Raw genomic sequence first — 70,353 nt, 5'->3', positions numbered from 1 at the left:
TTTCCATAATAAATGTTATAAACAAGTACAAACAAACAAAGCCTCAGACAAAAAAAACAAAGTCGTCCAAACAAAAAGGTTGCACTAATATCATTCAAGGACTGTTGGAATCATGCTTTGGAAGAATGAAAAATGTGAAGCCAAAAATTAATAAACAAAATTGGTGTGGCAAATATTGGGCCTAATTACTAAACTGAATAATAAGGAAAAACTATGCCCCTCACTTTTCCCCTTTTGGGGTTACTTTAATCTCTCATCCCATCTTGTATCCCAGGTCAGCTCAGCAAATCTTCCCTCACCCCAAAATAATAAAAAAAAGGAAAAACAGACTGAAAAACTGTCTTCCCAAGAGGAAGGTAGTCGCCCTTGCCGTTCAGTCCAAGGACAGAAGTCCGCCCAGCCACATTCCATGTCCGGGCAGTCTTGTCTAACGTGCCCTGGCTTCCCACACCGCCAGCACGCTAGACGGGCAGGCCTCTCCGGTGCTCCTTGGGGCTCCCCCTTTTTCTCCTTGCCTCTCCCGGGAAGGAGTCCATGGGCTTCCGCCCCAGTTCCCTGTCTTTCCATTGCCGGTCCTCCCCCTGGGGTCCCTCAGCCTCTATATACTCCTCGGTTACCCAAACCGCCTCTTCGACGGTGCCTGGCTGGTGTCTCCTCACCCAGGTGCGCACCGTCTCCGGGAGGCTTTGCAAGAACTGCTCCAATATCAGGGAGTCCATTATCTCCTCCATTGTATGCATGTCAGGCCTCAACCAGCGTGTGGCCCAGTCCCTTAACCTCTGGGTGAAGGCCCGTGGTCGCACAGCAGACATCCACCGGGCCGACCGGAGCTTCTGTCTGTACCTTTCTGCTGATAAGCCTACTCGGTCCAAAATGGCTGCTCTCACAGCCTCATAGTTCTGGGCAGCTTCCTCCCCCAAAGCCATATAGGCCGCTTGCGCCTCGCCAGTCAAATAAGTGTAACCCCCAAGGAGATTACCTAGAGTCCTGGAGCTCTGTCTGCTGGCAGCTCAGAGGAGGAGCCAAGGCAAACTCAGAGTCTGCCCAGCAACCAACAGGGAGTGGAGATGCCCCTCCCAGGGAATTGAGGTGAGGGGAGAAGCCATTTTGAGGAGAGGCTGGTGAGTCCCAGGCCTGCAAGCAGGGTTCCCCCTGAGAACTGGCCTCTAGGGACCTGACACCAGATCCCCCAGCTGGGTTTTCCTTCCCCACGGATGATTCCCAATTGTTACATTTGCTGAGAAATTTCCCCAGCCAGGCTGGGTTCACCTCCAGCTCCCCTGGTGAGACCAGTCCCCACATGGTCAGCACTGCTAGTCCAAGGCTGATTCCTGCCTGAGGAGGATCCCTGCCAGCGGACAGCAGCCCCTGGAATCGTCCAGCGTCATCCTCAACCCTGAAGATCATTTGTGGAGTTCGTGAGTGCCTTGTCTTTAGTTAGTTAGTCAGGGAATTTGTTTTGGGGACCCTCTACTCCCTGAACTGTGTCCTCAAGCCAGGGAGTGAGGGTTTGAGGATTTTATAATCTACCGCTTATTACACCTGTGGAGGGATTCACCACCTCCTCCCACTTGTGGGTCTTTTGGGCTGTACTGAACCCAGTCAGCCACACTGCTACACCTCTGCAGAGAATTGTATAGGTCATCAAGGGCCCCAGCAAGGTACGCGTACCAACAGGACACTAGTTTTACATTTGTTACATCCAGACACGGGTATTTTAAATGTGGGCACCGGTGACCCTAAAAATAGTGTTTCCCCTATTATGTTGTATTTGTTGCCTGTTTAATATAATTGTTGTGTTGAATATATTTTTATGTGTTGTGTTATCTCTTGGAAGTCTCCAACTATCTGTCAAATAAGTGGGGATTCCTCCGTAGTTAGGATTTTCCGCCGAAGCTGCCCTGGTGACCCTGCCAGGAAGGAGCGAGGGGGGTGGAGGCACCGCCAACTAATTTCATAACCAAAAAAAAGAAAAAAGATTCACCCTGCTGAGTGGGTGGCGGGATCCAAAAGAACCCAGACCCGTCCATCAGAACATGTAAGCGGATTGCCATTAAAGGAGGTAATCAGGTGGAGAGGGGCGCTACATAAGGGGTTAGTTGGAGGGCCCAGGTTGTCCTGTCCCATCCGGCCCCTGCGGCTACCCTCTTGAAAGGTCCCAGGAAGGCATCTAGGTCATCTGCCGGGCTCATTTTCCAGAGTCCCCAGCCTGGCGGCCAGGCGCCCTCCCCTGCCCCAGGACTCACCAGCCACTGCAGGAGCTGCCCGTGGACATTGCTTTGCTCCCGGATGAAGTCCTGCAGGCTTTTCTGTTGCTCGGCCTGCCAGGCCAAAGCAGCCTGTCTTTCTGCTTGGTGTGCCTGCTGGGAAGTCTGCAGGGCTTGCTAGATCTGCTTCTGTTGCTCTACGAGCCATTTCAGGGTCTCTTCCATTGCCGGGCCACCAACCATGCTCGTTGGCTTCAGTGGATCCCGGACAAGCCCCCACATGTAGACGAGCTCTTGGTTGCTCACAGTACAAATTTGCTGGAGACCGCTCTGTCACACACCAGTGCCCTTTTATTTCCCAGTATTTTCCCACCACCACGTATATACAGTTCAGTATCAGTCAGGTAGCCCCTTAAGGAACAGCTTGCTCTGACAGCAGCTGGGCGTGACAAGCCCTCACTCCTCCCTTTCCTGTTCCCCCCTCCTACTTCCTTCCTGCTAGCTTCATAGGCCTTCCTTGCAGCAGGCTCGCAGGTATTGCTCTCAGGCTCCTTTAATGAGCCACACCCTGCCAGCTCCAGCCAGTTCCCCTTGATGGGAGCTCTGCTAGCAGGTTCTGAGCTAACAGGGGCTGGTTCAGTGCCTCTTAAGCCAGCACCCTGTTACATAGCCCGTTCCTCCTCATCAATAAAGGTTGTGCTAAAAATAAAAAACTGTAATATTTCGCTTCCCAAAAGGTGGCAAACATAGATTTTAATTCTTTGGTTTGTATATTCCCTCAGTTTTGGTTTCTATATAAATGCTTGTTTTAATTTTTTGTTCTTTCTTAAGGTTCATTTTAAAGTAGAAGGTTAGTCAATTAATACTTCTGAGCGCTTGCCAGAAACACAGGAGCAGGTGCAGGAAACCCACTGCACTTCCTGCTTGTGGGATCGCAGGACAAGTAAACCCAAACCTGAAGGAGGAACCTGGCTGGAAAAATGGCCATTTTTGTGGATTTATGCCCCATCATCACCCAAAGGGTCAATGACATGGCTCTTTGTGCGGCTGAATGACGTTATAAGCAGAGACCTGATAATTGTTTCGTTTGCCTTTTCAGTTTGTGTCACAATTATATTGGCGAAGCGGAAACCCAAAACATTACGAACCTCTTGAAGCATCGAGAGGACTTAAAGGTTGTGATGAAGATTACAGACGATGAAAGGCTGGTCAGCTATGTGGCCGACAGACTGCAGCGTTTATCTGGTGAATTGCAAAGATATGACACCAAGCTTGTCCTTTATATTCTCCAGAATTTACAGAATGAACTCGAGGATGAAGAAAATTTAAGTGACCAAATGAAAGAAAACATAATAACACTAAAAAAGAACATTGCCCAACTGCTAGCAGTCAGTCAGACATAGAAATAGGAGGAAATAGCGTGACAGGACGATGAACCAGTATGGCCTACGTTCAGGAGACAGGCTGGAACAGATGTCAAGTACAGTAACTCCTCACTTAACGTCATCCCGGTTAACGTTGTTTCGTTGTTATGTCGCTGATCAATTAGAGAAGAGCTCGTTTAAAGTTGCCCAATGCTCCATTATGACGTTGTTTGGCAGCCGCCTGCTTTGTCCACTGCTTGCAGAATCATAGTGTAAGCAGAGTCAGGATGAGCCCCACCCTGACATCTGGTGGTAAATTATGGGGAGTGCGGAAAGAAGTTTTGGTTATTTGCATGGGCACGCCCACCCCACTTAGCATACCGCAAAGCAGCATGGGATGATTATTTTCACAGCTGTGGGACCCCCAATTTCGTTGTTATTGGGGCAGGAGCAATGAAATGTTGTCACCCTGATTGGGTAAATGGGGAACTACAAAATTGTCTTGTGATGGGGGGTTTCATTGTCAGCAGGATAGCGCTTGCTAGACGGGGGACATGGGTTCCAAAACCCATTGGGGAGAGAGACTGAGGACAGGTATCTGTACTTGGTGGTGCAGGCTCCTTGTGTGAGCCAGAAGCACCAGTTCTACCTATGCTTCTCTCCACTGTGGAATGTCAGTTAATTTTTGATTCCCTTAAAAATCTAGATGCAGGTTACTGAGCTGAATTCACTGGTACTGGGGCTCCCCTACTATGAGCTGAAATCACTGAAGAGCTGGACTTGCTGAGCTGAGAGCACTGTGCTAATGAGTGGAGCTGAAATCACTGAAGAGCTGGACTTGCTGAGCTGGACTTGCTGAGCTGAGAGCACTGTGCTGATGAGTGGGGGAGCCTGAAGCAATACTGGCAGAGCGGAGTGGAGCAGTTTGTGCAGCCACTGGGTGAGTGGAGCTGAGCAGCTCGTGAGGATGGCTGGAGTGGCTCCCAGGACAGCTGGTGGACCAGAGCAGCTGGCAGAGTGGAGCAGCCCACAGAGTAAGTGGAGCTGAGCTGTTTGCGGGGACGACTAGTGGAAGCAGAACCCCACGAAGAGGCAGGGCAGTTGGCCCCGAACCACGTAAGGTGCCCCTTTCTACCTAGGCTGGGGAGGGGGACCTCTGCAAAGAGACTCTTGAACTCTGGGCTGCCTGACCCGGGACAAAGACTTTTGAATTGTGGGACTTTTGGGACTGTGGGTGATTTAGGGGGGTTGCTGGACTCAAGGGCCCAGAGAGAAGGACACGGCCCAAGTTGCTGGGGTGGGTCTTTGCTCACGGTTTGATCTATGAACTCTAGCTGAGGTATTTTCCAAATTTCATGCTTGTTGTTGTTTATCTGATGTAATTAAACCTTTTCTGCTACACCAAGAGTCTGTGCTTGCGAGAGGGGAAGTATTGCCTCCTTGAGGCGCCCAGGGGTGTGTGTAAGATTTTCCCAGGTCACTGGGTGGGGGCTCGAGCTGGTTTTGCATTACGTTGTGGGGAAGGGACCCCTAGGTATTGAACCTGGCCCTTGCTGCTATCGTTTCAGCCTGGCAGAGGGGTTACAATGGAATCATAGAATCTCAGGGTTGGAAGGGACCTCAGGAGGTCATCTAGTCCTACCCCCTGCAAAGAGCAGCCCGTTGGAGCTAGCTGGTGGGGGCTTGGAAGCAGGGTGGATTGGCAGCCCCCCATCAGCTCCCCGCTCCCCTAAGTTCACTGTGCGGCAGCCGCCCAGCAGGTTATTAACTCCTCCTGCTTGCTGGGGGGGGGGGAAGAAGAGGAGTGCTGATGTCAGGGTGTCCCCCTCGCCCCCATTCAGGGCTGGTGCAACCATTTAGGGAAACTAGGCAGCTGCCTAGTGGTTGGAGGCGCCTAAAAGCCCGCTCAGGCCAGGAGGTGGAGTGGAGGCGAGCTCGGGGGGGGGGGCAGGGGAATCGCTCCCTGCCCCCATCATTCACTCCCACTCTGCCTGCTCCGCCGAGCACACAGCCCCCCTCTAAGTCTCCTCCAATGGGCGCCGCAAGCCTGGGCGGGGAGGAGAATTAGAGCAGCGCCGGCGGGCTCAGTGGAGGAGGCGGAGTCAAGGTGAGCTGGGGCGGACTCCCCGGGCAGGGTTAGCTGCCGCGGGGGGGTCTCCCCGGGCGGGGTTAGCTGCTCAAATATTACCTTACAATACAGGATACAGATGTCATAAGTGAGATTAATGCTGACAGCAGCTCACAAGCATTTAATAAAGCGTAAACCCTCAACACATCCTTATAGTTCTAATACCTGTTTTAACAACACTAACGCACGGGTGAGTCAGATTGGTCCCAGCCATGTATGTGTCAGAGTTCAGCTGAGACATGGGGACCTTGGCATGAGCAGGCACTTGGGTCTGCCAGCATCACACCCCTGTGACAGTGTTGGAGGGCGTCGTAAACAGTATTAAAAATAGTGAAATCGCTGGCAGCTGGGAAGCGTGTCTGTATATAAGGTCAAACTCTGAGAATTTTCTACAGCCTTAGAAAAAGTACAATTTGTAAAAACATAGGTCCAGTGTCCACCTCAGTAGGTTGGCACCTAAATAATGCTGATCCCATCCAAGTATCTCTCTGTGATGGGGTGGATTAGGCCCTGAGGCCCCCTGCTGGAGTCCTTGTGGCCCTGCCACAGCCCACCCCAGAAAAGGGCAGTAGAGAGGTCCTCCGAGCTGCCTAGAGCGACTGCGTGGGAAGCAGCCAATCAGGGCCCAGAAGGCTAGTATAAAAAGAGCTGCAGGGCTAGAATGAGACCAGTTCCTTGCTAGAGCTGGAGGAGAGTGAAGGATGCTGGGACGCCACCAGGACAAGGCTCTGAGTTAAGGGAGAAGAATGTGTGGGAGCCACAGGGAAGTGGCCCAGGGAATTGTAGCAGCAATGCAGTGTATTTAAAGGGACATTGCAGATGGCTGCTATCTATAGGGTCCCTGGGTTGGGACCCAGAGTAGAGGGTGGGCCCAGGTCCCCCCCACCAGCCACTGGGAAAGTGGCCTGGACTTCGAGGCACCCCAGAGCTGGCGCCAGAAAGGCCCTGAGAGGGTGAAGACGTTGCCTCCAGGGAAAGAGCCTTGAGACACCACCCTATTGCGCAGCAGAGACAAACAGAGAGACGGTGCAGAGGGCACTAAGAGAGGCCCCAGGTGAACTTGTACCCCAAAGGGGTTTGCTTTGCTTTTATCTCACAGACAGACTGTGTATGACTTGGCCGGAGGCCTGAGTCAGTGAAGATCCAGCACAAACAGGTAGAGAGAGAGGGCAGGCCCACTTACGATGCCGGGTGGGTGCTCAAGTGTGGGCCTGGAGACACCGAGCCCACAAGCCCAGCTCCCACAGACCCAGACATAATGTGCAGTATGGACAGACCCCTAAAGACCCTCCTCTGCTGCACTGTCTTCAGCGAATCCCGTTACCTGGTGTTACAATTTCCTATTTGTTGTTTTAGTTTCTATAATCTCTGTCCCCCTGTCCGCCCTGAGCTTGTGATCACGTTAGGGCAGGGACCATCCCTTTGAATAACTGGGAAGTACCGAATGCACTGGGGCTGCTCCCGTAAACAAACCAGAAATGATGCCCCTGCCTGGGGCAGTCTCTGTGCACACGGGTGGAGGAGGGGAGTTTCATCCCCAGTCATTAACACCGGGGCTCTAGCATGGATGAATCCTACAGAGGTTCGAAAACCAGCTAATTGTTTATGAACAATGATTTGCACTAATTGACCAGCTCTAATCACATTCCAACCACAGTAAAACTTCCATATAGAGCTGCTCACTGTCTAGAGACGAGTGTCTTGGTTCTGTAACTTCTGTCTTGGTTCTGTAGCTCTCCAGGAACTAGAGGCCTCAGGGAACTCGGTGTGTTGTGTCACGGCCTTAGCTGGTGCTGTTGTCTGGGAGCCGTATTGTTTGTAGCCTTATTGTATGGTTCAGACGCCAGGTGCTACATGAAATCGTTCTCCAATGTAATATGTAAAAATAAAAGGTTTAACTTAGTTTTGTTTTTTTGAATGAACTAAATAGCGTTTACTACTTCAAACAGGAAAACAAATTCTTACCACTAACTTTATCTCATTACTTGATGTGACGTCATCCACAACCTGCTTGATTTATCGTCTGGGGCGTGCACAGGAGGCGACAGCAGTGGGGCACTGGAAAGGGGGTGCAGCTGCAGAGGGCATGGCCCCATGATGCCCATAGTCTCTCTCACTACTCGGTCTCTTAGGCCCAGATCCCCAAAGGTGTGTAGGTTGCCTTACTCCATCGGTCCAGGCTCTCTGCAGACTCAGGCAGTGTCGCTGTGTCAGTCACCCGGGTCAGGGTGAGTGTTCTGCATTCAGACACTTTTGAAGATCTGGGCCTTGGACCTGAAACCACCCCCACCCCTCTGCCCCAGGGCCAGGCTGTGGTTCTCGGGGGCGGGACCCCTGCTCTGACTGGGGTATCAGGTTCTGTCTTCTTTCTCTGGCCCCCGCCCCCGGTCTCTCCCCAGCAGGAGGGGGGCGCTCCCCTGCCTGCTGCAGGAGAACCGGGCCCTGCGGGCTGAGCTGGCGCTGTGGCAGTCCCAGGCTGAGGGGAATGTGCCGCGCCTGCCACTGTGATTGGCAACACTGAGGGACCTCAGCCACCTCCCACCAGCGCCCCTGGGGGACAGAGCCAGGGGCACCTTCCTTGTGGTGGGGGGGGCATGGAGCTTTGGCTCGATTTGGAGGGTGGGGTCAAGGCTTTTGCCCCCAGCTCTGGAAGGGAAGGGGTGCTGGGCATCCATGGGGAGGAGGGGTGGCAGGTGCCCTCAGGCCGCAGCACGGCAGGGCCGGGGTTGGGAGGGGAGTGTAGAGATGCACTCTGTGGGTACTGGCCTCCTGCAGGTACATAGAGTTTCTAGGTACGTAATAATTAAAATGAATAATTTTCCTCAAGAAAGCAGTGGGTCACAGTGCCTGTTGCAGCAGCACAGGTGGGTCTCAGGGAAAAATGTTTGGGACCCCCCGGGCTAAAGGCCAGGCTGCGTGACGCAAGGCCCTGAGTAGCAAGGTGGGGTCTTGCTGAAGGCTCAGCAGGTGACTCTGCTTTGAGTTTGGGGCGTTCCTTTATTTTTGGATTTTAACACCCCAGCAGGGTGGTGCTCAAGTGTGCCTTAGCGAAGGGCGAAGCACTATGGCCCTGGGCCCTGTGAGCTGACCACGGGAGAGCCGCTGGGACACCGCAGAGGTTGCAACTTTTTATAAGGTTCCAGCAAGACCATTGGCTGGTGCCGCTTGCCTTAGGAGATGGCCTGAAGTGGGCATCGGGCACCTTTCAAATGCAGCTGCAGAATGGGGCGGGGGCCCCTTTGCTGCGCTCTCTCCCATCCCACGCACTCTCCGTACGCTTTTTGAGACCTTGCTGTTCCTTCTTGCCCATAGAGGCATGTAATAGCCCAAGGTTTCGGTGGGTGGGGACTGCCTGTTCTTATGGAAAAACCCTATTAAAAATGACTAGAAAATGGTAGCTTTTCCATAGGCTTTTGGATCACCCTATAGAACCTCGTAGAGAAGTATCTCTTTCTATAGGATGGCTCAAAAACCTACAGGAAGGGTTGCATTCACTCTTAAACGCTATACTTTTTAAGTGACTCCCTATGGTGTCTTGCAGCTTTCGTCTCTATTAAATTCTGCCAGACCCTTCCATAAGGGTGGCAGCAGGTTCCCTGATATCCTTGTGCCCCAAATCCTGTCGGAAGCAAACCAAAGGGTACCATGAAGGGAATTAGGGAGCACTTCTGGCTTGCTACTTCTCTTTCTATGGAGGGGTACTCAGAGGTGCTGGAATTAGGGGTGCTGGGGCTGCCGCACCCCCTGGCTTGACGTGGTTTCCATCTCATACTGGGTTTACCGTTTGGTTCAATGGCTCTCAGCACCCCACAATACAAATTGTTCCAGCGCCCCTGGCGGTACCTGAGGTACCAGCTCATTCGCACCCTAGATGCTCCAGTGGAACTGGTGGCGTCTCCTCACTATACCTAGCCAGTCGTGCCTCGCCTTCCCTGTTCAATTGCCTCTGTCTCTGGGCCTCACTTTGCTGGTGCATGAGCTGGGGGCTGCGTCAGTGAGACAGAAGAGACGCTGCCGGCGGGGACTCTGGGATCTAAGCGGGCAGCAAAGGCCTGAACAGGGATTTACAGCAGCATCAGCTTGAACAAATGATCAAATTGCTCAGATGCCCTGATGGTGGAGTGGGGGGTGTCTGATCTACAACTCGCCACCTCCCCATATCCCTCCTCCTGTCACAAGACCCATGCTGGAGGGGCCCCTTCACAAGCAAACCCACCACAGTGCTCCCGGCATAACGAATTAGATAGTAGGGACGACCTCATCGGGTCACACGAGACTTGCTCCGCTCTGTGCGGAGAGATGGCAAGAGTCAGGATTCCATTGTATGTACCTTGCTGTGCGTGTGCAGAACGTGTTTGAGCTGAAATGCTATAGGGAAAACAGATTGAATCTCCAACGTTATGTGAGTTCCCAAATCCAGCTGGGAAGCGCTGACCCTTCTGGAGTCCTACCGACAAACTACCCTGCTTAGATACTGGAGTCCAGCTTCATGGGCCTCTGGCTCTGTTCCCTATCGGTCCCTCTCTGCTTTCCCTTATCCCTCCTCCCCAGCATCTGTGTGCGTTTCTTAAGCCATTGAAAACTATCCACCCTCTTTTCCTCCCTAGCTTAGCAGGAAGCCGGGGACTCCATTGCCATCTACCCCAGTAAAGACAGGAAAGCAAAGAAAGTAGCGGTGACATTATCTGATTAAAATAGGACCATGTAGATCATTGTTGCAACTACTGTTATAGATTTGCAGCAAATATTGTACAAAGGTTGTTGTGTGAGGTGTCTATGGCAAGGTTATGATTTGCTGGTTGTGATTATGCTGTCTGTATGCATGTGTCATTTTTGTATTTAAAGTTATGAGTATTGGCTCTATACCTGGATTTCAAATGTTTGCTCCCGGGGGTAATGCCCATGAAGTAATCAGCCAGATATGCCAAGTAAGATATCTGCAAAGATGTCATAATTTACCAGATATGATAATCCTGTTTATATGTTTGTATCACCTTTGTATTATGAGTTATAGATATGTCTGTATTTCAAACTTGTGCCCTGCTTCTGGGTGACACCCCAGACAGTTTGGCATCAGCCCTGACAAGCCTGCTTGATGGCCCATTAAGGACCATCAGCTATACCAGGGGTTGGCAACCTTTCAGAAGTGGTGTGCTGAGTCTTCATTTATTCACTCTAATTTAAGGTTTCGCGTGCCAGTAATACATTTGAACGTTTTTAGAAGGTCTCTTTATATAAGTCTATAATATATAACAAAACTATTGTTGTATGGAAAGTAAATAAGGTTTTTTAAATGTTTAAGGAGCTTCATTTAAAATTAAATTAAAATGCAGAGCCCCCCAGACTGCTGGCCAGGACCCCCGGGCAGTGTGAGTGCCACTGAAAATCAGCTCGCGTGCCGCCTTCGGCACGTGTGCCATAGGTTGCCTACCCCTGAGCTATACACAGGGGCGGCTCCAGGTCCCAGCACGCCAAGCGCGTGCTTGGGGCGGCATGCCGCAGGGGGCGCTCTGCCGGTGCCGCGAGGGCGGCAGGCAGGCTGCCTTCGGCGGCTTGCCTGCGGAGGGTCCACTGTCTCCTGCGGCTTCGGGAAGGCAGCCTGCCTGCCGTGCTTGGGGCGGCAAAATGCCTAGAGCCGCCCCTGGCTATACAATTGACCCATTGAGAGAAGGCAGATACACCTTGTGGCTCAGCAAGGCAGGCAGGGACATGCCTATGGAGAGAACTATACGGCTTCCAAGCCATGTGCTGGGCAGCTTGTGTTTGAAACAAAGGAAGCACAGGCTGCATGGCAAGAGGATATAAAAGGCAGCTGCAGCTCCTCCATTTTGTCTTCAATCCTGCTTCTTACCTCTGGAGGGACTTTGCTACAAGCTGAAGCTCTGCCCAAAGGACTGACTGACCCAGCCCAGCGGGGGATGTTCCAGAGACTTGATTTGAACCTGCAGTTTATTCCATCACTGCTACAAGCCTGAGCCAAGAACTTTGCCATTACTGCATGTAATTGACTCCATTTAACCAATTCTAGCTCTCACCTTTCTTTCTTTTTATAAATAAACCTTTAGATTTTAGTTTAAAAGAATTGGCTGTAGTGTGTATTTGGGTAAGATCTGAAACATTCGTTAACCTGGGAGGTGATGTGCCCAATCGTTTGGGATTGGTAGAACCGTTTCCTTTATATGATGAAATAAGATTTACAGAAATTTTCATCATATTTGACGTGGGTACCTGGATGGAGGCCTGAGGCTGGATCACTTTAAGGGAACTGTGTTGTTTGGACTTCTGAGTAACCAGTGAGGAAATAAAGAAGCTGTTTTATGTTGGCTTGGAATATTGGAATATCCACCAGCTTTATGGGGATTGTCTGTCCCGTTCTTTGCAGTTCACCCTGACTGAGTGACCATAGCTGGCCCCACTAAGACCCCGGTCACAGTGGCATAGTTATGCTTGGATGCACATTACCACAGGTTAATTGGGTTTTTGGATCAGAACCACATGCTTGTCAACATTAAATTTTGATATTGGAGAGTTTAAGGGTTAAAAGTCAGTTACAGTGAGTGACCCATAATCAGGATCCTGGCAGAAAAAGCCTTGAAGAATTGTGCTGACAGAGAGGTTTGTCTTTTAAGAAAAAGGCCTCAGAGCAGGAACTGAATAATCTGTTAATTACCAGTGATAAGGAAGCAGACCCAGCTGTTGGTGGCACCAGGCATGACCCAGTGTTGACAGAGGGGTGGAAAATGACAGTGCCAATGAAGGCTCCCTGTATTAGGCCTCTGCTTGTCCGAACCACGTCCATGTTTAGACTTTAATTAACTCCACAGGCTAGATGGAAAGAATGGAATGTGTGGCAACTAGTTATCAGTACCAGGAGGCAATTATACAGCCTGCTTGCACCTGGCTAAAGGGAGTGAAACAGAATGACCGGTCAAGAAAAGTTACTAACGAGATAATATGTTTTTTGCCAAGAATGATCTAACCTGTTTAGAGTAATTGCTGCTTCATAATGTATTTGCTGTATGGGAACTAAAAAGGAGGAAGAAGAGGGGGGCGGAGGGGGAAGCTAGGCATTGGGGGTAATAAACATGCTTAGCTAAGATCATGTATAAAAACAAAAAGCTGCTTTTCTGGGGTGTGCTTGATCTGAGACGTGGTCTCCGAGCACGCGCTTTGAGATCTCAAATAAACTTTTTTTTGCTTCTCCACCCTGGTGTGTCTAATTGGAGCGAGGCACTCCGGGCAACGAATCACTGTTTGCTGCCTCAGGCCTTTTGGGCCGGCAACAGTTTTGGCGTCCCTGGGTGGGCTTGAGGCTAAATTTAGCCTTGCCCGGACCCCTCCTGGAGGTCGACGGATTGCGGCGACGACCGATGCCTAGCGCGCACCGGTGACTTCATCGGGGGCCTCGGCGGAGACGCGGTGTGGTCGACCCCGGAGGGCACTACGGTGCAACGCGCTCAGATAGTGGAGAAGCAGCTACGGGCGACGGTGGGGAACCGGTCTCGTGGATAAGGTAGGAACAGTCCAGTGCTGTTAACCTTTTGTTTGCCTGTTAAGACCTGGGGACGCCCAGTGTCTTCCCATAGGTATGGGGCAGGGACAGAGTACAGGCAGGGTACGGTGTACACCCTTAGAATGCATTCTGATGAATTGGAAAGTGTTTGAAAAAGATCCATTGACTAAAAGTAAACTGAAAAGATTCTGTACAGTAAACTGGCCTCAGTACCAGCTAGAGGGCCAGGAAAGGTGGCCACCGGAGGGATCACTTAATTACAACACGATCCTTCAATTAGCTTTGTTTTGTCAGCGAATGAATAAGTGGAATGAATTTATGTATGCACAGTTGTTTATGTTGTTGAGAGATAGGTCAGATCTGTTGCAAGAGTGTAATCTGACTCCGACAGGCTCGGCAGTCACTGTTAGTTCCCCGAACCCCTCCCCGGTTGTAATGGCAGAGTCGGTGTCCCCTTCGGCTCCTACACCCCCACCGTATAAAGACCAGGTGCCTCAGGTTTCAGAGATTGCTCCTTCAGTGGGATTTTATCCGTTGATTACTGAGACTGTGGTGGCTCGCCCGGGAGCAGAGGGGCGCCGGGCCACTACTATGCTAGTTTACTCACATGTGCCTTTTAACCCAGTGGACCTAGCAGCCTTTAAGGCACAGGCAGGGGAAATTCGGAAATAGACTTTTTAGTAGACTCTGGAGCAGCTCGAACCGCTGTAAATCAACCCCTCCAGCTGCCTGTGGCAGATTCCCTCACTGTGGTCGGCGCTACAGGAAAAGGAATCAAATGTCCAGTGTATGCCCCAGCAGAATGTGCTTTGGGAGACAGAACTCTCTCCCACAAGCTGGTTTACCTCCCCGACTGCCCAACGCCTCTACTGGGACGGGATCTGCTTTGTCGCTTAGGTGCCACCCTGCACTTCACCCAAGATGAAATCACCCTCACCTTGCCCCCAGAGAATGCCTGGATAATGACTCTTGCAGTTGAGCCCTCAGCCATGCAAGCCCCAGAGTGGAGCCAGTGGGAGGACCAGGTTTTTCCTCTAGTATGGGCATCGGGGGTCCCAGGAAAGGCAGTACATCACACCCCCATTAAAGTTCAGCTCCTGCCAGGAAAAAGTCCGGTGCGGATCAAGCAGTATCCGATAAAGAGGGAGGCCAGAGAAGGGCTGCAGAAAACTATAAATCAGTTTCTGAAGTACGGGGTACTGCGAGAATGTCAGTCAGCCTGGAACACCCCCATCCTGCCTGTTCGAAAGCCCAATGGCACCTATCGGCTGGTCCAGGACCTGAGGGCAGTTAATGAATGGGTTAAGACTCTGCACCCCCTTGTTCCAAACCCATATACACTGTTGGCATCTATAGGAGGGCAGTACACCCACTTTTCAGTCCTAGACCTGAAAGATGCTTTCTTCACAATTCCGGTCGACACACAATCTCAGGAGATTTTCTCCTTCGAGTGGGAAGACGACCGAAGAGTTAAGAAGCAACTTTGCTGGACTGTGTTAGCACAGGGATTTAAGAACTCCCCCACGCTGTTCGGCCAGGCTCTGGCCAAAGACCTGGAGGAGTGGAATACTCCGGACGGGATTCTCCTCCTGCAGTATGTGGACGACCTGTTAATAGGGGCGGTGGGATTAACCCCTTGCCTCCACGCCACTGTGAGCCTCCTGAACTTTGTTGGACTCAGAGGATACCGGGTAGCTCAGAGCAAGGCTCAAATTGCCCTCTCAGAAGTACAGTACTTAGGATTTCACATAAGACAGGGGGAGAGACAGCTTTCAAACGAGAGGAAGGAAGCCATCTGTCAAATTCCTATCCCAAGCAATCGTAAACAGCTCAGGGCTTTTCTGGGCATGGCAGGCTTTTGCAGAATATGGATCCCAGAGTTCGGACTGTGGGCTAAGCCCTTGTATGAATGTGTTAAGGGAATGGATCACGACCCCTTTCACTGGTCCTCAGAAGCTGACAAGGCATTTAAAGTGTTAAAGCAAAAGCTAATGGAAGCCCCGGCACTCGGTCTGCCAGACATCTTTAAGCCGTTTCAACTGTATGTGCATGAAAGGAAGGGAGTGGCTCTAGGGGTGCTTACTCAATTATTAGGCACTTGGAAACGTCCTGTGGCATATTTCTCTAAACAACTGGATCAAGTTGCCAAGGGGTGGCCAGCTTGCTTGCGAGCTGTCGCGGCAACTGCCCTAGTGCTTGGTGAAGCAGAGAAACTGACTTTGGGGGGGACTGTGCAGGTGTATACCCCTCATATGGTTCAAGCCCTGCTGGACACTAAGGGTGGTCTTTGGCTCACACAGGCTCGGGTAGCTCGGTACCAGGCTAAACTCCTAGAAAATCCTGAAGTTACCCTGCAGACCCGCCCCTCCCTCAACCCAGCCACTATGTTACCAGAAACAGAGGAGCAGAAACATGACTGTTTAGAAATCATAGATGCCCAGTACTCCAGCCGTCCAGATTTAAAAGATCAACCGCTCTCAAATGCAGACTGTGAGTGGTATACTGATGGGAGCAGTGCTGTCATAGATGGGCAAAGGAGGGCGGGCTATGCTGTTGTGACCCTCTACGATACAGTGGAAGCAGAGAGTTTACCTGCTGGAACATCTGCCCAGCTTGCTGAACTTGTAGCATTAACCCGTGCACTTGAACTGGCAAAAGACAAACGGGTTAATATTTTTACTGACTCAAAATATGCTTTTGGGGTATTGCATGCTCACGCTGGTCTGTGGAAACAAAGGGGAATGCTTACAGCTCAGGGGTCCCCGGTCAAGCATGGGACACAGATTCTCCGGCTTCTGGAAGCGGTGCAGCTCCCCTCAGAGGTAGCAGTGGTGCACTGCAAGGCTCATCAACGAAAAGACCAGGACGTAGCCAAGGGCAACGCCAGGGCCGACAGGGAAGCCAAGCGGGCTGCCACCCTGGAACCATTGGAAGCTGAGGAGGCCCATGTGCATGCCCTCATCCCATCAGTGGGTGAGCTCCCAGCCCCTCAGTACTCTCGTGAAGAAAGGAATCTGGCCGACTCCCTTGGGCTCCAGGAAAAGGAGGGATGGCTCCACTCCACAAAAGGAAAAATCCTCCTACCTAAAAGCCTAATACGGCCAGTACTACAGAAACTACATCAGACCACTCACGCTGGAAGGGAGGCTCTCACCCAGCTTATGAATAAGTATTTTCTAACCTCTGGATTAAGACCCCTGGCTTCCCAGGTACAGGCTGAGTGTTTAGTCTGTCAAAAGAACAACCCTCGACCAGGAGTGTCAGTGCCACCAGCCACTCTGGAACCTACCCCAGGGCCAGGATTGGTGTGGCAAGTAGACTTCACTGAATTCCCCCGAACCCAAGGGTTCAGGTACCTCCTTGTCATGGTGGATCGATTCAGCGGATGGCCTGAAGCCTTCCCATGCCGAAACAACACTGCCAGAACAGTGGCTCTCAAGTTTGTCAAGGAGATCATTCCTCGTTTTGGACTCCCCCAGTGGATGGAATCTGACAATGGAACACACTTCACATCGCAAGTCATTCAGGGGATTTCGGATGTTCTACAAATCACCTGGAAGCTCCACACTCCATGGCGACCACAGGCCAGTGGAGTAGTGGAACGTACTAATCAAACACTCAAGCGGCATCTCTCAAAGGTCTGCCAAGAGGCTTCTCTTCGGTGGCCTGATGCCTTACCCCTTGTTTTGCTCCGAGTTCGTGCTCTCCCAAAGGGCAGGTTAGGGCTTAGTCCCTTCGAGATTATGTTTGGGAGGGCATAGCCTATGAATGGTACACCGGTTCTGTTAGGGGAGTGGGAGGTAGGCTGCGGTTTCTTATCTCAGTACATGTGCTCTCTGTCTGCTGTTCTCTGTTCTCTCCACAGGTATACCAAAGATTTGCAGCCTCTCCCGCTGGATGCCCCTGTCCACTCCCTGCAGCCTGGTGACTCCGTTCTCGTTCGTACCTGGAAGAACGAGCCTCTCCAAGAGAAGTGGAAGGAACCTCACACCGTCCTGCTGATCACCCACACAGCAGCAAAGGTCAAGGGATACAAGAACTGGATCCACTACTCCCGTCTGAAAGCAGTGCCAGCTCCTGAACGGTGGACCGTCCAACCTGCGGAGAAGACTGCCAACGACGATCTGGGACTTAAGCTGTTATTCAGGCGACAGTAAGGCCTGCTGGGAATGCCCTGTGACCCCTTTGGACAGTTACAGCGCACTCCCCGTGAACACTCTGAGCGTTGGCTGTGTTTATTTTCACAGGGCCAGCCTAACCTGTGGGCCTGGTCCCTTTTGTTTTAAACTGCTCCTCCGTAAACTTTGTACCCCCCGTGTCCCGAAGGTCCCTATGTACCCTCTCATTGACAGCCCCAGCTCCATAGAACTCAATTACGTTTTGTCCACAGTATATGAGAACACTCAGCCAAAGGTTTGTTGAGTATTCTCAAAGGAGGGAATTGTTGGTGGCACCAGGCATGACCCAGTGTTGACAGAGGGGTGGAAAATGACAGTGCCAATGAAGGCTCCCTGTATTAGGCCTCTGCTTGTCCGAACCACGTCCATGTTTAGACTTTAATTAACTCCACAGGCTAGATGGAAAGAATGGAATGTGTGGCAACTAGTTATCAGTACCAGGAGGCAATTATACAGCCTGCTTGCACCTGGCTAAAGGGAGTGAAACAGAATGACCGGTCAAGAAAAGTTACTAACGAGATAATATGTTTTTTGCCAAGAATGATCTAACCTGTTTAGAGTAATTGCTGCTTCATAATGTATTTGCTGTATGGGAACTAAAAAGGAGGAAGAAGAGGGGGGCGGAGGGGGAAGCTAGGCATTGGGGGTAATAAACATGCTTAGCTAAGATCATGTATAAAAACAAAAAGCTGCTTTTCTGGGGTGTGCTTGATCTGAGACGTGGTCTCCGAGCACGCGCTTTGAGATCTCAAATAAACTTTTTTTTGCTTCTCCACCCTGGTGTGTCTAATTGGAGCGAGGCACTCCGGGCAACGAATCACTGTTTGCTGCCTCAGGCCTTTTGGGCCGGCAACACAGCGAAAAAGCTTAGAGTGAGAAACCAGCAGCAGTTTGAACATGAACAAAGAATGGCATATATTCGAACTAGAAACTCAGGCAAAAGTGGACAGACTTAAGCTCCAACTCAAGCGAATAAAGGAACAACAGGAACTGTATCATCTTGAAAAGCCAGCTCCTCTCAGCAGCAAAGATGGGGATAGAATCTATCCAGTTTGTAACCATGTTGGTTTGTTGTTTGACTTTAAGCAGTTAACTGTGTGTAACCAAATTTATTTCTAATGCTGCCACCTTTTATGTAAATGCTTTTACTGTGAGTTTGGGTGAAGGCAACCCCATAACTTGTGCAAAGAATGTAAAAGTCAATGGTGAAAACTGTTTAGGGCAAATTACAGCTTCTAACTTCACTCTTGTCGAAGCAGATCTTGTGAAAGAGGAAGATTATTTACCAGATCAGAGTGTGAATGTTGTAATCCTCTAGGAGTTTACTGTAAATGTAAGGGGACTGTTGCCCCCTTACTAACATTCAGTGGGGGTGTTTGGTTGCTAGCTCCCAGCACTAAAAAGGGAGCAGTTGATGGGAAATCAGGAGCCTGAGACTGATAGTCCCCAGGAACAATGTAGAGAGGCCAGTGCTCCAGGTCAGCCTGATTGACAGGGCGGGCAGGCTAATCAAGGAGTCAGGAGCCCAGGGGGGTCCCGTCCTCCGTGTGAGCTGGATTTGTCTGAGTCACATGGAGTGGGGCCGAGCTAAGGAGAGAGCAGGGGCCCAAGCTAAGCTGATGGGAGCGGAGCTGCAGCCCAAAAAGCCAGAGCACAGCCCAGAAAGAGCAGCCCTGCCCTGGGAGCAGAGCTGCAGCAACCAGAGCCAGAGGAGCCAGACAAGCAGCCCAGGAAGCAGTTGAGAGCTGAGTCACAGAAGCAGCCTGCAGAGCAGCCCTGCCCTGGGAGCGGAGCAGTAGCAACTGGAGCCAGAGGAGCCAGAGAGGCAGCCCAGGGGGCTGGAGGCAGAGCAGCAGCAGCCGTGCTGAGGCAGAGCGGAGCTGGAGCTGGAGCTGGAGCAGTCCGGAGCCGGGTGCGGTGAGCAGCTGGGGAGAGCGAGGGGGACCCCGGGCAGTGGGCCCAGCGCAGGGAGATACCTCAGCCAAGAGGCCCTGCACGCCAGACTGGGAGGGGGATCGTAACCCTGACAGGGCGGGGGTGACGCTGGGGAGAAGGGTCCTGCCACCCAGAGCCTGAGAGTGTGTGGCCACCGCCAGAGCAAGTGTCCAACCCGCAGCGTCCCTGCAGCACAGCCAGGACCTGAGAAGGAGGCCTGGGACCTACAAGGAACAGACTGTGAACTGCCCTGATGTTCCAGAGACACTGTTTGTGATGTTCCCTGCCACAGAGCAGGGTGATGTGTTTTCCTGTAACCTTTCCCATTTTCCTTATTCTTTTTTAAAATTAAGTGTTAATTAAATAACTTGTATTTGCTTTAAATTGTATGATGTGATCAGTGGGTCAAAGAGGTGCGGAGTGCAAAGAGAGTGGGGACACCTTAGCCCCTGTCCCTGGTGAGCACAGCAAGGCTGGGGGTCGAGCCCCCCAGGAATCCTGGGCCCAGCCTTGTTGGGGTTACGAGGACTCTGCCAGACAGGAGAGTGGAAGGGGAGTCCTCAAGGGCAGGGAGGCCTCTGGGTAAAGGAAGTGGGAGCGAGGACTCAGATCCTTTCGCTAGCCCACTTCACCGGGGTAGTGCAGAAGCCAGGAAAGTTCCCCACAATAGCGGGACCATTCCCCCGCTTACAAAGGCAAGGTTAGTGGAACATGAGTATCCCTCTACCTTACCTGTTACCAGGGTGGAGAATTGTGACAGTGAAGGAAATGGTCCTGTGACTGTTAGGGGTAATGACTTGCCCATGAAGGGAGGTACCCCAAGCTCCAAGCAGTTGTCTGTGAATAGCCATGTGCGCTGGGACAAAGGAAAGGATATACCAAGCTTTTGTCTGTTAAAGGGGAATGTTTCTCCAGGTTTTTTCTGTTTGTAGATTAGACAGAAGAAGCCTGTCAGCTTATGATGGTTGAAAATTTATCAGTTGATTCTGGATACAACTAAAGCCCAGGAAGGAAATGGTCCTGAATTTGCGTCTGCTAGGGATGATGACATTGTAACTAGGTTGCATCCAGTTAATGTCATAAATAGCTTCCAGAGACCAAGTGATTCTGGTGCTTCTATTTTTCCTGTTGCTTCTGTGTTGCTGGGTAAAGATATGACAACCTTGTCTGATCAGGGTGATATCACAGCCAGGGCACAAAGAAAGCATGAAGGTGATTTGACTAGGATACCCACTGACCGTGTGGAAACTTGTGACAAGGAAGAGAATACTTCTAATCTTGTGACTATGAAGTCTAGCTGTTTACCTGAAAGGGGGTTTTGTGAAAATCCTCCTGATGGGTCAGAAGTGATTCTGGATTTAAGCGAAACCCAGAAAGAGTTTGTTGTTGCTCAGGAAAATGTTCCTTTAGGGAAAGCCCTAGGTGAAAAAGGTAAGGGCAAAATTTCTGTGAAAAATGGGTTGTTGCTTAGAAAGATTCCTGAAGAGGAAAATGTTTTTTTTGCAAGCAGTTTGCTGCAACTGATGGATGCGGAAGTGATTTGATTGAGTTAATTCAGGGTGAATCACTGTATAGAGAAAGCAACAGTTTGTTTGGGAGACTTATTCTAGTTCCTAACTGCCAGAGTCTTTCTAAGGCGTATAAATCCACTGACTTTGCATTAGAAAGACCCAGTGAACTCTCACCTTCCTTTCTTTTTATAAATAAACCTTTTAGATTTTAGTTAATAAGAATTGGCAGTAGCGTGTATTTGGGTAAGATCTGAAACATTCGTTAACCTGGGGTGTAATGTGTTCAAACCTTTGGGATTGTGTGATGTTATTGATTTGAACTGGGACCGTATAGAACGTTGTTGCAACCAAGGCCCTGTAGTGGCACCAAATCTTGTATAAAGGGGGTCAAATAAGGTGTCTAAGACAAGGTTATAGTTTGCTGGTTATGATGATACTATCTGTATGCATGTATCATTTTTGTATTTAAAGATATAAGTATTGGCTCTATACTGTCTGTATTTCAAACTTGTGCTATTCTTCTGGGTGACACCCCAGACAGGTTGGTGTTAGCTCTGCCTAGCCTGATTTGTGGGTAAGATCTGATGTGTATATTGACCCGGGTCTGGGGCTTGGTCCTTTGGGATCGAGAGAACCTTTTTTCTTTTACTGGGGTATTGGTTTTCATAACCATTTGTCCCCATAATGAATGGCACTGGTGACGATCCTGGGAAACTGGAGTGTCTAGGGGAATTGCTTGTGTAACTTGTGGTTAGCCAGTGAGGTGAGACCAAAGTCCTGTTTGTCTGGCTGGTTTGGTTTGCCTTAGAGGTGGAAAAACCCCAGCCTTGGGCTGTACCTGCCCTGTTTTAAGCAATTTGTCCTGAATTGGCACTCTCAGTTGGGTCCCGCCAGAATCAGCATCATTACAGTTCTGACTACGCCACTGGTTCTGGCGGGACCCAACTGAGAGTGGGACCTAACATCCTTTTTCAGACTGGAGGCTGTATTCCAGTACAGTAACTCCTCACTTAACACTGTAGTTATGTTCCTGGAAAATGCTACTTTAAGCGAAACAATGTTAAACAAATCCAATTTCCCCATAAGAATTAATGTAAATGGTGGGGGGTTAGGTTCCAGGGAAATGTTTGTTACCAGATAAGACACTCTCTCGCTATCTATATACACACACACAGTTTAAGTTTTAAACAAACAATGCTGTACACAGCTATGATGATTGTGAAGCTTGATTGAAGTGGTGTGGTGGAGTCAGAGGGTGGAAGAGGGTGGGATATTTCCCAGGGAATGCCTTGCTGCTAAATGATGAACTAGCACTCGGATGAGCCCTCAAGAGTTAACACATTGTTGTTAATGTAGCCTCACACTCTACAAGGCAGCAGGAATGGAGGGAGGGGAGACAGCGTGGCAGAGAGAGACACACACACACCATGTGAGAGAGAGAGAGAGAGAGACACGCATTGCTCCTTTAAGTACGCTGACCCCACTCTAAGTACATTGCCTTTTTAAGTAGATCAGCAAGTGGAGACAGCAGCTCCCTCCGTCCTGAGCCCTGTTGTGTCCCCCCCACCCCCTGCTCTATAGAGATGGGGTACAGGAGTGGGGAGGGGAACATCCTGACATTAGCACCCCTCTTCCCCGCCCCGCAAGCGAGAGTCTTGGGGAGCAGCTCCAAGGCAGAGGGCAGGAGCAGCACATGGCAGTGGGGGGAGGGACAGCTGAACTGCCCGGCAATTAATAGCCTGCTGGGCGGCTGCCGCACAGTGAATTTAGGGGAGCGGGAAGCTGATGGGGGGGCTGCCAGTCCACCCTGCTTCCAAGCCCCCACCAGCTAGCTCCAACGGGCTGCTCTTCCTGCAAGCAATGGACGAAGCAGGCAGCTGCCAAATGACATTATAAGGGAGCATTGCACAACTTTAAACAAGCGTGTTCTCTGATCAGCAATGTAACAACGAAATGTTAACCCCAACATTAAGTGAGGAATTACTGTATTGGTCTCACCAATGTCAGATACTGAAGTGAAACTCCTTTGCTGCTCCCACTCCCTCTGCACTGGTTTATACATCCTGGTTTCACATTAGTTCACAGCATCACACCGTGAGCTCATGTTGCGTGACTTGTGCACTGTGGGGCCCCTAGCTTTTCAGAGTCGCTGCTTTCCAGGATACAGTCCCTCTCTCTGTAGGTCTGGCTGCATTCCTTGTTCCTAGGTGTACGCTCTTGTATTGGGCTGTATTAAATCACATTTTCTTTGAATGGGCCCAGCTTACCAAGTGATCCAGATTGTACATCTGCCCTGTCCTCCACAAACGTCCTCAGCTGTGCCTTATATTTACTTATAGATTGATAATAAAAATATTGCCATCTACTTCCTCCCCTTTTCTATTGGCGTGTGTATGGGGATATTGCTGCCTTCGTTTGCCCTCTTAACCAGGGTGGGCTTTTAACTACAGCTGCCCTCTTTCTGGGTTGCGATGCCTAAGGACCGAGTGAGTCCTGCCCTCAGCAGGTTTCTGGGAATGGCTGTCAGCGTTCAGCATTGCTGCTCCCTGGCTACATTCTTTGTAAAAAAACTCTTGTGGTTGTTTTTTTTTTTTAAAGGGACAATATTTCAAAATGCTCTAAAACCTGCATAGCTAAGGATAGCAAGGGGTGCCAGTTTGGGATCATTTGGCCAACTGGCCCCTGGATTTTGGGAGGGAGTGTCTTGAAATTGGTGTGCCTTGCCGCTAAAGCAGGGGGGCTCAACCTTCTTCTTTCCGAGACCTCCCCCCCACAACATGCTATAAAAACTCCACATCCCACCTGAGCCACAACAAATATTTTTCTGCATATAAAAGCCAGGGCTGGCGTTAGGGGATAGCAAGCCGAGCAATTGCCTGGGGTCCCTGCAAAGCTACGTTGCTCAGGCTTCGGCTTCAGCCCTGTGACAGGGTTCAGGACCCTGGGCTTCAGCACCATGCCTGGGGCGTTGGCTTTCTGCCCTGGACCCTAGCAAGTCTAATGCTGGCCCTGCTTGGGCCCCCACCCAACCTGCTCATGGCCCTGGACTCCTTGTTGAGAACTGCAGCTTTAAAGCAGGGGGGTGAGGGTCACTTGTGCTGCTCCCCTATGCAGCTCAGCAGCCCCGCTTGGCTCATAGATTCCCCAGAGCAGAAGGAAGGTCGGTGGGAAGTCCAAGGCCTCTTGGAACTTGGTTTCTCCGAGCCCAGGGTAACACCAACAGATCCTAGTTGTTGGCAGTTGGGATCAAACCTAGGACCTTTAGCACTAAATGCAGGAGCCTCTACTGCAAGAGTTAAAAGCCACATGGCCTTAGCTAAGGCTAAGGACATGCATCCGACGAAGTGGGGTATTCACCCATGAAAGCTCATGCTCCAGTACATCGGTTAGTCCAGTGGTACCCAACGTGGTGCCATCGGGCGCCATGGCGCCCACCGGGGCATTTGTGCGCCCGCCTAGTGCCCAGCAGGAGATGCAGGCCGCGGACAGGCACCTGCCAGGGACAGAGAACTCTGGGGCTGCAGGCTGCGGGCACCGGTGTTCTCGGTCCCTGGCAGGTGCAGGGCCGCAGCTTAAGCTGGAGAGAAACCGCAGCCTCGTGCCTGCCGGGGACAGAGAACTCCGGGGCTGCAGGCTTCGTTCTATGTTAACGTACGACTAATAAATATATTTCGACCAGCAGTTCAACAATGTTTTACTTTTTTTAAATAAATAAGATGAAAACTGTTTATGATATTTATTTTGTAAAAAGCCTTAATTTTTCTTACAGGTAGATAAAAAAGAGCAAATTGCCGAATAATTTAATTAATGCCTTTTACATGTAAAATTACTCTTTTTATCTTCTGGATTAATATATTATGGATATTAAATATGATGTTTTTCATATTATTTAATGTACAAATACAAAATAAGCCTTGAAAAAATTGTTGGCACCCGCCACACTCTTCTGAAAACAAGAACGTGCTACTGGCCACAAAAAGGTTGGGGACCACTGTATTAGTCTATAAGGTGCCACAAGACTCTTGCTTTTTACAGATCCAGACTAACACAGCTACCCGCTGACACTGTAGCAGACGCATTCATTTCTCTCTCTCTCTCTGTGGTTTTCAAACCGCTAAGTCACTGTGCAGGGTTGCTGCTAAGTCACTGTGCTCGGCTAACCACTGTGCTGGGTTTTAGCGCCGGGCGCGCTCTGCTCAGCACTGCCCAGGGGGTGGTTAAAAGGCCCCTGGGCGCAGGCGCTGGAAAAGCTGCTCGCAGAAGCATTTGTAGCGCCTCGCTGCGTGATGTGCCGCCCCGGGCGCCTGCCCGGCCGCAGGCGGGGAAGATCCGCAGCCGCGGGGGGTGGGGGGCTGTGTCCGGCGCGGCTCCTGGAGCAGCGGTTTCCCCGAGCAAGGGCTAAGCTCCTCTCCCGCGGGTGTTTGTGGCCGGAGGAGCCGGCGGGCTGCGGACTCGCTCCGGATCCCGGGTAAGGGCGCTGCCCGGTCCCCGTCCCCGTCCCCTAGTGCGCGCTCAGCCCGGGGCAGGAGGCTCCGAGCTGGGGGGGTGACACATTCCCCCCCCCCTCCCCGATCCCCCTCTCGGGGAGCCGCCCCCGCCCCTGCGGCTGGAACTGGGCTTCCGGCTCCCGCGGCAGCGGCCGGGCTGCTTCTCTCCCGCCGAACTTCTGCCGAGTGTCTCAGACCCCGGTCGCCAGCGGCAGCCCCCGGTCGGGGGCTCGTTCCCCGTCAGGGCCGGGCTGGGGGGCAGGAGGCGAATTGATTTCTGTGCCCAGCGGGGGCTGCGCCAGTGCCCAGTGAGCGGCGTCTGCATGGCCCAGGTGTGGAACCGGCGCGTGCGGGTCTCTGCTTTACACACACGCGTGTGCATTGAGTCCCGCGTGGCAGTGATTGTAAGCAAACGAGGACTGGTGCCAGGAGATCTGAGGGGAACGTGCATCGCCCAGGAGGCGGCTTGTGAGAACAACAGAGCGGGCTGATCAAATGGGATGCAAGTGCCAGTCCATTTTCTTGCCCCTCCGTGTGGAACCTGCGGAGGGGCAGGACCCGGCTGAGTACTCTCGTTTACATTAGAAAGTTGCTGGGGTTCCCCCGCATTCCCCCAGGCGAATGGCTACGCCCTTGCAAAGGGCTGTGTGGACCCCTCAGACCAGGCTTGTTTCAGTTAGCTTATTTTCATTAGGAGTTGGCTTAAGCTAAATTGAAGTAAGCGGCTCTTACAGTGAAATGCAGGTGTGTGCACACTGCACACACAGCTTGGAACCGCTTTGATTAAAAAGCCCCTGGAATAAACAGCGCCACCCTCAGGGACTGAGCATCAGCTGACATAGAGCATCCAAAGGGAAGGGAACACGGATTGAGGACTTCACTTGTACATGGACTCAGCTATGGGGGGGGGGGGCGCTACAGTGGTGCTGGAACAGTTTTATAGTGGGGATGCGGAAGATGGAACCCATGTCTTTGGGTTTAGTACCACTTCCAGCAGCAGCACCCGTAGTTCCAGCACCTTTGTTCTGTGTCGCTCCTCACCTCCAGCAGCCGGCCTTGGCCTGCCCCAGACTCCAGAGCCCAGGGAAGTGCAGATGTAAGTGTGGGGGACCCAGGCTTCTCTGAACCGGGTCTAACCCCTCTGAGCCCAGCTCTCTTCCCCTCTTCCCCAGAAATCAATTCGCCTCCTGCCCCCCAGCCCGGCCCTGATGGGGACCAGATGGCATTCACCCAAGAGTTCTGAAAGAACTCAAATGTGAAGTTGCGGAACTATTAACTAAGGTTTGTAACCTGTCCTTTAAATCGGCTTCGGTACCCAATGACTGGAAGTTAGCTAATGTAACGCCAATATTTAAAAAGGGCTCTAGGGGTGATCCCGGCAATTACAGACCAGTAAGTCTAACGTCGGTACCGGGCAAATTAGTTGAAACAATAGTAAAGAATAAAATTGTCAGACACATAGGAAAACATAAACTCTTGAGCAATAGTCAACATGGTTTCTGTAAAGGGAAATCGTGTCTTACTAATCTATTAGAGTTCTTTGAAGGGGTCAACAAACATGTGGACAAGGGGGATCCGGTGGACATAGTGTACTTAGATTTCCAGAAAGCCTTTGACAAGGTCCCTCACCAAAGGCTCTTACGTAAATTAAGCTGTCATGGGATAAAAGGAAAGGTCCTTTCATGGATTGAGAACTGGTTAATGGACAGGGAACAAAGGGTAGGAATTAATGGTAAATTCTCAGAATGGAGAGGGGTAACTAGTGGTGTTCCCCAAGGGTCAGTCCTAGGACCAATACTATTCAATTTATTCATAAATGATCTGGAGAAAGGGGTAAACAGTGAGGTGGCAAAGTTTGCAGATGATCCTAAACTACTCAAGATAGTTAAGACCAAAGCAGATTGTGAAGAACTTCAAAAAGATCTCACAAAACTAAGTGATTGGGCAACAAAATGGCAAATGAAATTTAATGTGGATAAATGTAAAGTAATGCACATTGGAAAAAATAACCCCAACTATACATACAACATGATGGGGGCTAATTTAGCTACAACGAGTCAGGAAAAAGATCTTGGAGTTATCGTGGATAGTTCTCTGAAGATGTCCACGCAGTGTGCAGAGGCGGTCAAAAAAGCAAACAGGATGTTAGGAATCATTAAAAAGGGGATAGAGAATAAGACTGAGAATATATTATTGCCCTTATATAAATCCATGGTACGCCCACATCTCGAATACTGTGTACAGATGTGGTCTCCTCACCTCAAAAAAGATATTCTAGCACTAGAAAAGGTTCAGAAAAGAGCAACTAAAATGATTAGGGGTTTAGAGAGGGTCCCATATGAGGAAAGATTAAAGAGGCTAGGACTCTTCAGTTTGGAAAAGAGAAGACTAAGGGGGGACATGATAGAGGTCTATAAAATCATGAGTGATGTTGAGAAAGTGGATAAGGAAAAGTTATTTACTTATTCTCATAATACAAGAACTAGGGGTCACCAAATGAAATTAATAGGCAGCAGGTTTAAAACAAATAAAAGGAAGTTCTTCTTCACGCAGCGCACAGTCAACTTGTGGAACTCCTTACCTGAGGAGGTTGTGAAGGCTAGGACTATAACAGGGTTTAAGACAGAACTGGATAAATTCATGGAGGCTAAGTCCATTAATGGCTATTAGCCAGGCTGGGTAAGGAATGGTGTCCCTAGCCTCTGTTCGTCAGAGGTGGAGATGGATGGCAGGAGAGAGATCACTTATGTTCTCTTCTCCCTCCCCCCTTCACCTTTTCTCCCTTGGGTTCTTTTCTCGCTCTCTGCCCTTTTTCTCAGTGTTTCACTCTCCTTTTTTCTCTCTTTTTGCATTTCCTCCTGGTTCTTTTCCTTGCATTCTCCCCCCCCACCCCCCCAACAAAGAGAAGATTTTTTTCTTGATTTTGTTTTTCCCTCCCTCATTTTTATTGTCATTTTTGTTTATAACTTTGTTCACATGTCTGTATAAACAGGCAGTAAAATCCCTTTTCCCAGAGGCTGGAGGGGTGAGTCTGCCCTGGGGGACTTCAGTCCATCTGTCCCATTCAAAGTTTTTGATTGCAGCCATCACTGTGGTATCTAAGGATTCTCCTGCTCGGCTTTTAAAATGGTGCCCCATCTTGCATTGTGAGAGGTGGATGCCTGGACATTGCAGGGGTGGGGAGCATACAAATGTGGGGAGATTAGGGGGCTGGGGACAGACGGGGTTGCATGCCAGTGCATTCATATCTGTGAGACGTGCACATCCTGGGTGGGGCACATGTGCAGGAGGAGATGGCATAGCCCAGGACAACTGTATTCAGTATTGCATCACGCCATACGAGTTCAGCCTAGTGATGCTGGATGTGATCCTCCTGGTCTAACACCGACGACTAACCAGAGCTCGGCGTTGTCATTGGACACAGCTGTTGGCAGTTGGGCTCAGACATGGTGGAATTTTGCAGCATAGGCCTGGCCTGTGCAGAACAGGGTTTCCTAGACCCTCAGTGGGGTCCTGCTTCTGCATGAATGAGTCACTGCTCTGTAGCTAGCACATTTCCCCCTCCCAGGAGCAGGAGTGAGGCACTAGAGCAGGGGTAGGCAACCTATGGCACACGTGCCAAAGGCGGCATGTAAGCTGATTTTCAGTGGCTCTCACACTGCCCAGGTCCTGGCCACCGGTCCGGGGGGCTCTGCATTTTAATTTAATTTTAAATGAAGCTTCTTAAACATTTTACAAACCTTATTTACTTTCCATACAACAATAGTTTAGTTCTATATTATAGACTTATAGAAAGAGACCTTCAAAAAACATTCAAATGTATGACTGGCAAACCTTAAATCAGAGTGAATAAATGAAGACTGGGCACAGCACTTCTGAAAGGCTGCCGACCCCTGCACTAGAGGAATGTGTATAGGCACCTTCTTACCCTGAAGAGTCGCACTGAAGCCTGTGTCAGCTCAGACATGGTTACACCCTGCCCCCTTTTTGCCCCCATCAAAATGAGTCTCTTGTCTGTCATCGAATCGATTCTAGGGCTGCAGGGTGGCAGCAGCTTCCTAGGGATGATTGAAATAGGTGAGGACGACTTATTCACATAAGTCATGGCTGTACAAGTCCTTTGCTGGGCTCCTCTTTACACAATGGAGAGAACTATTATGTCCTCTGTGGCTGCGGATGCTGGGCCAGTTTCTCTGGGTCCTGCATTTTGTGAAGTCACTTGCAAAGGAGAAAGTTCAAATTAGAAGAGCAGAGTTTTTTACTCCCTTTGCATTGGTGTTAATGCAAATGCTCTGGAGCTGCAAGGCCCACACTGCTATTTTCACCGTGCTGGGTTGAGCCTCAGTGCTGTGAGTCTGTCTGCCCGGGCTGGGAGGCTCCCTGCAGCTGCAGTGTAGCCGGTCCCTGGCCCCACCGGGCACGTCTTCTCCTGGGTGTGCCCAGTGCAGCACAGTGGGGCCCGGGTCTGCGATGAGGCCCTGAGGCCCGACCACAATATTACTGATCAATTATCCTGTACAGTGATGCAGGCGGCTGAGCTGGCCTCTGTTCCCAAGCGGCTCAGCTTGCCGGGGTTAATAAGGATGGTCTGGACTTTTCTGTGCAACATCCCTGCAGATCTAAGTGAGGATCTTTTTTTTATTTTTTTTTTTTTTTACACAAACAGGTTGCAAGAGGCTCTGAAAACCAACAAGGAAAATGGCAGCCCAGATGAAGAAGTGGCTGTTACTTGTGTGTGGCGTTGTCCTGCTGCGAGGTAAGCTGAACTATCTGCTCTCTTGCTCCCGTGTTGCCAAATGGGGGGAAAAAGGCAAATGCTTTCCCTGAACGTCTCTGTAGCTTTTCAAACGCTCTCGTCTGCAGTGTCCCTGACTTGCAACCCCTGGGTCATTGGGGCGGGGGGGCGGAGGGCTCTGTGCTAATAGGTCTCGTTGCTGCTAGGGTGGGACGCCACACAGGAGGGCAGCTGCTCCCGGAGCCGGCTCTGTGCTCTTGCTCAACTTTCTGTAGATACGTAACTGCACCCAGCCCTGCTTCCTGCCCCTCTGTACCCGGCAAGTGCTTGGGCTGCGGGGTCAAAGCCCAGCCTGTGAGAGTTGTTTCGGGGGGCTGTTCACACACACTCACTATAGGCTAAAGAGTGAAAATTGACTCGTACAGAATGGGGGAGGGGCATAAGCTTTCATGGGCTAAAACCCACTTCATCAGATGCATGGAGTGGAAAATACAGTAGGAAGAGATATAATATATATTTTAAAAATATACAGTTCATGAAAAGATGGGAGTTGCCTTACCAAGTAGGGGGTTAATTGAAACAATTCAATTAAAGTGGGCTATTCTCAACAGGAGGAAAAATCACTTTTGTAGTGGTAATCAGGATGGCCCATTTCCAACAGTTGACAAAAAGGTGTGAGTAACAGTAGGGGGAAATTAGTTTTTAGTTTTTGTAGTGACCCAACCACTCCCAGTCTTTTTTCAGGCCTAATTTGACGGTGTCCAGTTTGCAAATGATGTCCAGTTCTGCAGTTTCTCATTGGAGCCTGTTTTTGAAGTTTTGTTGTTGAAGAATTGCCACTTTTAAGTCTGTTATTGAGTGTCCAGGGAGGTTGAAGTGTTCTCCTACTGGTTTTTTAATATTATAATTCTTGACTTCTGATTTGTGTCCATTTATTCTTTTGCGTAGAGACTGTCCGGTTTGGCCAATGTTCATGGCAGAGGGGCACTGCTGGCACATGATGGCATATATCACATTGGTAGATGTGCAGGTGAACAAGTCCCTGATGGTGTGGCTGATGTGATTAGATCCTATGATGGTGTCACTTGAATAGAGATGTGGACAGAGTTGGCAACGGGGTTTGTTGCAGGGATAGGTTCCTGGGTTAGTGTTTTTGTTGTGTGGTGTGGTGTGTAGTTGCTTGTGACTATTTGCTTCAGGTTTGGGGGCCGTCTGTCTGTAAGCGAGGACTGGTCTGTCTCCCAAGGTCTGTGAAAGTGAGGAATCAGCTTTCAGGATAGGCTGTAGATCCTTAATGAGGCACTGGAGAGGTTTTAGTTGGGGGCTGAAGGTGATGGCTAGTGACGTTCTGTTACTTACTTTCTAGCCGTCACCTTCAGCCCCCAACTAAACCCTCTCCAGCACATCATCAAGGATCTACAGCCTGCCATGCTGTTCTAGGACTTTACAAGTTCTTCCCTTTCTCTCTTTGCACACTGGAATTGCCATCTCACATCAGACCAGTCGTCCATTTAGCGCAGTAGCAGATGCTCCAGAGAACAGTAAAAGAACCAGCCTTATGGGTTGACTCCATCACAGGGGTTCACTCACGGCTAGTGGTGCCTCCTGCTGGCCATCCTGGGGATTAGCTCCAGCCAGGCATTGCAGCCTCCCCTGGCGGTGTCTCTTCTGTCGTCCTCTTGCCTTGTGGACCCCTCTCGCTCCAGGAACTGCAGCCTCCTCTCCATAACTTAGTCCTCTGGGCATGTCACCATACATGTTGCCCCCCCTTCCCCCGCAATCTTCCAGGGTATCAGAGTCTCTCTTGACAAACAAGCTCTGCCAGTCTTCCTGCTCCTTGCCCTGCGGGTGCCACTTTGTCAGTGTCTGCTAGCGGGACCCGGCCCCCTTCTACTCCAGATCCCGGCTCAGAGGCCTTCTCATCAGCAGCTAACGTTTGATTACCCCACACCCTGCTGCTTTCCCCATGAGCCTTGCCTGCCTCTCTGGCTCCCCCCCCGCCTTCTCTGGGCTCACCAAGCCACATTCCCAACTGCCCCCTCCCAGGGAGTAGCCGTGGACTACCCGCTGTAGCCCCCAAAACACCTCCCTTCTCCCAGGGAGTGACTAGACTTCTGCCTGCAGCCCCCTTCTGTTCTCCGCTCCTGGGCTTTCTATGGACCCTGCCTGTTCCTGACCAGCTGAGCCTCATTGAATCAAGCCCTGCTCCCTGGCTGCTCCTCCGGGTGCAGCCTGGGCAGTTAATGGGCCCACCTACCACCTTTGCCCCTGTAGGCCTTGTGTGGGGTGGACACCCTGTCACTCCCCCCATAGTCCCATTACAGGACGTCTCTTCCATACCCTTGAACCAGCCTCCATGGTGCAGGAGTTTTATCCCTTATTAATACTGTTTTATGTAACAGCGGGTTAGAGACACATAGGAATAAGAAACCCCTTTGTTTGAATCCCGAAGGAAGCTGCTCCGCTAGGCGAGACACCTGTAGCTTCTGGGAAACTTCCCTGAGTTGAGAAAGCAGGTACCAGAGTTCAGATCCCCTGTCTAGCTGCTGCTCCTAGTCCCATGCACGTACTGCCCAGTGCCACGAGCCCCAGCTCTGCAGGCAGCTGCTGCATGGCCCCACCACACCAACATTTACAAACAGTCAGCTGGGAGTGAGTTCATAGCAGCTCACAGCTGACCCCGACCCAGGTCTCTGGCAGGACAAACCCTGATCTGATCCATGCACCCCACTGGTTTTTGGAGTGGAGAACCAAGGCTGGTTTAGTCACTCAAACCTCTCCCGGAGCCAGGGAGAGACTCCAGGATTCCTGAGCACCAGCGTTGTACCAGTTGCTAGTAAATAGTTGTGTAGCCCGTTGGGGTTGTCTGGCATGGCCTCCGCTGGTGTCAGGCCTGCAGAGGATCTAGCAATTACTCCAGGGTCTTGTCACTCAAGTAGTGAGGTCCCAGCATAGGGCTCTGACGGTCAGGGACTCAAACCCGTCGGTGGGTCGGGAGGGAATGGGATGGTTGCATGTGGTTCACATGGTGCAAAGGCCTCTTTACAGGAGGTGATGGACTGAACTATGATGAGCTGTGCATCCTGGTGGGATCAGCACGCTGCACACAGCAGGCATTTGTTACATGTTTTGCTTGTATAACCGAACTGGGGGGAGGCAGGGTTGTGTGACGCATCCCCTAGCTGGTCACACCCCACAGGTGGAGAGTCTGTGACAGCTTCTGCTGAGGAGCCTGGCTCTTGACAGCTTCTACTAAAGACTCTCCAATGCTTGTTGCTCTGAGGTCGTTGGTTCAATCCCTGTCGTCAGCCAGCCTGGGGGCTGTCACGCTTGCGGCTGTCCCACCGGGGCATGTTGAAAGGTTGGGAGGGGGGCTTCATCCTGGCAGACGCGGGGTCCCAGGGGCAGGGGGAGTGCAGTGGGTCTGGACACAAATAACTGACTGAGATGGCACAGCCTCCCACGCCCTTCAGGAGCAGCTTCTGCAGGGAACTTCCCCCCGGCGGGTGCAGGTCTCTTACTCGCTGACACAAAACCTCGCTGTTGGCCTCAGCAGTGCTGGGTGTTACGGGCTGGTCCATAATGCACGAATGTGTGACGATGGATCTGCTGCCAGCCGAGCCTCTGGGGTTTCCCTCTGGGTGTGATGACAGTGGGGGACCTATTGCTGTTGGAGATCTGCCAAAGATGGGAGCTGAGCATTGGCGTGTTACCGACAGCGTTGTGGACAAGAGGAGGATGGAAAGGAACATGGGAGCCTTTCTCCTTAGCTACGTCCTCCTGTGCTTTTAACCCTTCGGGTGGACGGGTTTTGTCCTGAGGCAACTTAGCTGCCCCTGAAGGTTTTGTTCTTGGATTCGCCTTAGAATGAGCATGTGATGCCAGCAGCCACGGCCCTAGAGGCTGTATCGCTTGGCAAGGACAATAGAAATGGTTTCAGCTGAATTTGAGTGATGCCATGTTCTCCTCCTCTCTCAGCCGGTGACCCTGTCAGAATTGAAGCGGATGAAGGTGAAGACGTGCTCCTGCCCTGCATTGTTGAACGTAGAGACGCCGACCGTCTTCCAGACCCTACAGTGAACTGGCAGCGGTCAGGGAGTGAAGTCGTGAACAGCTACTACAATGGCAAGAACCATCCAGTGTATCAGTCTGAACGATATAAGGGGAGAACGGAGTTCGCTTCTCAGGGATTGTCCGAGGGCAACGCGTCTCTGCTACTGAAGAATGTAACCCCCGCTGACTTCGGGAACTACACCTGTCATGCTAGTTTATATGAGAACAGCCCCCAAACTTTACACACTGTCCTGCTGATGCAGAAAGAGACCCAAGGTAGGTCAGCGACGTTCCCTTATCAACTGTGACGTGACGTTTGTCCTTTCAGTGAGGAGCCCACGAGCCCTTTAGAATAATTTTGAAGCAGGAGCCTGCTGTGAGAAGTGACATTAAGAGAAGCATCCTGGGGATCAGTTTTTTCTCTTATTGCTCTGTATCTACTGTGATCTGTTTTTAGAAGTAGAAATGGAGCTTTAACAGTCAGTGCTATGATGGGAGCAAGGAACCGTAGATCGAGCTGGGTTCTTCCTTCTCTCACTACATCACCAGTAATAACGACACTGCAGGCCAAACAATTCCCTCTTTTGCACCCCAGTAACCCCATTAGTCCTCAGTGGAAACGTTCCCGTGTAACTAAGGGCACAGTATCGGATCTCTATTTCTGGTGATGTTTGAGGCGGGAAGAGCCCAGCTTGACTCTCAGATCCCAGGATAAGTTTGCAGAGTCTGTCTCTGCCTCCTGTGGGTTTTCCCTACTGGCAGACTCCGCAGTCCCTGTGCTCTGAGGAGTGCAGTGTCTGGGATTGTGGTTGGTTCTGTAGGTGGGCAGAAGGTGATAGAGCGTCTCCTAGCATAGCTTTCCGCTTGGCCATGGGCACCAGGCCGGACACACAGCGTGGCCAAAAATGTGCTTTTTCAAGCCATCTTTCGGATAACGTACTCAACAGGCCAGAGTTGCAATGACGCATTTGAACTCCTTCTGGTGAGACAGGAAGCTCAGTCAAAGGTTTTCAGGGTTTGATTAATGTAGAATTTAGGGAATTTTTCTCTTTCAATTTATGGATAAACAAAAAGCACCAATCCCAAGTTCCAGGTGTCCTGTTCTCTCCGTGTTTGTGACCCTCCATTCCCACCAGCAGGCTTTCCTGGTGCATTCAGGAAACCAAATTCTGGAATCTGTAACCTCAGGACTCCGGTTTATTAAAGGACATGGGGGGGGGGGCGGGTTTTGGATCCTGTAACTTCCGTGCTCCAACTCTGCCAATAGCGTTGTCCCAGCCCACGTGGGGGTTCTCCGGCTCATCCTGCTGCAGCTGCCCACTCTAACCAAACTTCTTCCCCACCCCATTAGGAACTTTGCTCTGGGTCACGTAATTGCTCTGCCATGAGTCCATCTGCTACTGGCCACCCTGAGATGAGCCAGACCCTGGCTGTGTCTCAACCGGCTGCTCTTATTGCTCCCCAGCTGGACGTCTGGTGTCCCTTCTTCTCTAGCATTGCTGCATTTCCTGCCCAGTGCTACCACCATGTACCCCGTCTTTCCCGTGCAGTCACTCCTGATTGCCCACCTGCGGGTTTTCAGCCCACGGCCCTTCTAGCAGAATGCCTGGCTGTATGGCGTAAGCTGTAGTAACAGCTAATTGCCACAGTGAGGGAGACAGTGCCAGCTTACGTAATCATTTTACTGTTTTGCAGGTGCAAACGTTCCAGGAGGACGTGAAAACCGGCTCCGCATTCTAAGCATTTGTGTCCCATTGAGCATAGTAGTGATTCTTGTAGGGGGTTCTGTAGGATACTGTTGCTGTAAAAAGAAGACTACGAAGTCTAAAGCAGGTATGTGCAATAGTGAGAGAGACAAGGCTTTTTAAAAATCAATTTTCATTACAATGACAAATGAGTAAAGAGAAACAAAGATCCTGTCAACCATTATATCCCCTAGGTGGCAACACAAAACTATTTGCAAAATAAGGTTTTAACCTATTTCCTCCCGAGACAAACAAATTTTAACAGTTGCCCCTAGGACAGCTGGGCCGTGTGTTACTAACACAAAGCCCAATGAAGGCAGTGACGCACTGTGGCCTAGTGGAAAGAGCACTGGCCTGGGACTCGTGAGACCCAGATTCTATTCCTGACTCTGTCACTGGCCTGCTGGGTGACCTCGGGCAGGTCACGTCCCTGCTCCGTGCCTCAGTTTCCCCATCTGTAAAGTGGGAATGACACTCCCTTGTTAAGTGCTTGGAGCTCTCTAGTTGAAGAGCCAGGTGTATTCCAGAGCTAGATAAGCCAATATGCAAGGCAGCTGCCTTATCTTACCCATCAAATCCTCTGCCTCTGAGCCTGTGATTCCAGCAAAGTGCTGGCAGGAGCTAAGGGGGCTCGGGGGTGGCTTTGCCGTGGGACCCGTGCAAGGGGCAGCTGGAGCAGCCCACGAGGCAGAGTGTGACTGTTGCTCCGAGGGGAAGTATCCAGTGGCAGGTCTGCACCTGGGGCAGGTACTTTCCTGGCATGCTGGCAGAGCGGCGCTGGGTGGGGCTATGGAGGGTGGATGCAAAGCCCACTCCACTTCCTGTCCCGTCCGCTTGCACCGTGGGCCACGTCCCAGCTCCCCGGAGGCTGCTCTCCTCACCAGGCTGCTGCCTACGGTCCAGGCAGCTGGACACGGGATTAAGGAGACGACTTAAAGTTTAAAGAATCCGGCCACTGACCCTCCCCCAGCCCCTCTGGCCGGCCCTGTGCAGAGACGTGTGGCTGGATTAGGAATCGGGGTCTATCTGGATGGGGGAGAGGAGTACAAATTGTTTGCTGGAGTTACCCAAAGTTCCTCAGGCTTCGCTGATTGACACGTTCAGCCCTCGCGAAGGCTGGAAACGTGCTGGCTGCTGCTCTGAGGAGCTGTCGCTCCCTAGGCCGCGCTGGCTAGTGCCTGATGGGCCTCAGTGAATGTGCTTGTTCCCCCTTTTCCTTCCCTCCCCTCCCCACGTTACACCCGCACCCTGGATGTCGGGCTCTTCCTGGGGGCTGCGAGAACCCAAAAGGCTCCTGTGGCCGATGTGTGTGCAAAGCTGCACGCTCAGCACTTCCTTCAGCTCCGATTCTACCATCTAGTGCAGGGCTGCCCAGAGGATTCAGGGGGGCTGGGGCAAAGCAATTTTGGGGGTCCCTTCCATAAAAAAATTTGCAATACTATATTCTCATGGGGGCCCCTGCGGGGCCTGGGCAAATTGCCCCACTTGCTCCCCCCCACAGGTGGCCCTGGGAAAAATAAACCTTCCGCATCTCGGCACAAACCCAGTTTTGAGAAAACTTCTTTACAAGGTATCACTGGTTCTCAGCATCAGCTAGTGCTAAAAGGCACCCAAAAGGGTTGGACAAATATTTTCCGTCAACTTTTTTTTGGATCAAAAACTAGAGGGTTTTAAAAAGCAGAAAAAAATCACGGACAATGTCTGCTTTCCTTCAAAATCTGTTGTGGTTTTTTTTTTAATTGAAAAGCTGAAATTAGTCTGCCAAAACCTGCACATGGTTTGGGGTTTCAGAAGTGTGTGGCCAAATATTTGCTGCTTGCTGTGTTTGTTTAAAGAAACAATAAAAAATTCTGCTTAAAAAAATCCAAAACTTTTTTGAACCATCTCAGCTTGTGACCAAACATCTGAGCCCAACCAGTCAGGGATTTTTTCAGGTTTCTGATACTCTGCTGGCTTCCTTGATTCATATCTGTCTCCATAATTTTGGGTTCATTTAGCTTAGAACATAAGAACAGCCATACTGGGTCAGACCAAAGGTCCATCTAGCCCAGTATCCTGTCTACTGACAGTGGCCGGTGCCAGGTGCCCCAGAGGGAGTGAACCTATCAGGTAATGATCAAGTGATCTCTCTCCTGCCATCCATCTCCATCCTCTGACAGACAGAGGCTAGGGACACCATTCCTTACCCAGCCTGGCTAATAGCCATTCATGGACTTAACCTCCATGCATTTAGCTATTTCCTAGACACTGGCTCCATGGGGTCCCTCACAAACTGGAGACGGTTACTGTGGGTTTGTTTTTAGTATAGACTATGTACATACTCCACGAAGTGAGCATTTGAGCTTGTTCCAGAATCTGGGATGAGCCTATGTTGTGAAAACTGAAAAGCTCAAAATAGCACATGCATGTGAATAGACACAGGGTGCTAAAATTAAATTAACCCAGGGGGTCTCAAACTGGGGGTCTGGACCCCTCAAGGGGTCACGAGGTTATTACCGGGGGTCGTGAGCTGTCAGCCTCCACCTCAAACCCTGCTTTGCCTCCAGCATTTATAATAGTGTTATAAATTAAAAACACTTTTTAATATATTTTAGGAGGGGGTTGTACTCAGAGGTTTGCTGTGTGAAAGGGGTCACCAAGACAAAAGCCTCTGGAGCCTCATGGAATGGGGGGGGGTCTCCCTTGGTAGGGTTGGGAAGGATATTGCTCTTCTCAGGTGATCCTTCCCCCCAGTGGCTAATTTGAAATGAAGCTCCCCTCCCCTGACATGAATCTCCCTGTGGCACTGAAATTACATACAGACTAGAATTTGGCATTTGAGAAGTGAAAGGGATGGGAGCCCTAATGGAAAAGCTCACAGCTTGGCTCTTCTGCAAGCCTCAAAGTGCTGAATGAGCTTTAGGGTAGGGAAGGCTGTGCCTCCCAAACAGCCTGGCCCTGCCCCCTATCCGACCCCCACCCACTTCCTGCCCCCCCGACTGCCCGCCCCCCCCCTCAGAATCCCCGACCCATCCTGCTCCTTGTCCCCTCACCGTCCCCCAGAGATCCCCCATCACCACCCCGGGACCCCACCCCTGCTCCCTGTCCTCGGACTGCCCTGACCCCTATCCACCCCCCTGCTGAGTCCTGACAGACCCCCCCCCCCAGAACGCCCACAATCCAACCCCCCGTTCCCTGACCGCCCCCCACCTCTGCCCCCTCCCTGTCCCCGGGACTCCCTGCCCCTTATCCAACCCCCTGCCCCTGGCCCCAGCCTTGGCCTCTTATCCCCGGCTCCCCCCTCACCTCAGCGTGTCGTATCCAGGAGCGTCTCTGAACAGCTGCAGCCGGGCTCCGGTGGGGCCAGCGCTCCTCCCCGCTCAGAGCCGTGTGGTCAGGGGGCAGGGCTATGAGCTCCAGCGGGGTGTGAGCTCGCAGCCCCACTCCCTCACCACGCGGCTCTGAGCGGGGCGGAGCTCAGGCCCCAACGGAGCCAGGCTGCAGCTGTTCAGCGACGCTCCTGGATATGCTGAGGCTCTGGGAAAGGGGCAGAGGCGGGGTAGCCGGGCCGGGAGCCTCACCCGTTCTCTTGGGGGGGCCCCTGTGGCGCCTGGGCCCTGGGGCAAATTGCTCCAGTTGCCCCCCCCCCCACCCTACCTCCTGGGCAGCCCTGGTCTAGTGTTTCATGGCTTGTTTTTGGCCTGTACTTTCAGGTGATGTGGAAGCAGCTCCGGAAATGGAGGAATTCACATGCCCCAGAAACTCAGAAAATACTTCAGTGACACCCCTACACTGAACTGGTACCACGACTCTGCCCTCCTCGGCTGTGACTCGCCACCCACAGGCTCAGCTTCTCTCTGAACTGCATCGTGCAGTGCAGGGCTACAACAAGGAGTCCAGTGGCACCAGATCCCTCCTTGTTTTTGTGGCTACAGACTAGCAGGGCTATCCCCTGATACCTGCGGGGCTGCTTTACTCTGGCATTTCCCCCTAACCTGACTCTGCTCCACTTTGCAACCTGGGAACCCTTTTTAGGTGAGACTGATAAGCAGCAGGCTCAACAAACTGTAAACCAAGCTGCTCATTGTTGTTTGAACAGGAAAGGGTTGAAATGGGTGAAAGGCAGGGAAGGAACCCAAGGCTGCCGTGCACTGGGAAAGCTGGAGTCTCGGAAAGCAAACAGTGAGCTGGAGACTGTTTCTCTTCGATAATACACCTGGCCGACCTGCCTCCGTACCTTACTGGAGTCTGTGGTCAGTGGGGGTTCTCCTGGGGTTTGCAGCGTCAGCGACCTGCGCAGAGCTGGGGCAGCACACAGAGGGAACACGCAGGCAGCCGACTGTTACCAACATTGAGCAGAGCACCACACCGGTAGCGTCTGACGACACACTCATTTGCTTACACACCCAGGGAGAATAATTTCTGTAGTTAGAAATACACAACACAATGAAAATCATTGTAGATGCGTCTTGTTGCATTTGTGGAGCACACGCTGCAGACAGAAGGAAGGTTGAGAGTTTGGTCATTTTCCTCACGTGTGCAATAGAGCGGGTCAGAGGGAGAGAGCCGAGGCAGCTCTCACTCTCTCAGGTACTTTCCCCAAATCAATGTGAGAACGTGTCTTTGCTTTCAGCAGTAACTAGAGGTTTTGTGTCTTCCACCTAGGTAATAAGAGTCTTTGATTATTCTTCCTGTGCGACTTACCGCTTGTAACAGGACGGTTAATTCACATTGGTACAGAGGAGCTTAAAATGACACCATCATCGTAGTGAGTTTCTCTACAACTCTAAAAATGGATTAAAATATCTGTTTAATCCCAAAACATACCTGGAGACCGTCGGTGGGGTGCAGCTCATTTCCCAACTGTATCATGTATTAGCTGCAGAACAGAGCTATCTCAAGTGTCACAGGAGAAACTTAAGCACAGAGAGAAGTAGATCGTCCGTCCTGTCCTCTCTCGGAAGAAACTGGAATGTTTTTACGGCAGAGACAATTTGTCTGTTTTCCGTGCAGCCCCCATCTCCCTTTGGAGAACACGCTGAAATGCACAGAAAGCTCTTCAGCTTGAGATACCTTCTTACAGCGCAGTCAGAAAGTTTCCAACATTTGAAAAAGACCTGGCTTGGTTTGTGTCCACATTTAAAATAGAGATTTCCTAATGGTGCAAACTAGTGACAGGAGTGACCCAGTCCCCCCCAGCCAGTAACCACTGGGCCAGGGGATGACAGAGGTGAGGTAGCAAATTGCGACAGTGCCGCACACGTGAGAACACCCACAGGTGTCTGTAAACAAAGTTGCTTGTTGTTTTAGTGAGAAGGGTTGAAATTGGCGAAAGGTAATGAAGTGCTTCTATCGAATGGCACTGGAGGTAAAAACTCAGAAATCACCCCAGGGAAAGGTGAGTCTGATGCTGTGCTGGGTTTATTGCCTTAAAAGGAAATGTCCATAGTCTGGAAGGGTACTTCAGAAGAAAAAAACAAAACAAAAAAACTTCAGCAAACCACAAAATCCTGCCAGTGAGTGATTAAATGAGGAATTAATTTAATTAGTTCTCTGGCAATGCTTAGGCCACTTCCATACCAAACTCGAGACTCACCTCTGCAAGAACAGTTATGAAGGAGAGAGAATTCCTTCCTTAGGGACCTCTTTAGCAACTTGTCAATGGTTGTGAAGGTGCTGCCCGGGGGAGCCAGCTGAGGTCACTCAATCAGGGTGAACTGCAAACAGAACGGGGCAGACAAACCCCAGCAGCTGGTGGTTATTCCAATACTGAAGTTTACCAACCAGCACAGAACAGCTTCTGTAGCACCTCACTGGTTACTCACAAGTCCAAACAACACAGTTCCCTTCAAGTGCCCAGCCTCAGGCCTCCGTCCAGACACACACGTCAGATATGATGATGATCACTGAGAATCTTATCTCATCATATAAAAGAAAAGGTTCTTCCAATCCCAAAGGATCAGCCCCATACCCAGGTCCAATTATAACTTAGATCTTACCCAAAATACACGCCACAGCCAATTCTTAGTAACTCAGCTAAAATGTATTAAAAAAGAAAAGAATGAGAGAGTTGGTTAAAAGATCAATATACAGACAGACTTGAGTTCAATTCTTGAGGTTCAGATACACAGCAGAGGTGAGCTATAATTTTGACACACAAAATTGTTGTTTCTTTTAAAGCTTTGTTTTAAATTTGTATTCGTTGTAATGTTCACAATTGCAGGAAATTACCGGAGGGGTGTCAGACAATGGGGGTGGAGGGTGGGGGAAACAGTCAGTAATTCATGGCAGGACACATTGAGATCCAAAGGGTTAAAGCTTTATAACTAATAACACACAAAGTGTCAACGTCATGTCAAAATACACACAGGAAAGAGCCTTAAATCAAACTTCAATAAGTTTTCAAGCAGCATTTTCCTTACTTTGCCTGTCTGTAAATTTGGATTATCATGGATGGAAATAGTTTTTCATTGGTTTGTGTGTGTGCAGTGATACCATGCCCATTGACGATTACCAAGACAAATCTAATCCTTACCTGCCTAATTATGTTTAAAAAGAAAGGTTTAAAAAGCTGAAAGACGTGTACGTAAGATAGTCGGACTCATTTTGAAACAACTTTCAACTCCTCTTGAAGGACCTAAAGGATCTCAATAAGTGAACTGAGTAAAAGTAAGCTGGGATTTTAGCTTTAAAGTCATCCTGAGAATTTCTCACCACAAACATAATGATTTCCCATGTGGTGCCGTGTCAAATGCTTTCCTGAAGTCCCAGCATTTCCTTATGTAAAAAAATCAATGATTTTCTCAAAAATGGAAATCAGGTTAGTCTGACACAATCAGACTAGATACATGTGGTACCTACATATTGCATCAAAACCCCCTTGTTCTGTTTACCTCCATGAATTATTCTTTCCTTCATAGTTTGTTCCCAAATCTTCCCTATTACTTACGTTAGACTAACAGATCTGTAATTGCCCCATTCACTCTTTCCCCATTTCTTAAATATAGGTATGACATTAAGAATCCTTTCAACCAGACTAGCAATCTCCTGGGTCAGTTCTTTCAGTATTTGGGATGGGAATCAGGGTGGATAGAAAGCAATGATTTTAAAAAAATTCAGATTTTTTTTATTTAAATCAGATTTTTTTTATAAAATGCCTTTTGAAGAAAAGATCTCAAAATAGTTTTAATTAAGATACATTATAGCTGAAAGATTTCTCATCATGGAATAGGGATTATACATTCTAATTCTATAGTATGAGACAATATATTCATGTCATGTTTAAGAAAAGTTTTGTAAATGAGTTCCAGTCGTTCATGGATTAGGGACTCAATTTTTATGGGGTTTCAGGCGCTTCTGTATAGATTATTTAGGTTAATGTTTCTATCTACTCAATGGGACTCAGCGCTCAGTCTAGAAGAGACCATCAGAGATGCTTTGTTTTGCCGTTCTCAAACTGTGCATTTGTGTCTCCAGAGGTAACATGCTTGTTAACAGCAAATATTGGTGGTTGTTTTTTTTTTTTTAATTTGTTTTTTTTTTAATATTTCATTTAACTATTTTAGCTAAAAACAATTTTAACAAAAACAAAACTGATTTTAAAAAACTTGACTATTTAACTAGATTCAAAAATTCATATGCTTGTTTTGTTAAAATATTCTCTGTTTGCTGTTGAAGAAAAAATCCAGAATACTTGATGTTGTTGTTTTAGTTAAATCAAAGACTGTAAATGTCTGTCTGGTGGTGGTCTCCTCCTAATACAGCCTGGCAAGAAAATCCTCCAAATATTAATGATTAATCTGTTGAATTGGAGAGAGTTCACCTCCCAATGACTTCATAAATATCTGCTTCAATTACCTTTGGTAAATGAAATAACCAAACAATCATTCATTTTCTGATATCACTTTAAAACTAATGTGAAAAGTTTTCAAAATAAATCACTGTTTCAAAATGTATCGTGTACCTTCTACAAATGAAACCTACATCTACCTCTGAGTTGTGAAGAAAATGTACTAAAGGTTATAATAACCAACAAGAATGCACTTCTGTGTCGAAATCCATGATTAAATTGAGTCTTCCTGACTAGTGATTTAAATCAATTTGATTTAATCCAAACCCCCCTGATGGAAATGATCCGGTCCTGCTGCTCTGAGCACATTAAACTCTCTACATTTTTCTTCCATCTCAGAGGTGGGAATTTCCGCTCTAGCTCGCTCCTTTCCATCAGCCTTCCTGCCTCCGTACCCCTGCTCAGCGGGAGGGTCTCTCTTTTCGCTGGGCCAGTTGCGCTAGAATCACCGCCCCGTGGGGTTAGAGGCACCACCGGGCTCATCCCGTCTAACCCCCGCCGAGTTGCTGGGTCCAGCCCACCCCAGACAGCGGGCTCCAGCCTCCTTCCCAGACCCTCTAGCAAAGGCATTTCCATGCACCCCCCCACCCCCCCGCGTCTGTCCCGGGCCGCCGCTCTCACCCGTGGGAAGTGTCCCGAGATCTCAGCTACAGCTGCTGGGCTGCAGTTTGCACCCGCGGCCCCTTGTCCTGCCCCTGGGGCAGAGAGACCAACTTCCCTCCGCCTGCTCCGGGGCGGCCTGGCCTGGGGCGTGGCTGCAGCCGGGGGCCACATGGCCCCGCTTCGTCTCCTCTTCCAAACTCTCACAGCCCCCCCGCACCCCAGTCACCCTGTGGGTGGGTTTCTATTCAAACAGACCAGCGGGACATTCAGCGGGGGGGGACCCTGGCAGACTTGGCTAAACAACCAACCAGGTCGCTCCGCTCCCGAGCCCCCCGCAGCCCAGCGCCCCCCGAAGGCGAGGGGGGAACAGCTGGTGAAACCGACCAGGCAGCGGCGCCCTTCCCCGCCGCGGGTTGGGAACCCGCAACCTCGGGGGGGGGGGCTCATCGTTAGTAACGGGGTGGATTGTCCCCCCCCCCCAACTAGGGAACCTTCCCCAAAACGCCTCCTCCCCCCTCAGGTGTGAATCCCTCCGCTCGCCACCCACAGCCCGCTCGGGAGATCCCGATCCCGTCCAGATTCTGGTCCCCGGCGGGCTCCACTGCCGCTAGCGGCCCCCACCCCAGAAATTAGCACTGAGCCAGAGAAGCGGGGATGGGGGCACCACCTATTTAGGGGGGGCTGGAAGAGAGATGTCACCCCCAAACCTGAATGTGGCGATCCGGGGGTCTGCTGTGACGTTTTGTTTGTTTGTTTTCCTGTGTAGACCAGGCTGTACTGGGAGGAGAACATCACGAGACAAGTATCAAAGGGGTAGCCATGTTAGTCTGGATCTGTAAAAGCAGCAAAGAATCCTGTGGCACCTTATAGACTAACAGACGTATTGGAGCATGAGCTTTCCTGGGTGAATACATGCATCCGAAGAAGTGGGTATTCACCCACAAAAGCTCATGCTCCAAAAGTCTGTTAGTCTATAAGGTGCCACAAGACTCTGCTGCATCACCAGACAGACGTTTACATTGTTTTATTTAACTAAAACAACAACATCAAGTATTCTGGATTTTTTCTTCAACAGCAAACATAGAATATTTTAACAAAACAAGCATATCAATTTTTGAATCTAGTTAAATAGTCAAGTTTTTTAAAATCAGTTTTGTTTTTGTTAAAATTGTTTTTAGCTAAAATAGTTAAAAGAAATATTTAAAAAAAAAACAACAAACTTAAAAAAAAACAACCACCAATATTTGCTGTTAACAAGCATGTTACCTCTGGAGACACAAATGCACAGCTTGAGAACTGCAAAACTAAGCATCTCTGATGGTCTCTTCTAGACTGAGCACTGAGTCCCATTGGGTAGATAGAAAGATTAACCTAAATAATCTATACAGAAGCCCCTGAAACCCCATAAAAATTGAGTCCCTAATCCATGAATGACTGGAACTCATTTACAAAACTTTTCTTAAACATGACATGAATATATTGTCTCATACTATAGAATTAGAATGTATAATCTCTATTCCATGATGAGAGATCTTTCAGCTATAATGTATCTTAATTAAAACTATTTTGAGATTTTTTCCTCAAAGGCATTTTATAAAAAAAATCTGATTTTTTTTTAAATCATTGCCTTTTATCCACCCTGATTCCCATCCCAAATACTGAAAGAACTGACCCAGGAGATTGCTAGTCTGGTTGAAAGGATTCTTAATGTCATACCTATATTTAAGAAATGGGGAAAGAGTGAGTGGGGCAATTACAGATCTGTTAGTCTAACGTAAGTAATAGGGAAGATTTGGGAACAAACTATGAAGGAAAGAATAATTCATGGAGGTAAACAGAACAAGGGGGTTTTGATGCAATATGTAGGTACCACATGTATCTAGTCTGATTGTGTCAGACTAACCTGATTTCCATTTTTGAGAAAATCATTGATTTTTTTACATAAGGAAATGCTGGGACTTCAGGAAAGCATTTGTCACGGCACCACATGGGAAATCATTATGTTTGTGGTGAGAAATTCTCAGGATGACTTTAAAGCTAAAATCCCAGCTTACTTTTACTCAGTTCACTTATTGAGATCCTTTAGGTCCTTCAAGAGGAGTTGAAAGTTGTTTCAAAATGAGTCCAACTATCTTACGTACACGTCTTTCAGCTTTTTAAACCTTTCTTTTTAAACATAATTAGGCAGGTAAGGATTAGATTTGTCTTGGTAATCGTCAATGGGCATGGTATCACTGCACACACACAAACCAATGAAAAACTATTTCCATCCATGATAATCCAAATTTACAGACAGGCAAAGTAAGGAAAATGCTGCTTGAAAACTTATTGACGTTTGATTTAAGGCTCTTTCCTGTGTGTATTTTGACATGACGTTGACACTTCATGTGTTATTAGTTATAAAGCTTTAACCCTTTGGATCTCAATGTGTCCTGCCATGAATTACTGACTGTTTCCCCCACCCTCCACCCCCATTGTCTGACACCCCTCCGGTAATTTCCTGCAATTGTGAACATTAAAACGAATACAAATTTAAAACAAAGCTTTAAAAGAAACAACAGTTTTGTGTGTCAAAATTATAGCTCACCTCTCCTGTGTATCTGAACCTCAAGAATTGAACTCGTCTGTCTGTATATTGATCTTTTAACCAACTCTCTCATTCTTTTCTTTTCTAATAAATTTTAGCTGAGTTAATAAGAATTGGCTGTGGCGTGTATTTTGGGTAAGATCTAAGTTATAATTGGACCTGGGTATGGGGCTGATCATTTGGGATTGGAAGAACCTTTTCTTTTATATGATGAGAGAAGATTCTCAGTGATCATCATCAGATCTGACGTGTGTCGGACGGAGGCCTGAGGCTGGGCACTTGAAGGGAACTGCGGTGTTTGGACTTGTGAGTAACCAGTGAGGTGCTACAGAGGCTGTTTCATGCAGGTAAATTGAAATATTGGAATATCCACCAGCTGCTGGGGTTTGTCTGCCCCGTTTGGTTTGCAGCTCACCCTGATTGAGTGACCCCAGCTGGCTCCCCCGGGCAGCACCGTCACAACAACCATTGACAAGTTGTCAAAGAGGTCCCTAAGGAAGGAATTCTCTCTCCTTCATAACTGTTCTTGCAGAGGTGAGGCTCGAGTTTGGTATGGAAGTGGCCTAGGCATTGGCAGAGAACTAATTAAATTAATTCCTCATTTAATCACTTACTGGCAGGATTTTGTGGTTTGCTGAAGTTTTTTTGTTTTGTTTTTTTCTTCTGAAGTTCCCTTCCAGACTATGGAAATTTCCTTTTAAGGCAATAAACCCAGCACAGCATCAGACTCACCTTTCCCTTGGGTGATTTCTGAGTTTTTACCTCCAGTGCCATTTGATAGAAGCACTTCGTTACCTTTCGCCAATTTCAACCCTTCTCACTAAAGCAACAAGCAACTTTGTTTGCAGACACCTGTGGGTGTTCTCACATGTGCGGCACTGTCGCAATTTGCTACCTCACCTCTGTCATCCCCTGGCCCAGTGGTTACTGGCTGGGGGGGACTGGGTCACTCCTGGCACTAGTTTGCATCATTAGAAAATCTCTATTTTATATGTGGACACAAACCAAGCCAGGTCTTTTTCAAATGTTGGAAACTTTCTGACTGCGCTGTAAGAAGGTATCTCAAGCTGAAGAGCTTTCTGTGCATTTCAGCGTGTTCTCCAAAGGGAGATGGGGGCTGCACGGAAAACAGACAAATTGTCTCTGCCGTAAAAACATTCCAGTTTCTTCCGAGAGAGGACAGGATGGACGATTTACTTCTCTCTGTGCTTAAGTTTCTCCATTGACACTTGAGATAGCTCTGTTCTGCAGCTAATACATGATACAATTGGGAAATGAACTGTACCCCACTGAAGGTCTCCAGGTATGTTTTGGGATTAAACAGATATTTTAATCCATTTTTAGAGTTGTAGAGAAACTCACTACGATGATGGTGTCATTTTAAGCTCCTCTGTACCAATGTGAATTAACCGTCCTGTTACAAGTGGTAAGTCACACAGGAAGAATAATCAAGGACTCTTATTACCTAGGTGGAAGACACAAAACCTCTAGTTACTGCTGAAAGCAAAGACACGTTCTCACATTGATTTGGGGAAAGTACCTGAGAGAGCGAGAGCTGCCTCGGCTCTCTCCCTCTGACCCGCTCTATTGTACATGTGAGGAAAATGACCAAACTCTCAACCTTCCTTCTGTCTGCAGCGTGTGCTCCACAAATGCAACAAGACGCATCTACAATGATTTTCATTGTGTTGTGTATTTCTAACTACAGAAATTATTCTCCCTGGGTGTGTAAGCAAATGAGTGTGTCGTCAGACGCTGCCGGTGTGGTGCTCTGCTCAATGTTGGTAACAGTCGGCTCCCTGCGTGTTCCCTCTGTGTGCTGCCCCGGCTCTGCGCAGGTCGCTGACACAGCAAACCCCAGGAGAACCCCCAATGACCACAGACTCCAGTAAGGTACGGAGGCAGGTCGGCCAGGTATATTATCGAAGAGAAACACAGTCTCCAGCTCACTGTTTACTTTGCGAGACTCCAGCTTTCCCAGTGCACAGCAGCCTTGGGTTCCTTCCCTGCCTTTCACCCATTTCAACCCTTTCCTGTTCAAACAGCAATGAGCAGCTTGGTTTACAGTTTGTTGAGCCTGCTGCTTATCAGTCTCACCTAAAAAGGGTTCCCAGGTTGCAAAGTGGAGCAGGGTCAGGTTAGGGGGAAACGCCAGAGTAAAGCAGCCCTGCAGGTATCGGGAGTAGCCCTGTTACTCTGTAGCCACAAAAACAAGGAGGGATCTGGTGCCACTGGACTCCTTGTTGTAGCCCTGCACTGCAGGATGCAGTTCAGAGAGAAGCTGTGGGTGGCGAGCGGAGGGAGTCACAGCAGAGGAGGGAAGAGTTGTGGTACCAGTTCAGTGTAGGGGTGTCACTGAAGTATTTTCTGAGTTTCTGGGGCGTGTGAATTCCTCCATTTCCGGAGCTGCTTCTGCATCACCTGAAAGTACAGGCCAAAAACAAGCCATGAAACACTAGACCAGGGCCGCCCGGGTGGGGGTGGGGGTGGGGCAACTGAAGCAATTTGCCCCAGGCCCTGGGCTCCGCAGGGGCCCCCAAGAGAACGGGTGAGGCTCCCGGCCCGGCCCTACCACACCTCTGCCCCTTTCCCGGAGCCTCAGCGTATCCAGGAGCGTCGCTGAACAGCTGCAGCCTGGCTCCATTGGGGCCTGAGCTCCGCCCCACTCAGAGCCGCGTGGTGAGGGAGTGGGGCTGGGAGCTCACACCCCGCTGGAGCTCATAGCCCTGCCCCCTTACCACACGGCTCTAAGCGGGGAGGAGCGCTGGCCCCGCCGGAGCCAGGCTGCAGCTGTTCAGAGACACTCCTGGATACGACACGCTGAGGTGAGGGGGGAGCCGGGGATAAGAGGCCGAGGCTGGGGCCAGGGGCAGGGGGTTGGATAAGGGGCAGGGAGTCCCGGGGACAGGGTGGGGGCAGAGGTGGGGGGCGGTCAGGGAACGGGGGGGTTGGATTGTGGGCGTTCTGGGGGGGGGTCTGTCAGGACTCAGCGGGGGGTGGATAGGGGTCAGGGCAGTCCGAGGACTGGGAGCAGGGGTGGGGTCCCAGGGTGGTGATGGGGGGTCTCCGGGGGACGGTGAGGGGACAAGGAGCAGGATGAGTCGGGGATTCTGAGGGGGGTGGGCAGTCTGGGGGGGCAGGAAGTGGGTGGGGGTTGGATAGGGGGCAGGGCCAGGCTGTTTGGGAGGCACAGCCTGCCCTACCCTAAAGCTCATTCAGCAGTTTGAGGCTTGCAGAAGAGCCGAGCTGTGAGCTTTTCCATTAGGGCTCCCATCCCTTTCACTTCTCAAATGCCAAATTCTAGTCTGTATTTAATTTCAGTGCCATAGGGAGATTCATGTCAGGGGAGGGGAGCTTCATTTCAAATTAGCCACTGGGGGAAGGATCACATGAGAAGAGCAATATCCTTCCCAACCCTACCAAGGGAGACCCCCACCCCTGCATTCCCTGAGGCTCCAGAGGGGTTAATTCAGTGGTTCTCAAACTTTTGTCCTGGTGACCTGTAGCAGGGTGGACCCTGCTCCGGGGTTTTAAGGGGTTTAAACTGTGGCCTGACAGAGCTGGGCTGATTGGGAAAGTGGCTGCAGCTGGGGGCCACGCCCCAAACTGAGGAGCAGGGCCTTATAAGAGGCAGGGAAGCCAGAGCACAGACAGTCTCTCTCTGTGGTTAGAGAGAGATGGGCCTGGCTGCTTAGAAGCAGAGCTAGAGTACCTGGGTGAAGCAGGGCTGGGAAGGCTAAGGAGCTGGGGAGCTCTGGCCAGGAAAACCCCAGGCTGCAGCCTAGCGGTAGGCCAGAAGGTACTGTGGGGGGGTTGCAAGGGACAACCCAGGAGTAGGCAAAGCAGCAGGTCCAAACCCCTATTGCCTGTGATGAGTGGGCTGATACTGCAGTCTGCCCCAGGGTGTGGGGCTAGACCATGACCCTCAGTGGCCACTACTGAGGCAAAGTGGGGATAGTAGGGTGGGGGTCCCCCTGGGAGGGGGAGACCCAATTATAGTTAAAGGGGCACCAGGTCCAGGGAGGGACACGGGGGCCTGCGAATAGGGGGATCACCAGCCTGCCGAGGGCGCTCCAGGGCTGGACTGAGTGAAATTTGGAGACCAACCAGCAGGAGGTGCGGCAGGGGTGAGTCGGCCCGTTTACATGACCCCTTTCACATAGCAAACCTCTAAGTGCGACCCCCCTTTAAATATATAAAAAAAGTGTTTTTAATTTATAACACTATTATAAATGCTGGAGGCAAAGCAGGGTTTGAGGTGGAGGCTGACAGCTCGCAACCCCCAGTAATAACCTCGTGACCCCCTGAGGGGTCCTGACCCCCAATTTGAGACCCCCTGGGTTAATTTAATTTTAGCATCCTGTGTCCATTCATATGCATGTGCTATTTTGAGCTTTTCAGTTTTCACAACATAGGCTCATCCCAGATTCTGGAACAAGCTCAAATGCTCAGTTCGTGGAGTAAACTAAAGACAAACCCACAGTAACAGGCTCCAGTTTGTGAGGTACCCCATGGAGCCAGTGTCTAGGAAACAGATTAAATTAATGGAGGTTAAGTCCATTAATGGCTATTAGCCAGGCTGGATAAGGAATGGTGTGCCAAGCCTCTGTTTGTCAGAGGGTGGAGATGGATGGTAGGGGAGAGATCCCTTGATCATTACCTGTTAGGTTCACTCCCTCTGGGGCACCTGGCACCAGCCACTGTCAGTAGACAGGATACTGGGCTGTATGGACCTTTGGTCTGACCCAGTATGGCCGTTCTTATGTTCTAAGCTAAATGAACCCAAAGTTATGGAGACAGATATGAGTCAAGGAAGCCAGCAGAGTATCAGAAACCTGGAAAAATCCCTGACTGGATGGGCTCAGACATTTGGTCACAAGCTGAGGTGGTTCAAAAGTTTTGGATTTTTTTTTTAAAGCAGAATTTTTTATTGTTTCTTTAAACAAACACAGCAAGCAGCAAATATTTGGCCACACACTTCTGAAACCCCAAACCGTGTTCAAGTTTTGGCACACTAATTTCAGCTTTTCAATTAAAAAAACCCAAAACAACTAATTTTGAAGGAAAGCAGACATTGTCAGTGATTTTTTTCTGCTTTTTAAAACCCTCTAGTTTCCGATCCAAAAAAAGTTTTGACGGAAAATATTTGCCCAACCCTTTTAATGAGCTTTAGTGCCTTTTAGCACTAGCTGATTCTGAGAACCAGTGATACCTTGTAAAGAAGTTTTCTCAAAACTGGGTTTGTGCCGAGATGTGGAAGGTTTATTTTTCCCAGGGCCACCTGTGGGGGGGAGCAAGTGGGGCAATTTGCCCAGGCCCCGCAGGGGCCCCCATGAGAATATAGTATTGCAATTTTTTTTTATGGAAGTGGCCCCCAAAATTGCTTTGCCCCAGCCCCCCTGAATCCTCTGGGCGGCCCTGCACTAGATGGTAGAACCGGAGCTGAAGGAAGTGCTGAGCGTGCAGCTTTGTACACACATCGGCCACAGGAGCCCCCAGGAAGAGCCCGTCATCCAGGGTGCGGGTGTAACGTGGGGAGGGGAGGGAAGGAAAAGGGGGAACAAGCACATTCACTGAGGCCCATCAGGCACTAGCCAGCGCGGCCTAGGGAGCGACAGCTCCTCAGAGCAGCAGCCAGCACGTTTCCAGCCTTCGCGAGGGCTGAACGTGTCAATCAGCGAAGCCTGAGGAACTCTGGGTAACTCCAGCAAACAATTTTTACTCCTCTCTCCCATCCAGATAGAACCCGATTCCTAATCCGGTCACACGTCTCTGCACAGGGCCGGCCAGAGGGGCTGGTGGAGGGTCAGTGACCGGATTCTTTAAACTTTAAATCGTCTCCTTAATCCCGTGTCCAGCTGCCTGGACCGTAGGTAGCAGCGTGGTGAGGAGAGCAGCCTCCGGGGAGCTGGGACGTGGCCCACGGTGCAAGCAAACGGGACAGGAAGTGGAGTGGGCTTTGCATCCACCCTCCATAGCCCCACCCAGCGCCGCTCTGCCAGCATGCTGGGAAAGTACCTGCCCCAGGTGCAGACCTGCCACTGGATACTTCCCCTCGGAGCAACAATCACACTCTGCCTCGTGGGCTGCTCCAGCTGCCCCTAGCTCGGGTCCCACGGCAAAGCCACCCCCGAGCCCCCTTAGCTCCTGCCAGCGCTTTGCTGGAATCGCAGGCTCAGAGGCAGAGGATTTGATGGGTAAGATAAGGCAGCTGCCTTGGATATTGGCTTATCTAGCTCTGGAATACACCTGGCTCTTCAGCTAGAGAGCTCCAAGCACTTTACAAGGAAGTGTCATTCCCACTTTACAGGTGGGGAAACTGAGGCACGGAGCAGGGACGTGACCTGCCCGAGGTCACCCAGCAGGCCAGTGGTAGAGCCAGGAATAGAACCTGGGTCTCACGAGTCCCAGGCCAGTGCTCTTTCCACTAGGCCACAGTGCTTCACTGCCTTTATTGGGCTTTGTGTTAGTAACACAGGGTCCAGCTGTCTGAAGGGCAAATGTTAAAATTTGTTTGTCTCAGGAAGAAATAGGTTAAAACCTTATTTTGCAAATAGTTTTGTGTTGCCGCCTAGGGGATATAACGGTTAACAGGATCTTTGTTTCTCTTTACTCATTTGACATTATAATGAAAATTGATTTTTAAAAAGCCTTGTAACATACACTATTGCACATACCTGCTTTAGACTTCGTAGTCTTCTTTTTCCACCAACAGTATCCTACAGAACCCCCTACAAGAATCACTACTATGCTCAATGGGACACAAATGCTTAGAATGCGGAGTCGGTTTTCACGTCCTCCTGGAACGTTTGCACCTGCAAAACAGTAAAATGATTACGTAAGCTGGAACTGCCTCCCTCCCTGTGGCAATTAGCTGTTACTACAGCTTGCGCCATACAGCCAGGCATTCTGCTAGAAGGGCCGTGGGCTGAAAACCCACAGGTGGGCAATCAGGAGTGACTGCACGGGAAAGACGGGGTACATGGTGGTAGCACTGGGCAGGAAATGCAGCAATGCTAGAGAAGAAGGGACACCAGACGTCCAGCTGGGGAGCAATAAGAGCAGCAGGTTGAGACACAGCCAGGGTCTGGCTCATCTCAGGGTGGCCAGTAGCAGATGGACTCATGGCAGAGCAATTACGTGATGCAGAGCAAAGTTCCTAATGGGGTGGGGAAGAAGTTTGGTTAGACTGGGCAGCTGCAGCAGGGTGAGCCGGAGAACCCCCACGTGTGCTGGCAGAGTTGGAGCACGGAAGTTACAGGATCCGAAACACCACCACCACCACCACCCTCCATGTCCTTTAATAAACCGGAGTCCTGAGGTTACAGATTCCAGAATTTGGTTTCCTGAATGCACCAGGAAAGCCTGGTGGGGGGAATGGAGGGTCACAAACAGGGAGATAACAGGACACCTGGAACTTGGGATTGGTGCTTTTTATTTAATTGATAAATTGAAAGAGAAAAGTTCCCTAAGTTCTACATTAATCAAACCCTGAAAACCTTTGACTGAGCTTCCTGTCTCACCAGAAGGAGTTCAAATGCGTCATTGCAACTCTGGCCTGTTTAGTACGTTATCCGAAAGATGGCTTGAAAAAGCACATTTTTGGCCACACTGTGTGTCTGGCCTGGTGCCCATACCAAGCGGAAAGCTATGCTAGGAGACGCTCTATCACCTTCTGCCCACCTACAGAACCAACCACAATCCCGGACACTGCACTCCTCAGAGCACAGGGACTGTGGAGTCTGCCAGTAGGGAAAACCCACAGGAGGCAGAGACAGACTCTGCAAACTCATCCTGGGATCTGAGAGTCAAGCTGGGCTCTTCCCGCCTCAAACATCACCAGAAATAGAGATCCGATACTGTGCCCTTAGTGACATGGGAACGTTTCCACTGAGGACTAATGGGGTTACTGGGGTGCAAAAGAGGGAATTGTTTGGCCTGCAGTGTCGTTATTACTGATGATGTAGTGAGAGAAGGAAGAATCCAACTCGATCATGGCACTGACAGTTAAAGCTCCATTTCTACTTCTAAAAACAGATCACAGTAGATACAGAGCAATAAGAGAAAAAAACTGATCCCCAGGGTGCTTCTCTTAATGTCACTTCTCACAGCAGGTGCCTGCTTCAAAATTATGGTAAAGGGCTGATGGGTTTCTCAGTGAAAGGACAAACGTCACGTCACAGTTGATAAGGGAACGTCGCTGACCTACCTTGGGTCTTTTTCTGCATCAGCAGGACAGTTTGTAAAGTTTGGGGGCTGTTCTCATATAAACTAGCATGACAAGTGTAGTTCCCAAAGTCAGCGGGGGTTACATTCTTCAGTAGCAGAGACACGTTGCCCTCGGACAATCCCTGAGATGCGAACTCCGTTCTCCCCTTATATCGTCCAGACTGATACACTGGATGGTTCTTGCCATTGTAGTAGCTGTTCACGACTTCACTCCCTGACCGCTGCCAGTTCACTGTCGGCTTTGGAAGATGGTCGGCGTCTCTACGTTCAACAATGCAGGGCAGGAGCACGTCTTCACCTTCATCTGCTTCAATTCTGACAGGGTCACCGGCTGAGAGAGGAGGAGAACATGGCATCACTCAAAGTCAGCTGAAACCATTTCTATTGTCCTTGCCAAGCGATACAACCTCTAGGGCCGTGGCTGCTGGCATCACATGCTCATTCTAAGGCGAATCCAAGATCAAAACCTTCAGGGGCAGCTAAGTTGCCTCAGGACAAAACCCGTCCACCCGAAGGGTTAAAAGCACAGGAGGACGTAGCTAAGGAGACAGGCTCCCGCCTTCCTTTCCATCCTCCTCTTGTCCACAACGCTGTCGGTAACACGCCAATGCTCAGCTCCCATCTTTGGCAGATCTCCAACAGCAATAGGTCCCCCACTGTCATCACACCCAGAGGGCAACCCCAGAGGCTCGGCTGGGAGCAGATCCATCGTCTCACATTCGTGCATTATGGACCAGCCCATAACACCCAGCACTGCTGAGGCCAACAGCGAGGTTTTGTGTCAGCGAGTAAGAGACCTGCACCCGCCGGGGGGAACTTCCCTGCAGAAACTGCTCCTGAAGGGCGTGGGAGGCTGTGCCATCTCAGTCAGTTATTTGTGTCCAGACCCACTGCACTCCCCCTGCCCCTGGGACCCCGCGTCTGCCAGGATGAAGCCCCCCTCCCAACCTTTCAACATGCCCCGGTGGGACAGCCGCAAGCGTGACAGCTCCCAGGCTGGCTGACGACAGGGATTGAACCAACGACCTCAGAGCAAAAAGCACGAGAGAGTCTTTAGTAGAAGCTGTCAAGAGCCAGGCTCCCTAGCAGAAGCAGTCACAGACTCTCCACCTGTGGGGCGTGACCAGCTAGGGGATGTGTCACACAACCCTGCCTCCCCCCAGTTCGGTTATACAAGCTAAACATGTAACAAATGCCTGCTGTGTGCAGCGTGCTGATCCCACCAGGATGTACAGCTCATCATAGTTCAATCCATCACCTCCTGTAAAGAGGCCTTTGCACCATGTGAATCACCTGCAACCATCCCGTTCCCTCCCGACCCACCGACGGGTTTGAGCCCCTGACGGTCAGAGCCCTATGCTGGGACCTCACTACTTGAGTGACAGGACCCTGGAGTGATTGCTAGCCCCTCTGCAGGCCTGACACCAGCGGAGGCCGTGCCAGACAACCCCAACGGGCTAAACAACTATTTACTAGCGATCAGTACAACGCTGGTGCTCAGGAATCCTGGAGTCTCTCCCTGGCTTCGGGAGAGGTTCGAGTGACTAAACCAGCCTTGGTTCTCCACTCCGAAAACCAGTGTGGTGCGTGGATCAGATCAGGGTTTGTCCTGCCAGAGACCTGGGTCGGGGTCAGCTGTGAGCTGCTATGAACTCACTCCCAGATGATTGTTTGTAAATGTTGGTGTGGTGGGGGCATGCAGACTTAAAAGTGGCAATCTTCAACAACAAAACTTCAAAAACAGACTCCAATGAGAAACTGCAGAACTGGACATCATTTGCAAACTGGACACTGTCAAATTAGGCCTGAAGAAAGACTAGGAGTGGTTGGGTCGCAACAAAAACTAAAAACTAATTTCCCTATACTAATTTCCCCCTACTGTTACTCACACCTTTTTGTCAACTGTTGGAAACTGATTACCACTACAAAAGTGATTTTTCCTCCTGTTGAGAATAGCCCACTTTAACTGAATTGTTTCGTTAGAACTAACCCCCTACTTGGTAAGGCAACTCCCATCTTTTCATGAACTGTATATTTTTAAAATATATATTATATCTCTTCCTACTGTTTTTTCCACTCCATGCATCTGATGAAGTGGGTTTTAGCCCATGAAAGCTTGTGCCCCTCCCGCATTCTGTACGAGTCAATTTTCACTCTTTAGCCAATAGTGAGTGTGTGTGAACAGCCCTTCCCAAACAACTCTCACAGGCTGGGCTTTGACCCCGCAGCCCAAGCACTGGCCGGGTACAGAGGGGCAGGAAGCAGGGCTGGGTGCAGTTACGTATCTATAGAAAGTTGAGCACAGAGCCAGCTCCGGGAGCAGCTGCCCTGCTGCATGACGTCCCACTCTAGTAGCAACGAGACCTATTAGCACAGAGCCACCCACCCATAACCCAGGGGTTGCATGTCAGGGACACTGCAGACGAGAGCATTTGAAAAGCTACAGAGACGTTCGGGGAAAGCATTTGCCTTTTTCCCCCCATTTGGCAACATGGGAGCAAGAGAGCAGATAGGTCAGCTTACCTCGCAGCAGGACAGCGCCACACACAAGTAACAGCCACTTCTTCATCTGGGCTGCCATTTTCCTTGTTGGTTTTCAGATCCTCTTGCAACCTGTTTGTGTAAAAAAAAAAAAGGAATCTCACTTAGATCTGCAGGAATCTCACTTAGATCTGTTGTACAGAAAGTCCAGACCATCCTTATTAACCCCGGCAAGCTGAGCCGCTTGGGAACAGAGGCCAGCTCAGCCGCCTGCATCATTGTACAGGATAATTGATCAGTAATATTGTGGTCATGCCTCAGGGCCTCATCACAGACCAGGGCCCCACTGTGCTGCACTGTGCACATCCAGGAGAAGACGTGCCCGGTGGGGCCAGGGACCGGCTACACTGCAGCTGGCAGGGACAGGGGCGGCGAGTTATATGGGCCCGTGGGGCCCAGGCCCCACCAATAATCCAGGAGCTGGGCTCAGCCCCACCAATGTGCTGGGGGTCCCCGCTTTGCAACACCCGGAGCTCTCACTCACCGCAGCAGCAGCTCCCGGGAGGGGCCTCAGGAGCGACTGGACTCCCAGCCAATGGGAGCTGCCGGGGGTGGTGCCGGTGCTGCCTGGCCGCGCCTCCACAGCAGGGAGGGGGAGCGAGCCACAGGCAGCGGCTGAGCCCTGGGCATTGTGAGCAGCAGACAGACACAGACGGTGAGCTGTGGGCAGCTAGACACACACAGCCGGGGAGGGGGGGTTGGTGGGGACAAACACACACAGCCAGGGGGTTGTGGGACAGACACACGGGGGGGGGGGACGGACAGACAGACAGACACAGCCTGTGAGCTGTGGGGGCAGCCACACAGGGCCGCCCAGAGGATTCCGGGGGCCCTGGGTCTTCGGCGGCGGGGGGCCCTTCCGTTCCGGGACCCGCCGCCAAAGTGCCCCGAAGACCCGCGGCAGGAGCCCCCCGCCGCCAAATTACCGCCGAAGCGGGACCCGCCGCCCGGTCTTCGGCGGTAATTCGGTGGCGCGGGGGGGGTCCCCGCCGCGGGCCTTCCGGGCACTTAGGCGGCGGGTCCCGGAACAGAAGGGGCCCCCCGCCGCCGAAGACCGGGCTGCGCTTCGGCGGCGGCGGGTCCCGGTCCCGCCCCCGGCCCCGACGGTCCCGCTCCTCCCCCGCGCCCCGGTCCCGGCCCCGGCCCCGGCCCCAGCCTCTTACCGAGCACGTCTCCGGCGGGGCCTGAGCTCCGTCCCGCTCAGAGCCGCGTGGTGAGGGGGCGGGGCTGGGAGCTCCACGCCGAGCGGAGGCAGCTGCCCCGCCCCCTCCCCACGCCGCTCTGAGCGGGGCGGGGTTCAGGCCCCGCCAGAGACATGCTCGGTAAGAGGCTGGGGCCGGGGCCGGGACCGTCTCTGAGCGGGGCGGGGCTCAGGGGCCCCGCCGGAGACGCTGAGGCTCCAGGAGAGGGGCGGAGGCGGGAGCCTCCGCTCTTCTCTTGGGGGCCCCTGCGGAGCCCGGGGCCCGGGGCAAATTGCCCCCTTTGCCCCCCCCTCTGGGCGGCCCTGCAGCCACACACACACAGAGCCAGGGAGGGGGGGGTTGGTGGGGACAGACACACACAGCTTGGGGGTTGTGGGACAGACACACAGCGGGGGGCAGACAGACAGACACAGCCGGGGGGGTTGGTGGGGAGAAACAGACACAGCCAGGGGGTTGGGGGTTGTGGGACAGACACACACAGCGGGGAGCAGACAGACAGACAGACAAAGCCGGGGGGGGTGGTTTGGTGGGGACAAACAGACACAGCCAGGGGGTTGGGGGTTGTGGGACAGACACACACAGTGGGGGGCAGCCAGACAGACAGACACAGCCGGGGGTTGTGGAACAGACAGACACAAGGACACAGCCGGGGGGTTGTGGGACAGACACACACAGCCGGGGGTGGTGGGGGCAGCCAGACACATACAGCCGGGGGTTGCGGGACAGACCGACACAAGGACACAGCCAGGGGGTTGAGGGACAGACAGATGGACACAGCCGGGGGAGATGTGGGGACAGACAGATGGAGTCGTGGGTGGGGAAAGGAGCAGCAATGGGCACCCCGGGGCTGGTATAAAATACACAGAATGGGGGGGGGCTTCCTGAGGGGACTATAGCAACACCCCCCGCAGAGCAGACCCAGGTTGCAGCTGGCTCCGCCCATCACAGCCCCCTGCCCCACAGAGACCCACACAACCCTCTGCCCCCTCGAGAGATTCCCAATGACACCTGTGCCCGTCACTCCTCTCCAAAGAGCCCTCCCCTTTGTGCCAGCCCACTCCCCTCCCCCACTGCCTCCCCTCCTCCAAAGCTCCCTACAATCTCCCCCTTTGCCTTCCGCCCCCCAGCCCAGCCCATTCCATTGGCCGGGAGGCTCCCAGTCTAGTAGCTAGCAGGGCCCATGGGAGCTGCACCTGAGGCAGGGTGCCTGCCTGCAGATGCAGACCTGCCTGGCTGTGCCTCCACAGCACAGGGAAGGGGAGCCACAGGTGAGCAAGCCCTGGTCATCATCATCATCACAGGCCCAGTAATTCTCTGGATATTTAATTTCACTGAGGCAAAATGTGTGCAATTTTATGGGTTGAATGACTGAATGACATAATACCCACCTGCCTGCATTGTCCGTCACTAAGTCCAGTAATTTTGTCAAGTGTTTGTTGCACAACATGGTGGTGCCTACCCCTACCTTGTGCTTCAGGGGGTGATGGGGTCAGGGCAGCCTGTTATAGAACTACCTGATTAGTAATTGGATATGTTGGCTGGCATCTTTTTTAGTAATTGGATATGTTTGTTCCCCCTGATGTTAGAACCTGGCTACACCACTGGGGAGGGGAGCTTCCTAGACCTGTGCAGCTGGGGCTTGGGTGAATTTTGTGATACTGTGCCCCTCCCCAGCTACCACCCTGCAGTCCCCACTCCTGCACCATGCTGGGCAAGGGGCAGCCCCATCCCCAGTGAGGCTATGGTGAGGGGTGGCAGCAGGGGAGGCCACACGTGATGGCAACTTCCCCTCCCCCCGGTACCCACCATAGGGGAGCCGAGTGGGCCTTCTGGACCTGAGAGGGACCCTAGGAGCATGTGCAGTGAACTGCGGGGGAGAGGAGGGGTCCCTCCCCTGGAGCTTGCTGCTGCCAGGGAGGGTGGAGGGGAGTCCTCTTTGGCCCTAGCCCTGGGGCAGCCTGTCTGCACCCCAAGTTCCTTATCCCCAGCCCTGCCCCAGAGTCCTCACCTGACCGGAAAAACACGCAACTTAAATTTGGTGGTCAGTTTAGAGTATCATAGAATATCAGGGTTGGAAGGGGCCTCAGGAGGTCATAAGGTCCAACCTCATGCTCAAAGCAGGACCAATTCCCAACTAAATCATCCCAGCCAGGGCTTTGTCAAGCCGGGCCTTAAAAACCTCTAAGGAAGGAGATTCCACCACCTCCTAGGTAACCCATTCCAGTGCTTCACCACCCTCCTAGTGAAAAAGTTTTTCCTAATATCCAACCTAGACCTCCCCCACTGCAACTTGAGACCATTACTCCTTGTTCTGTCATCTTCTACCACTGAGAACAGTCTAGATCCATCCTCTTTGTAACCCCCTATCAGGTAGTTGAAAGCAGCTATCAAATCCTCCCTTATTCGTCTCTTCTGCAGACTAAACAATCCCAGTTCCCTCAGCTTCTCCTCAGAAGTCATGTGCTCCAGCCCCCTAATCATTTTTGTTGCCCTCCACTGGATTTTCCAATTTTTCCACATCCTTCTTGCAATGTGGGGCCCAAAACTGCACGTAGTACTCTAGATGAGGCCTCACCAATGTTGAATAGAGGAGAATGATCATGTCCCTCGATCTGCTGGCAATGCCCCTACTTATACAGCCCAAAATGATGTTAGCCTTCTTGACAAAGGCCAGAGGAGGGAGTGTTAGTGCCTGTGTGGACTTCTGAGAAGTGCATGGGGTGGAAGGAGATGCTGGGATGCTCTGGAACCACTCCTTCAAAGCCAGTCAGGACTCTGGGGGAGCCTCCTCTCTGAGCAGACTGTCTCCAGGGCAAGAAGCTTACACCTTCCTGGGTCTGACCTCAGAGCATTCAGCCCTTCCACACCATGCACTTTCCGCAGTGAGTCCGCCCAGGCGGGGTCCTGGGGCAGCCAGAGGTCCCTGCACCCCAACTCGGCAGTCAGATGTGACTCTCAGCCAGACTGTAAAACAGAAGGTTTATTAGATGATGGGAAAACAGTTTAAACAGAGCTTGTTGGTACAGAAAACAGAACCCCTCGGTCAGGTCCATCTTGCGGGGTGGGGAGCCCAGAACCAAGTTCTGAGTCTCTCCCCATTTCCCCAGCCAGCTCCAAACTGACACTCCCTCCTCTGGCCTCTGTCTCTCTTCTGGACAAGGAGGCCACCTGATCTCTTTGTCCCCAACACCTTCAGTTGGCATCTTGCAGGGGAAACTGAGGCACCCACACAGTATTCAGAGAAAATATTAAGAACATTCCCACTTCATCACAACAGGTACAACAAAATATAATACTGTATATTGAAGTAGGCAAGTGCTGCTTCTGACTTTCCACTTTTAATTGACCCTTGTAATCTTGTGGCGCTGACGCGTTGTAGCTTCATTTTATATCGGCTTACAGGGCGGGAGCGGGGGGGCACCACCATTTTGGGCACCACCAAAAATTATACAAACCTGCTGCCTATGGGCAGGGAGCCTCCCAGCCCGGGCAGACAGACTCACAGCAGCGAGGCTCGAGCCAGCACACTGAAAATAGCAGTGTGGGCCTTGCAGCTCCAGCGCATTTGCATTAGCACCGATGCAAAGGGAGTGAAAAACTCTGCTATTCTAATTTGAACTTTCTCCTTTGCAAGTGACTTCACAAAATGCAGGACCCAGAGAAACTGGCCCAGCATCCGCAGCCACAGAGGACATAATAGTTCTCTCCATTGTGTAAAGAGGAGCCCAGCAAAGGCCCGAATTTGTACAGCCATGACTGACGTGAATAAGTCGCCCTCACCTATTTCAACCATCCCTAGGAAGCTGCTGCCACCCTGCAGCCCTAGAATCGATTCGATGACAAACAAGAGACTCATTTTGATGGGGGCAAAAAGGGGGCAGGGTGTAACCATGTCTGAGCTGATACAGGCTTCAGTGCGACTCTTCAGGGTAAGAAGGTGCCTATACACATTCCTCTAGTGCAGGGGTCGGCAGCCTTTCAGAAGTGCTGTGCCCAGTCTTCATTTATTCACTCTGATTTAAGGTTTCTCGTGCCAGTCATACATTTGAACGTTTTTAGAAGGTCTCTTTCTATAAGTCTATAATATAGAACTAAACTATTGTTGTATGTAAAGTAAATAAGGTTTTAAAAATGTTTAAGAAACTTCATTTAAAATTAAATTAAAATGCAGACCCCCCCGGACCGGTGGCCAGGACCCAGGCAGTGGGAGAGCCACTGAAAATCAGCTCACGTGCCGCCTTTGGCACGTGTGCCATAGGTTGCCTACCCCGATCTAGTGCCTCAGTCCTGCTCCTGGGAGGGGGAATGTGCTAGCTACAGAGCAGTGACTCATTCATGCAGAAGCAGGACCCCACTGAGGGTCTAGGAAACCCTGTCCTGCACAGGCCAGGCCTATGCTGCAAAATTCCACCATGTCTGAGCCCAACTGCCAACAGCTGTGTCCAATGACAACGCCGAGCATTGGTTAGTCGTCGGTGTTAGACCAGGCGGATCACATCCAGCATCACTAGGCTGAACTCTCGTATGGCGTGATGCAATACTGAATACATTTGTCCTGGGCTATGCCATCTCCTCCTGCACATGTGCCCCACCCAGGATGTGCACGTCTCACAGATATGAATGCACTGGCATGCAACCCCGTCTGTCCCCAGCCCCCTAATCTCCCCACATTTGTATGCTCCCCACCCCCGCAATGTCCAGGCATCCACCACTCACAATGCAAGATGGGGCATCATTTAAAAAGCCGAGCAGGAGAATCCTTAGATACCACAGCGATGGCTGCAGTCAAAAACTTTGAATGGGACAGATGGACTGAAGTCCCCCAGGGCAGACTCACCCCTCCAGCCTCTGGGAAAAGGGATTTTGCTGTCTGTTTATACAGACGTGTGAACAAAGTTATAAACAAAAATGACAATAAAAATGAGGGAGGGGAAAAAAAATCAAGAAAAAATCTTCTCTCTTTGTGGGGGGGGGGGGGGAGAATGCAAGGAAAAGAACCAGGAGGAAATGCAAAAAGAGAGAAAAAAGGAGAGCGAAACACTGAGAAAAAGGGCAGAGAGCGAGAAAAGAACCAAGGGAGAAAAGGTGAAGGGGGGAGGGAGAAGAGAGGGGAAGAGAGCTGGGCTCAGAGGGGTTAGACCCCGTTCAGAAACGCCTGGGTCCCCCACACTTACATCTGCACTTCCCTGGGCTCTGCAGTGCGGGGCAGGCTGGGGCCGGCTGCTGGAGGTGAGGAGCGACACAGAACAAAGGTGCTGGAACGATGGGTGCTGCTGCTGGAAGTGGTACTAAACCCAAAGACATGGGTCCCGCCTCCCGCACCCCCACTATAAACCTGTTCCAGCACCACTGTAGGGCCCCTCCCCCCCACCCCCCATAGCTGAGTCCATGTACAAGTGAAGTCCTCAATCCGTGTTCCCTTCCCTTTGGACGCTCTATGTCAGCTGATGCTCAGTCCCTGAGGGTGGGGCTGTTTTCTCCAGGGGCTTTTTAATCAAAGCGGTTCCAAGCTGTGTGTGCGGTGTGCGCACCTACTGCCTTTCACTGTAAGAGCCGCTCACTTCAATTTAGCTTAAGCCAACTCCTAATGAAAATAAGCTAAACTGAAACAAGCCTGGTCTGAGGGGTCCACACAGCCCTTGGGCTTAGCCATTCGCCTGGGGGAATGCGGGGGAACCCCAGCAACTTTCTAATGTAAACGAGAGTACTCAGCCGGGTCCTGCCCCTCCGCAGGTTCCACACGGAGGGGCAAGAAAATGGACTGGCACTTGCATCCCATTTGATCAGTCCGCCCTGCTGTTCTCACAAGCCGCCTCCTGGGCAATGCACGTTCCCCTCAGCTCTCCTGGCACCAGTCCTCGTTTGCTTACAATCACTGCCACGCGGGACTCAATGCACACGCGTGTGTGTAAAGCAGAGACCCGCACGCGCTGGTTCCACGCCTGGGCCATGCAGACGCCGCTCACTGGGCACAGAAATCAATTCGCCTCCTGCCCCCCAGCCCGGCCCTGACGGGGAACGAGCCCCTGACCGGGGGCTGCCGCTGGCGACCGGGGTCTGAAGAAGCCAGAGACACTCGGCAGAAGTTCGGCGGGAGAGAAGCAGCCCGGCCGCTGCCGCGGGAGCCGGAAGCCCAGTTCCAGCCGCAGGGGCGGGGGAGGCTCCCCGAGAAGGGGATGGGGGGGGGGGAAATGTGTCTCCCCCTCCTCCCCCCAGCTCCGAGCTGGGGGCCAGGACAGAGGCAGGTACGTGCAGCCGCAGCCTCCTTCCCTGGAGCGTGTCCCAGCCACAAGCGGAGCCCGGTTACCGGCGCCTGGCTCGGTGAATCGCTGCAGCTGCAAACAGCTGAGGGGCCGCGATCGGTCTAACCCCCTCGGCTGCTGCAAAACCCGCCGAGGACACCGGGAGAGAGGAGCCAGGAGGAGCCGAGGGGGGAGCAGGGGCCAGAGAAAGAGGCAGGACAAGAGCCGGTGTGACCCACCCACCGCCTGGGTGCCCTGCTCCGTCCCATCTAGCGACTCCGAGACACCCTTAAGGCAGCGCAGCTCCCGGCAGGCACCGCCTCCCCCCAGCTGGACTGGCCGGGCAGCGCTCGGGCTGTGGAATAGGAGCGCTGCAGCCCGGAGGTCAGTCTCCCAGGTGTTGAGGCCCCATGGCCTAACCCGGAGGAAGCGGGGGACCCTTTGGGGGGGGGGTCTGGTGTGCTGAAGGGATTCAGCCAGGAGACTGGTGAAGAGCTGCGGCAAAGCTCAGATCCTGCGGATCGGGGACAATCAGCACATTAGCACACGCCTACTTTTTGTGCCAAAATCACTAATAAAAAATATCGACTAAGGCTGGTCCCAAGACTGATCCTTGAGGAACTCCTCTGATAACCTCCTTCCAGTCTGAGAGTTCAGCACAACCCTCTGCCTTCTCCCCCCTAGCCAGTTCCTCACACCCCTTACAATTCTTGTACTAATCCCCCATCTTCTCTAAACTGAATGATGATTTCCCATGTGGTGCCCTGGCAAACGCTTGCTTGAAGTATATATCTCCTGCATTTCCTCGTGTAAAAGATCAATGATTTCCTCAAAGAAGGAAATCAGGTTAGTCTGACACAATCTACCTTTGGTAAACTCATGTTGCATCAACCCCCCTTTTTCTGTTTACCTCCATGAATTGAATTTTTTTCCTTCATAGTTTGTTCCAAAAATCTTCCCTACTACTCAGGTTGCACTAACAGGTCTGTAATCTCCTCAATCACTCTTTCCCCATTTCTTAAATATAGGTATGACATTATGTGTTATTATTAAATATCCTTTCTACCAGACTAGCAATCTCCTGGGTCAGTTCTTTCAGTATTCGGGATGGAAATCAGGGTGGATAAAAAAATCAATGCTTTTTTTTTTAAATCTGATTTTAACAAAATTAATTTAAATTGGATTTCTGATAAAATGCGTTTTGAGGAAAAAACCTATCTAAAATATTTTTAAATAAGATACATTATAGCTCAAAGATCTCTCATCATGGAATAGGGATTATAAATTCTAATTCGACAGTATGAAACAATATATTCAAGTCATGTTGAAGAAAAGTTTTGTAAATGAGTTCCAGTCCTTCATGGATTAGGGACCCATTTTTGGGGGCTCCAGGGGCTGCTGTATAGATTATTTAGGTTAAAATTTCTAGCTACCCACTGGGACTCAGTGCTCAGTCTAGAAGAGACCATCAGAGATGCTTAGTTTTGCAGTTCTCAAACTGGATTTAATGTCTCCACAGATAACATGCTTGTTAACAGGAAAAATGATTTGTTTGTTGTTTTTTTTTAAATATTTCATTTAACTATTTTAGTTAAACTATTTAAGCAAAAACAAACCTGATTTTAAAAACTTGACTGTTTAAAATATTATATGAATATTTTAATTTAACAAAACAAGCATATGTTTGCTGTTGAAGAAAAAATCCAGAATACTTAACATTGTTTTAAAACAGTTTAAATGTCTGTCTGGTGATGTTCTCCTCCTAATACTGCATGGCAAGAAAACTCCCCAAATATTAATAATTAACCTGTTGAATTGGAGATATTAATTAAGTCATTGGGAGGTGAACTATCTGCTTCAATTACCTTTGGTAAATGAAATAACCAAACAATTGTTCATTTTCTGATACAGCTGTAAAACTCATCTGAAAAGTTTTCAAAATAAATAACTGTTTCGAAATGTATCGTGTGTACCTTCTATAAATGAAATCTGCATCTATCTCTGAGTTGTGAAGTATATGTATTAAGCGTATAACAACCATCAAGAATGGACTTTTATGTAGAAATCCATGATTAAATCGAGTCTTCCTGACTAGTGATTTAAATCAATTTGATTTAAACCAAACCCACCCTGATGGAAATGATCCGGTCCTGCTGCTCTGAGCACATTAAACTCCTTATCCTTGCAACAAAGCCCGATACCAAGTCTGTCCACATATCTATTCAAGTGACACCATCTTAGGACCTAATCACATCAGACACGCCATCAGGGGCTCGTACACCTGCACATCTACCAACGTGATATATGCCATCATGTGCCAGCAATGCCCCTCTGCCATGTACATTGGCCAAACCGGACAGTCTCTACGCAAAAGAATAAATGGACACAAATCTGACATCAGGAATCATAACATTCAAAAACCAGTGGGAGAACACTTCAACCTCTCTAACCACTCAGTGACAGACTTGAAGGCGGCTATTTTGCAACAAAAAAACTTCAAAAACAGACTCCAAAGAGAAATTGCTGAACTTGAATTAATATGCAAATTAGATACAATTAACTCTGGCCTAAACAGAGACTGGGAATGGTTGGGTCATTACACTTATTGATTCTATTTCCCTATGTTAAATTCTCCTCACACCTTCTATGGGTCATCTTAATTATCACTTCAAAAGGTTTAAGAGTCCTGTGGCACCTTATAGACTAAGAGACGTTTTGCAGCATGAGCTTTCATGGGTGAATACCCACTTCGTCAGATGCAAGAGTGGAAATCTGCTGCTTTTACAGAACCAGACTAACACGGCTACCCTCTGATACTTCAAAAGTTTTTTTTTCCCCCCCTCCTGCTGATGATAGCTCATCTCAATTGATTAGACTCTGCCTGTTGGTATACATACTGCCACCTTTTCATGTTCTCTGTATGTATAAATATCTCCTGTCTGTGTGTTCCATTCTATGCATCCGAAGAAGTGACCTGTAGCTCACCAAAGCTCATGCTTCAATAAATTTGTTAGTCTTTAAGGTGCCACAAGTACTCCTGTTCTTTCTGCCGATACAGACTACTCTGAAACCTGTCATTAAACTCTCTACATTTTTCTTCCACCTCAGAGGTGGGAATTTCCGCTGTAGCTCGCTGCTTTCCATCAGCCTTCCTGCCTCCGTACCCCTGCTCAGCGGGAGGGTCTCTCTTTTTGCTGGGCCAATTGCTACTAGAATCACCACCTGGTGGGGTTAAAGGCACCACCGGGCTCATCCCGTCTAACCCCCGCCAAGCCGCAGGATTTGCTGGGTCCAACCCACCCCAGACAGCGGGCTCCAGCCTCCTTCCCAGACCCTCTAGCAAAGGCATTTCCATGCACCCCCCCCCCCCGCGTCTGTCCCGGGCCCGCCGCTCTCACCCGTGGGAAGTGTCCCGAGATCTCAGCTACAGCTGCTGGGCTGCAGTTTGCACCCGCGGCCCCTTGTCCTGCCCCTGGGGCAGAGACCAACTTCCCTCCGCCTGCTCCGGGGCGGCCTGGCCTGGGGCGTGTCTGGAGCCGGCGGCCATGGCCCCGCTTCGTCTCCTCTTTTCCAGATTCTCAGAGTCACCCCCCGCACCCCCGCGGCTGTATTTGCATTTATAATACAATAGAGAAGCGGCATTCAGCGGCGGGGGCGGCAAACTTGGCTAAACCAGCAACCAGATCGATCAGCCTCCGGCGACCCGCGGAAGGAAGAAAGGAAGAAACAAGCGGCGCGACGAACCCCGAGGCGACCGGGCAGCAGCAGCGCCCTTCCCCGCGGCGGTCGGGAACCCGCAAGGCGCTAGGGAGGGGGGCCGCTCATCGTGAGTAAGGGGGCGGGGGGCTGTGTCCCCCCCCAGACTGGGGACCCCCCCAAACGCCTCCCCCCCCCTGCTGTGACTCCCCCCGCTCGCCACCCACAGCCCGCGGGGGGGGGGGGGGTCCCGTCCCGATTCTGATCCGCGGCGGGATCCGTCCTGGGGCGGGGTGCGGCTGGGGGGGTCCCACCGCGCCCCCCGGGGCTTCCCCCCCCCGCAGGAGACGCCCCAGAAATTAGCACGGGGGGGCACCACCTGCAGGGCCGGCTGCGGGCACCATGGCTGCTTGGGGCTGGAAGCCGCGGGGTCGGGCTGCCGGTACCTTGCGGGGTGGGGGGGCGCAGTCAGGCGGCCTGAGGTCTGCGGGGAACGGGCCGGGTACGCGGAAGGTGCGGGACCGGCCGGTTCTTACCTCCGCCGTCGGCGCAGCTCCCCGCAAATGTCCTCCCCGGAGCCGCTCCTGCGTCTCGCTTCCGCTCAGCTGCACCCAGCCCCCGCCCTACAGCGCTACAACCCCCCGGAGCCCTGAGCTGCGCACTGGGTCTGGGTTTGGAGCCGCGCTGCCACTTCAGGGAGAAAACTTGTGCCGTTCACGGGACAGGTGTGAAAAATAAAACCCGGCGCGACGAAACTTTTACTGCTGACCTGAAAAGCTAAGGGCTAGAGCCAGCGCGTTACCGCCGGGAGCCGGGCTCCCCAGCTCCAGCTACCGCCCCTCCCTGGGGTGGGGGTTTTATCGGTGGGAGAGCTCTGCCCCGGCCACAGAGCGTGTCCGCACTGCCCGGAGCACAGGGCTGCCGCGGCCGCTGTAACGTGGGTAGTGTAGACACCCTAGCAGGGCTACCGCCGATACCTGCGGCGCTGCTTTGTTCGGGCGTTTCTCCCTGTGTGGAGCGGCTGCTTCCCAGCCTCAAGGAACCGTAAGCAAATTGCCAGTGGCTTTAACGGGAAAGGGGCGAAACTCTTGTGACAGCTCGGAGTCCTTAGGCAAACCCTAGGCACTCATTGAGACTTTGAAGTGGACCCATTTCCTAAGCATTGTGGGTAATTATTCACACAGACTAACAGAAGATAATTGCCTAGACCCTTGGCAGAGGATTTGCTATAAATTTCAAAGAGCGATGAATACAGAGATATCCCATGTTTACAGTTCATGTAAAAGCAGCAAAGAATCCTGTGGCACCTTATAGACTAACAGACGTTTTGCAGCATGAGCTTTCGTGGGTGAATACCCACTTCTTCGGATGCAAGCTTCACCCACGAAAGCTCATGCTGCAAAACGTCTGTTAGTCTATAAGGTGCCACAGGATTCTTTGCGGCTTCTAGAGAACCAGACTAACACGCCTACCCCTCTGATACTTGAGTTCATGTAAATGTTCTGCTGTCCTTCTGAGCTGAATTAACAGAATACAGCACAGACAGGGGCTGTTCCATTACATTGTTGA

General features: G+C 51.0%; 2 protein-coding genes across 2 annotated transcripts; one reads left to right on the top strand and one right to left on the bottom strand.

Moving 5' to 3' along the window:
- The first annotated feature begins 25,182 nt into the window (after positions 1 to 25,182).
- On the top strand, positions 25,183 to 40,274 carry LOC123376321 (V-set domain-containing T-cell activation inhibitor 1-like). The gene is made up of 5 exons (XM_045028245.1): positions 25,183 to 25,304; positions 29,990 to 30,079; positions 34,037 to 34,387; positions 35,807 to 35,944; positions 39,549 to 40,274. Exons 2-5 carry the CDS (start codon positions 30,022 to 30,024, stop codon positions 39,629 to 39,631), a joined length of 630 nt encoding a protein of 209 aa, XP_044884180.1. The 5' UTR covers positions 25,183 to 25,304; positions 29,990 to 30,021; the 3' UTR covers positions 39,632 to 40,274.
- Positions 40,275 to 54,958: 14,684 nt separating this feature from the next.
- On the bottom strand, positions 54,959 to 57,716 carry LOC123376330 (myelin-oligodendrocyte glycoprotein-like). Its single transcript, XM_045028254.1, has 2 exons — positions 57,627 to 57,716; positions 54,959 to 55,434 (listed from the first exon to the last, which is right to left on the bottom strand). The coding sequence occupies exons 1-2, from the start codon at positions 57,682 to 57,684 to the stop codon at positions 55,052 to 55,054; spliced, it is 441 nt and encodes a 146-aa protein (XP_044884189.1). The 5' UTR covers positions 57,685 to 57,716; the 3' UTR covers positions 54,959 to 55,051.
- Positions 57,717 to 70,353: the final 12,637 nt, after the last annotated feature.

This window comes from Mauremys mutica, chromosome 1, assembly GCF_020497125.1.
Source record: "Mauremys mutica isolate MM-2020 ecotype Southern chromosome 1, ASM2049712v1, whole genome shotgun sequence".
NCBI classification, from domain to species: domain Eukaryota; kingdom Metazoa; phylum Chordata; order Testudines; family Geoemydidae; genus Mauremys; species Mauremys mutica.
Note: the sequence above shows the minus strand (reverse complement) of the source record. Positions and strands in the feature narration are given on the sequence as shown.

Excerpts from the sequence above, each read along its gene's own strand:
- LOC123376330 (XM_045028254.1), bottom strand. The coding sequence starts at position 57,684 with ATGGCAGCCCAGATGAAGAAGTGGCTGTTACTTGTGTGTGGCGCTGTC. Across the intron at positions 55,435-57,626 it reads TGGCGCTGTCCTGCTGCGAG|CCGGTGACCCTGTCAGAATT; the intron begins GTAAGCTGACCT and ends CTCCTCTCTCAG.
- LOC123376321 (XM_045028245.1), top strand. The coding sequence starts at position 30,022 with ATGGCAGCCCAGATGAAGAAGTGGCTGTTACTTGTGTGTGGCGTTGTC. Across the intron at positions 30,080-34,036 it reads TGGCGTTGTCCTGCTGCGAG|CCGGTGACCCTGTCAGAATT; the intron begins GTAAGCTGAACT and ends CTCCTCTCTCAG. Across the intron at positions 35,945-39,548 it reads GACTACGAAGTCTAAAGCAG|GTGATGTGGAAGCAGCTCCG; the intron begins GTATGTGCAATA and ends CTGTACTTTCAG.